Source organism: Cryptomeria japonica, chromosome 3, assembly GCF_030272615.1.
Source record: "Cryptomeria japonica chromosome 3, Sugi_1.0, whole genome shotgun sequence".
NCBI lineage: Eukaryota > Viridiplantae > Streptophyta > Pinopsida > Cupressales > Cupressaceae > Cryptomeria > Cryptomeria japonica.
In genome coordinates, this window is record NC_081407.1 from 632940556 (window position 1) to 633001697 (window position 61142).

Here is a 61142-nt window from a genome sequence, read left to right on the forward strand (position 1 = left end):
TGCCTATTGTAAAAAGTTTGGTCATGAGGAACATCATTGCCATTCTAAGAAGATTGATGAGCTCACACATATCCTCAAAAAGCTTAACATTGATTTGCCTAATGTCTACAAGAAGAATGATTCATCAACTTCCACTTCCACACATTCAAAAAGAAAAGGGTAAGCATTCATGGCTTCTACAAATGAGAAGACTCGCCCTTTTGGAACAAGAAAAGGACAAGCTCTTTGTGCTACTACCAATCATGATTCAGAGAGATGGCTTCTAGATTCAGGGGCTTCTCATCATATGGCATCTTCGCAGTCTATGTTCTCTACATTTGAGCGTTGCACCATGCCGCAGATTTTGATGGACAATTATACATACATGGATGTGATTGGGAAAGGATCTATTGACATTGGGGATAACTCCTTCAAAGATGTGTTGTGTGCACCCCACTTGACAAACAATCTCCTTTCTATCTATCAAATCACACATGGTGCAGCTAAGAGAGTTGTGGAATTCACACCTGAGTCACTTTTCATTAGAGACTTGGAGACTAGAGCTATCATTGCGACTTAGGTGGTTGATCATGCATCTCGGTTATACTCCTTTTCAGATTTTGTTGATGATGATGATTTCATATTTGATGATTCTACACATGATGATCACACTTCTTGTGATGGTTCAGATTTTGAGGAGAACTTTGGGCACTTGAACATGGGGATTCTCACATGTGACCCCATTCTTGGGCCTTGTATTTTATCTCCTCATATTGATATCACATCACCTATTGCACCTAATGATGTGGATAGTGTGACATTTTTTCCTTCATGTGATTCAGTGCAGCAGGATATTCATTGTCTTTCAGCTTCAGATTCATGGGATGATTACTTGATAGACATTGCAAGTTTGTTTGTGGAATCCTACATTGCAGATTTGGGAGACATCATTGATGATATTCATCTTCTCTTTGTTGAAGATGATCCTTCTTCGATTGTTGCAAGGGAACACTCTGACCCTCTTGTTCATTCTCTACATGATCATTCTTTCGAGGTTGCATGATTGTGGATACTTATGTACAACAGTTGGAGGAGGTCTCTTTATGTCTAGAGGAGACATGTGAGTCTTTTGGACATGTTCTACATTCATCTCCACTAGATCTTGGAGTACCTTTTTCAGTACTGTGGAGTAGTTTACCACCTTTGGAGGGGGTATCTTTTAGCATCGACATGGGGACACTTGATCAGTTTTTAAAGATTCCTTTCAGCATGAGTTTTTTTCATACATCTTCCCTTCATGATTGGGGAGACTTCATGGATACACCTTTGGTTTTGTTTCTTTCTAAGGGGAGGAATTTTGATCACTATTCGTGGAGTAGTTTCTTAATACATCGAGCTTCTATCATTGGTGCAGATTCCACATTGAGGGGGGGCTTCCTAGCTTCTCTTCTTCTCTCATATGGGGGGGACTTTTTCCTCACATGGAATTTTGTTCCTCACATTCTTCTATGAGAGTTCTCTTGTATAGTTTTCATCTCTCTTTTGGGGGATGGTTTTTTCCCATTGGGTTTTTCTCTCTTTCCCCTCTTTGTGAGATATTTCATTGCATTGGTTTGCATGCATTTGCATTTGTACATGGTGGTGCAGGAGCACCTGAGCACCTGAATGCTCAAATCACAGCAGGTATAGCATTTTGTTGAAAATTAAGCATGTGTGTTTATTTTATGCTTCTAGTAGGTTTAATAGGTTTTTTTTGTGGTGTAATGAGTTTTGGAACTCATTTTGTTGAAGAGTCTCCAAGATTTTTGGTTTTTGCTCAGTGGGCCAAAAATTGTCAATTTTGGGTCCAAATGAGCATTTTTGAATTTTTTTATGTTGTAAAGCCTTGAAAGGCATTGGATCATGTTTATTTAGTGTTTCTAAATTATTTTGAGTCATTTGTTTGAGTGCCAATTCACCGAAAGTCAAAATGCAATTTTTGAGAAACAAAAGTTGTCAAAAAGTTGTAAAAATTGTCAAAAAAGTGGTTTTCGGTGGTTTTGGTTAGTTGCAGCCTATACCTATCCATAAAAGGATTTCAACAAGTTGGCACATGTATATAAACCATGTTCCAATCATTGTATGGGTTGTTCATTTTGGAAAATTAAGAAAATACTTATTTTGCTCTCATTTTTGTGAGTTTTTAACTAGTTTTCTGCACTTTTGAGAGTACAGTCCGTACCATGGCTCCATGAGTCTGTACTACTCCTGTTTTTGATTGGTTTTATCTCTCTTTATGTTTGAGTAGTGATCTCTGATCATTTCTTGGGGTTTGGAACAAGTTTTGTTTGAAGTGCTCTTGAGAAAGGCATTGTTTTGTGGTTCCAATGGAAGATCATTCATGGTCCAACTAATTTCTTCAAAGTTTCTTCTTCCATGGCTTTGAGGGAATTTTCTGGATCTGTACACATTGTACCATACATCCATTTTTCTTTTCTAGCAATGCACAAGTGTTTGTAAGCCCATGGCAAGTGTGTGAAGTGAGCAACTTGGCTTGGGTATTCTCAAATTTGTTTGAATGGTACTTTGCTGTTCATAGCACTGTACCTTTGAAATGTTGAAGGAGAATCAAGTTGGCAAGAGTCAGCATTATACTTTACCATCCTTGTCTCTCTCATGACTTGGTTGGATGCAAGAGGCAAAGGTGAAAAACGGACTGCAAAACAGTGAGTCACTGTTTCATTGTTAGATCCTCATTGCCAACCTCTCTAAATAGATAGTATGGAATGATGTATTCCTTTTTCTTGCATCATGTAAAGGTATTTTCAAGTGGTTTCAATATTGAGATGACAAGTTACACAAGTTGATTGTAAAGGACCTAAATAAGGATCCTAAAATAGTGTGCTCTTTGTCACAGTCATATAATGTTGTCATACCTTGTGGCACCCTTTTGAATGTTCAAACTTACAAACCTTTGGAGAGGGTTATGTGCACTATTATATCATGCCTTTAACACCTTCTTGCAGGCCAGGGATAGAGTAAAGAAGCAAACAAAACAAAGAAAGGAAGTTGCTGTAAAAAATGCACCTTATTGCTGTCAAAAATGCAGTGTTGACTGTGTATGAACAGCAGTTATAAAATCCTTTCTTATTTGCTATGCATGGTGTTCCAACTGATTTAAAACCATTTTTGCATCCCTAATTGACATACTTTCATTGTATTTGGTTTATCAATGATCAAAGTGTATGCAAAATCTTAAAAACGTTGTTGTCCCAGTCATCTAGACTGTTTTTCTGTGTAAGGGCAGCAGTGTGGCACTTGTTTGATATAATGACAATATGAGTAGATAAGTTTTGAATCTTTGGAGGTGTTTGGCATATGTTAAAGCAAGGATTGAAGCATTTAAGTTGGCCTAGTATCATGAAGAAAACTTGTAAATTGCAAACCCTCACTAAAACTTTCAAATACCCTTGAAAAGTGCCTATTTTGTGGGACAGCACTAAAACAGTCCATACAGTACTTGCCATAGCAAAAATCCTTGAGCTTTCAACATCAAATGACCACATCTCCAAGGGTTTGTCATGAAGTTTAGCAGGTTGAGCAGGGTGAACAATTTTCATTAAAAACTGGGGCTAATTCTAGTAGCCTTTTTGGAGCAAATTTGACCAATTCATGAAATCGGTAAGGAAGGGGAAGCAATTTGTTGTTTCAAATCATCAAAATTGATGAGTAGAGACCTGAGACACCCTACTAAAATATCCAAAGCCTTGTATTGAGTCATTTGATCAAATTGACCTTTTGCACCTAGAAAGTTGCTTTGAGTAACCCTACGTTCTTGGCATCCAATTGAGAAATTTCCATACTGGAGAAGTGAAGGACAGTCATCTTACCTTACAGACCTGTCCAGATGCTCAATCAATAGATTAATATGATTGAAATCCTTAAAGGAGCAAATAAGATTAGGTAAACCATGGTTCTCCAACAGTTGCCCATTCCTGGAAGAGAGGAGATTCAGCCAGTTGGACAACCAAACTTGTTCATTTTTGGTGACACTCAAGAGGACCTCATTTCAGACTTGAATGCCTTAGCATGGAAGGTAAGGAGGAGTGATGTCCAATACAATAGGGTGCAAGCAGTGTTGAATAGAGAGGAGGTAGGAGAAAGATTTAGAAGAATCCCATTTGTGCCTAGGGATTGATTTGGGAAGTACATTGAGAACAAAAGCCCACCAACCTCAAAGAAGGCTAACCTTCCTACTATACCTCCTCATCATAGTGGTGTCAGAGCCAATTCAGATTTGGGTTGAGAGATTAGCATATGTCTGGTAGTGAGACAGTGGGAGACAACACCAACAACATGGTGACCAATGCAGAGTTAGCAAAGAGGATGGAGGATCAGGGTGAAGAAAATAGACTCCTTAGGGAAAGATTACAACAACTTGAAAGAAAGTTGAACCAAGTAGAAGTCAAGACTGAAGAAGTTAGTGAGAGAGTAGAAAGTGCTGAAGATAAGAAGGAAACCTTAGAGGAAGAAATCCCAGAACCTGATCCAATCTTGGATAAAGAACAAGAAACCTTTTTACAAGCTTTGAAACCTTTGACTGGAAAGGTCCTAGATGGAGTGTCCCTTTTTAGTGGTAAGATGGAACCAGAAGCACTAATGGAGTGGATAGAGGGTCTAGAGAATCACTTTGAATGTGATGGCATTACTGAAGCATAAAAAGTGAAGGTAGCCAAATCCAGAATGAGAGGGGCAGCATTAACTTGGTGGAAATTCATCCAAGAGGAAAGGGTGAAAGAGGGAAAGAAACCCATAACCACCTGGAAGACAATGGTAACTAAAATCAAAGACACCTACATGCCTGAAGATTATGAAATCTAGTTGCATAGGAAGAGACAAAACTTGAGACAGAAAGACCTCGATGTCAGTAGTTACACTGAAGAATTCCAAAAACTAAGCCTTAGATCTAAGGTACAAGAAGATGAAAATGTCAGAGAAGCTAGGTATCTCAATGGGTTAAGATGGAATATTCAGGAAGAGTTAAGCCTATGGTGTCCCAACACATTACAGAAGTGTTATCAATTAGCATTGAAGGTAGAAGAGAGAAACAAGAAGAAACAAGAACATAATGGTAGAGGCAGAGGCAGAGGAAACAGAGGCAGTCATAGAGGCAGTTTTGGGGGAATATACACAGATCATAGGTCCCAGGGAGAGTCTAAGCTTATTGAGAAAAGTGGGGATTCTCAGAGCAGACCCAACTATAGGGGTAGGGGATCAAGCAACCCAAGAAGGGGTAGATCTAATGGACCTAGAAGAGGTTCATACTTCTCCACAATGAAGTGTTACAACTATCAGAAACTAGGCCATCCAGCATATAGATGCCCAGAAAAGCCAAGCTCATCTCAAGGAGGTGATAAGAGAGTCCATTTTGTGCAAGAGGAAACCACACCAAATCAAAGGTGTCTACCATCAAAAGAAGGGGAAAACCTCATGATCAGGAGGACCCTCATGAAAGAGCCATCCTAGAAAGATATGTCTCAAAGGAAAGCTCTTTTCAGGATCAAATGTAAGATCCAAGGAAAGGTGTGAAGAGTTATCATTGACTCAAGATCAACTGATAACATCATATCAGAAGAAGCTACTACAAAACTTCATCTACCTAGAATACAGCACAATGAGCCCTACAAGGTCACATGGTTGGAAAAAGGGCAACATGTATTGGTGAGTGAACAAACATGGGTAGGGTTTAACATAGGTGAGTACCAAGATAAGATTTTGTGTGATATACTACCTATGGATGCTTGTCATTTGCTTTTAGGAAGACCTTGGCAATTTGACAGGAAAGCACAATATGATGGAGAAAAGAACTCATACTCATTTTTCAAGAATGGTATCAACTATAAAATTCAGTCCATTAATGAAGGAAGTGAGGGCAGCAAACCACAAGTTCCCAACACTTTGTTAGTTGGTGAAAAAGAGTTCATTCATACCTTAAAAGAAGGTGATGGCATAGGTTTTGCATTAGTAACGAAACCAGTTGATGAAAAGAAAGAAAAGAAGATAGAAATCCCATATGAGGTGCAGCAACTTCTAGATCAGTTTAAGTCAATTGTTAATGATGGTCAACCAACCTCTCTACCTCCTCAGAGAGCCATTAGTCACCAAATAGACTTCATCCCAAGTGCATCCTTACCAAACAAAGCTTCTTACAAAATGACACCTGAACAAAATCAGGAAGTGGCAAGACAAATCCAAGAGCTATTAGACCAAGGAATGATTAGAAAAAGTATTAGTCCATGTGCAGTACCCACAGTGTTAGCACCTAAGAAAGGTGGGGCTTGGAGACTTTGTACAGATTCAAGAGCAATAAACAGGATCACAATCAGGTATAGATTCCCCATCCCTAGGATAGAAGATCTTATGGATTGTTTAGGGGGAGCAAAATATTTCAGTAAGATAGACCTAAAAAGTGGTTATCATCAAATCCGCATCAAAGAGGGAGATGAATGGAAAACAACTTTCAAGACAAATGAGGGGTTGTATGAATGGCTAGTCATGCCATTTGGGTTAACAAATGCACCCAGTACATTCATGAGATTGATGAATGAGGTGTTACATGACTTCATAGGCAGGTTTGTAGTTGTGTACCTTGATGACATCTTAATTTTCAGTCAAACCAAGGAAGAACACCTCCAACATTTGCAGATTGTCTTACAAAGATTGAATGATGAACAACTTACTATCAACCTAGAAAAATGTGATTTCCTTAAGCAAGAGTTGGTCTATTTGGGTTTTGTTGTTTCAAGGGGTGATTTGAAGATGGATCCAGATAAGGTAGAAGCCATAGTTAATTGGCCAACCCCTAAGAATGCTAGTGATGTCAGGAGTTTTCATGGACTTGCTCAATTTTATAGGAAGTTCATTAGAGGTTTCAGTGAAATATGTGCACCTATGTTAGAAACCATTAAGGGTGGTGTGAAAGTGAAATTTCAATGGACAGAAGTAGCCAACAAGGGATTTGAATTGTTGAAAGTCAGAGTTGCTACCCAACCAGTGTTGATTCTACCTAGTTTTGACAAATTGTTTACCTTAGAGTGTGATGCAAGTACTATTGCTATTGGTGCTGTTTTGAGTCAGGATAATAGACTTGTTGCATTTTTCAGTGAAAAGCTTAATGATGCTAAGAAGAAATATTCTTAATATGATCTTGAAATGTATGCTTTGGTTCAGGCACTTAGGAAATGGAGGCATTACCTTCTTCGTAAAGAATTTGTGGTTTACACTGACAACCAGGCACTTAGTTTTCTCAATTCACAGGATAAGCTTAGTCACAGACATGTTAAATGGGTAGAGTCTTTGCAAGCATATACCTTTACTTTGAAGCATAAGAAAGGACAGTGCAATACAGTAGCTGATGCATTGAGTAGAAGGTTACTTACTGTTTAAGAAATTCAGATTAGAAGTATTGGTATAGAATGTTTTAAGGATTTATATCCACATGATTCTGATTTTGCTGATATTTACAAGGTGTGTCAAGATTTTCAGAATACTTTTCATAGTGAATATGCTGACTATACTTTGCAGAATGGATTGTTATTCAGGGGTAGACAGCTGTGTGTGCCAAAAGGTTCAATGAGGGAGAATCTGATACAGGAAAAGCACAATGGTTGCTTGAGTGGTCATTTTGGTCTTAATAAGACTTTGGAATTGGTTCAAAGGCACTATTTTTGGCCTAAGATGCAGGCAGATGTCAGGAAATATGTTGAGCAATGCATGGTATGTCAGAAAGCCAAGGGTACTAGCTCTAATGCTGGTTTGTATCAGCCTCTTCCCATACCTTCTAGGCCTTGGGATTGCATCAGTATGGATTTTGTGGTAGGTTTGCCCAAAAAAAAAATAGGATGTGATAGTATTTTTGTGGTTGTTGACAGATTCAGTAAAATGGCACATTTCATACCTTGCAAAACTACTAATGATGCTAGTCACATTGCTTTTCTTTTCTTTAAGGAAGTTGTAAGAATTCATGGTTTGCCATCCAGTATTGTATCTGATAGAGATGCTAAGTTTTTGGGTCATTTTTGGAAAACTTTATGGAAGAAATTGGGTACTAACTTGTCTTTTGGCTCAGCTTACCATCCACAGACAGATGGACAAACAGAAGTGGTGAACAAAACATTGGGTAATCTACTCAGATGTCTTACCAAAGAATATGGGCAAAGTTGGGATCAACTCATCCATCAGGCAGAGTTTGCATACAATGACAGTGTAAACAGATCCACTGGTAAGAGCCCATTTCAGATTGTTTATGGAATGCATCCTAGAGGTGTTTTTGAGTTAAATGATGTAACTAATTTGTAGCAAGTGAGTGGTACAGCAGAAGATATGGCACAGTCTATGAAAGAAATTCATGAGCAGGTACAGAAGACCTTACAGGAAACTACTCAAAAAGTTAAGGAGAGAGTTGATGCTTCCAAAAGAGATGTCCAGTTTTTAGTGGGTGATTATGTGATGGTCCATCTCAACAAGTCACGGTTATAGAAAGGAGTGCCTACTAAGTTACAAATGCAAAGAGTAGGACCATGCAAAATCTTGGCTAAATATGGCCATAATGCTTACAAAGTTGATTTGCCTAATGAAGTTTCTATGTCTCCTATTTTCAATGTTGCAGATTTGGTGCCATTCAAAGGGAAGCTACCAACAGATTCAAAAAGAGTTTCAGATCTTTCTCATTCCCTTTTTGATCTTTCTCTCCCCTCTTCTTCTACTCCCATTCCTCAGCAGGTACTAGATTCTAGAATCATCAAGAAGACAAGACACCATACCTACATGGAGCATCTTATCAAGTGGAAGGATAAACCAGTTTCTGAAGCCACTTGGATACCTGAAAGTGACTTTCTCAAAGCTATAATTCCTCTTTCTTTACTGCCCAAAGGAGTCACATGACTTCTTTGTCCTTAGGGGAGTATGGTGCAGGAGCACCTGAGCACCTGAATGCTCAAATCACAACAGGTATAGCATTTTCTTGAAAATTAAGCATGTGTGTTTATTTTATGCTTCTAGTAGGTTTAATAGGTTTTTTTTGTGGTTTAATGAGGTTTGGAACTCATTTTTTCTAAGAGTCTCCAAGATTTTTGGTTTTTGCTCAGTGGGCCAAAAATTGTCAATTTTGGGTCCAAATGAGCATTTTTGATTTTTTTTATGTTGTAAAGCCTTGAAAGGAATTGGAGCATGTTTATTTAGTGTTTCTAAATGATTTTGATTCATTGGTTTGAGTGCCAAGTCACCGAAAGTCAAAATGCAATTTTTGAGCAACAAAAGTTGTCAAAAAGTTGTAAGAAGTGTCAAAAAAGTGGTTTTTGGTGGTTTTGGTTAGTTCCAGCCTGTACCTATCCATACAAGGGCTTCAACAAGTTGGCACATGTATATAAACCATGTTCCAATCATTGTATGCATTGTTTATTTTGGAAAATTAAGAAAAATACTTATTTTGCTCTCATTTTTGTGAGTTTTTAACTAGTTTTCAGCACTTTTGAGAGTACAGTCCATACCATGGCTCCATGAGTCTGTACTACTCCTATTTTTGATTGGTTTTATCTCTCTTTATATTTGAGTAGTGATCTCTGATCGTTTCTTGGGGTTTGGAACAAGTTTTGTTTGAAGTGCTCTTGAGAAAGGCATTGTTTTGTGGTTCCAATGGAAGATCATTCATGGTCCAACTAATTTCTTCAAAGTTTCTTCTTCCATGGCTTTGAGGGAATTTTTTGGATCTGTACATATTGTACCATACATCCATTTTTATTTTCTAGCAATGCACAAGTGTTTGTAAGCCCATGGCAAGTGCGTGAAGTGAGCAACTTGGCTTGAGTATTCTCAAATTTGTTTGAATGGTACTTTGCTGTTCATAGCACTGTACCTTTGAAATGTTGAAGGAGAATCAAGTTGGCAAGAGTCAGCATTATACTTTACCATCCTTGTCTCTCTCATGACTTGGTTGGATGCAAGAGGCAAAGGTGAAAAATGGACTGCAAAACAGTGAGTCACTGTTTCATTGTTAGATCCTCATTGCCAACCTCTCTAAATAGATAGTATGGAATGATGTATTCCTTTTTCTTGCATCATGTAAAGGTATTTTCAAGTGGTTTCAATATTGAGATGACAAGTTACACAAGTTGATTGTAAAGGACCTAAATAAGGATCCTAAAACAATGTGCTCTTTGTCACAGTCATATAATGTTGTCATACCTTGTGGCACCCTTTTGAATGTTCAAACTTACAAAAATTTGGAGAGGGTTATGTGCATTATTATATCATGCCTTTAACACCTTCTTGTAGGCTAGGGACAGAGTAAAGAAGCAAACAAAACAAAGAAAGGAAGTTGCTGTCAAAAATGCACCTTATTGCTGTCAAAAATGCAGTGTTGACTGTGTATGAACAGCAGTTATAAAATCCTTTCTTATTTGTTGTGGATGCTGTTCCAACTGATTTCAAACCATTTTTGCATCCCTAATTGACATACTTTCATTGTATTTGGTTTATCAATGATCAAAGTGTATGCAAAATCTTAAAAACGTTGCTGTCCCAATCATCTAGACTGTTTTTTTGTGTAAGGGCAGCAGTGTGGCACTTGTTTGATATAATGACAATATGAGTAGATAAGTTTTGAATCTTTGGAGGTGTTTGGAATATTTTAAAGAAAGGATTGAAGCATTTAAGTTGGCCTAGTATCATGAAGAAAACTTGTAAATTGCAAACCCTCACTAAAACTTTCAAATACCCTTGAAAAGTGCCTATTTTGTGGGACAGCACTAAAACAGTCCGTATAGTACTTACCATACCAAAAATCCTTGAGATTTCAACATCAAATGACCACATCTCCAAGGGTTTGTCATGAAGTTTAGCAGGTTGAGCAGGGTGAACAATTTTCATTAAAAACTGGGGCTAATTCTAGTAGCCTTTTTGGAGCAAATTTGACCAATTCATGAAATCAGTAAGAAAGGGGAAGCAATTGGTTGTTTCAAATCATCAAAATTGATGAGTAGAGACCTGAGACACCCTACTACAATATCCAAAGCCTTGTATTGATTCATTTGATCAAATTGACCTTTTGCACCTAGAAAGTTGCTTTGAGTAACCCTACGTTCTTGGCATCCAATTGAGAAATTTCCATATTGGAGAAGTGAAGGACAGTCATCTTACCTTATAGACCTATCCAGATGCTCAATCAATGGATTAATATGATTGAAATCCTTAAAGGAGCAAATAAGATTAGGTAAACCATGGTTCTCCAACAGTTGCCCATTCCTGGAAGAGAGGAGATTCAACCAGTTGGACAACCAAACTTGTTCATTTTTGGTGACACTCAAGAGGACCTCATTTCAGACTTGAACGCCTTAGCATGGAAGGTAAGGAGGAGTGATTTCCAATACAATAGGGTGCAAGCAGTGTTGAATAGAGAGGAGGAGGTAGGAGAAAGATTTAGAAGAATCCCATTTGTGCCTAGGGATTGATTTGGGAAGTACATTGAGAACAAAAGACTACCAACCTCAAAGAAGGCTAACCTTCCTACTATACCTCCTCATCACATGGGTACCTAATATGGCCTCATAGCTGGGACCCATCTTGCATTGCTTAGTTGCATTGTAGACTTAAGTGCATTCCCCTAAGTTGCACTTAAGGGGGGGTGTTGGTGTAAATAAATATTAATCTTGGATATTATTACACCTTACTTAAGTTTACTTAGGAAATGAATTTCATAGTAGTTTGGGTATGAGACACTTGGGTATTTGTGCCACATTGGGATAGTGTGTGTAGGAGAATTTCCACCTTTTATGGTGTTGATCTTGTTATTACTTTATCATATCCACTTATTGTGGAATGATAATTCCACCTTCGATGGGTGATCCACCTCATGTGGAATATTTTATTGTGTCTCCTACCTACCCACACCTATTTCCTACCTACCCTTGTTTCTTATTGAGCCACATGTCATGTTTGTGTGCTCACATATCCATATAGTCTTGCCTATATAAGGAGGCTCATGTTCATTGTAACAACAACTATTGATCATTTTTCTATTGATGAGAATAGAGTTTATTCTTGTCCTATATTGTGTCTCTATTTTGTACATTTCATTGAGCTCTTGATCTTGGCAAAATATCACAATTAAAAACAATAATAATAATAATACAAAGTTTCTTTTTAATTTAGATGTTAGTCTTTAATTTATTTTTAAATTTCTAGTCATTAAAATTACATGGAAAAGAATGGGTGGGTGCCATTGTAGTGTTACACCTCTCGGCGTAACAAGCTCCTTGTGCCCGGTATGCTAGGATTGACAGTTATTTCATGAAGAAAGGATTTAACAGAAGCCACCCATAGCCTACCTTTTATGTCCAATGTATTAGTACTGATATTCTCATAGTTTGCCTTTATGTTGATGATCTTATTTATAACAACAAAGCTCTCATGGAGAAGTTTTAAGAAAAAATGACACAAGAATTTGAAATATCAAATCTAGGACTCATGCATTATTTTCTTGATATGGAGGTACGATAAACATCAAATGGTATATATATTTCCCAAACCAATTATATAGCTGATTTGTTGAAGAAGTTTATAATGGAGGCATGCAAAGCACTTGCGACCCCCATAACACTTGGCAAAAAATTAACCAAGGAAGATGCAAGTCCCAAGGTTAATGCTATCTTTTATAGAAGTTTGGTTGGTAGCCTCATGTATATCACAACTAGTAGACCCAATATTATGTATGTTGTGAGCCTCATCTCTTCATTCATGCATGATCCACATGAGCCTCATTGGAAAGCTACTAAAAGAATCATGAGGTATGTGAGAGGTACACAAAATTATTGCATTCATTATTATCCCACTGAAAAGTTTGAGTTAGTTGGTTGTACAGATTTAGATTGGGTTTGTTCATTGGATGATAGAAAATCTACATTTGGTTATGTTTTTTCACTTGGTTTTGGAGTTGTCTCTTGGAGTAGTAAGAAACAAGCAACTGTGGCTCTTTCTTCAGTAGAAGCAGAATACATTGCAGCCACCTTGGCAAGTTCTCAAGAAGTTTCGATCAGACAAATATTAGAAGATCTATATTTGGTTCAACAACATCCAACCACCATCTATTATGATAATAATTACACTATTTCCATGACAAAGAATCTTGTGTTTCATGCCAAAACGAAGCACATAGATATCTAACATCTTTACATCCGTTACTTGGTTCAAGATAGATAAGTGGGGTTACAGTTATGTCCTTCATCTAAGAAAGTAGTTGAAATCTTCACCAAAGCTCTTCCTATGTCTATTTTTACTGCTTTTAGATATTAGTTGGGACTCACTTCCATTGATTATTCAAGTGGAGATTGAAGATAAGTTCAATATTAGAATGATATGCTCAATATTAGAATGATGTCATGGAGATAAAGGCTTGATGAAACCTATAGAATGTGTTTTTGTTTTGTTAATAAAATAGCAATTTGGAAACTGCTAAGATAAACATTAGTCTAGTTTTTTGATAGTTTTTTGGTCTTCAGAAATAGTTGTCTACATAGTGGTCTTTGTCTTTATAAATTGTTGTCTATGGAGTGGTCTTTGTCTTTAAAAATTGTCGTCTATGCAATGGCAAAATTGCTATTACTTTTTAGCTTCTTTCTTGTTTGATGGACTTTAGCAATTATAAATGTAATCATTGTTATTATAATTTTTAATTAAGTTTTTCATATGAATAATATTAAGTGTTCTTTTGGAGGGAGAAATTACTATTCCAAAAAATGTGAAATTTATAGTAAAATCTTACAATGCAAGAAGTTAAATGGTTTTCCTCCCCTAAAAGCAATATAAGGTGATATTTATTGATTCTTGCTAATATGTTATATTAGTATATTTTCAATATTTTACTCAAAAAATTCAAAATAAGGTATTTGTGTATTTTGGAGGAACATAATAATCTTTTACTTTTTTATGAGAGGTATACAATGAGAGAATGTGGGAATGACTAGTGAGGGTGGATTATTAACCAAGCATAGGGTTGATGTAATAAGTGGAGTCATACAAAATTGAAATGATTAGGATTTGTATCTTAACATTCATGTTTGTTTTTTCTATTTAATTGACAACAACTTATTGTAGGCCCTTATTTTATTTATATTTTTAATGAAATAGGGTTTATAAATATTAATTTCAATTCAAAAGAATATAAGGATATTAAAAAATTATGTGGTGTGTTGGCATTAGATTCTAAAGTTTATAAGAAAATATAATAAAGTTTTAAAATGAGCAAACAATGAGAATAATTTATTCACTCACAAGCAAAACATACAAATAATAATTAAGGAACTAAAGTTATAAATATAGTAATAAGTTGATGATTTTGATCATTTAATTTTTAATCTCAATAGTCATTTGAAAAGTCTTGGTCAATGAGAATTATCTTGCATATGGTGTATATATTATTACCTTCAACACATTGTTATTAGTTATCACATAATTGAACATCCAAAGTCTCATTACAAGGTAATATAGTGAAACACATAAAAAATTCCTGACCATTCAAGATATAGTAGAAGGACGATTAGTCTATGGAAGCACAAACTATTCAATGTAGCCTCCTAGAATGTCACAATGACTTACTATTGTTCCTTGTCCTCTATCTCTTGGATGAAGAGCAAAAATAGGGATAAGAAGGAAAGCTTAGGGAAACCATTACCACAATGCAAATTACATTGCATCAATTATTAAGAGCTTGTTGACGAGAAAATTTTATGACTATGTGATTATTGGCCTACACTTGAATGTACAAAAGAACATTATGAATAATGATATACTTTGTATACCTTGAAAAATGCGAAATAACCAAGGTATTGGAAACTATATTTCTAAATAGAAAAAATTATCTCCATTCATAAAGAATCTTATATTTTGGTAAATTTTGGCAAGAATCTAAGCCGATGTCTTGGATGAATAATATGCCTTGATAATGATTAAGGTTGAAATGGTTTGAAGATATCATGAATTCAAATCCATGAAAATTGAGATCTAAAAAAGAACTGAAGCAAGTGCCTAATATTCTTGAAATACCCACAAAAGGGTGTTTGAAACCCCAAGATGTACAAATTGAGTCCTCAATGGTAAAACATTATAATGCATACATATAGAAATTGAGCATTATTGGCTTGTAATTTGTTTTTCCAAATTATTTGAAATTTATAAGTTCAAATATAAGAGTTACATTGGACAAACTTAATTTGCTCACTTTTTGATTCATATAAATTAGCATCAACTCATCTACCTTAGCCTTGACAACAATTAATGCTCACTAGATAGCCTTCGCTAGTGCCAAATTTTAAATTTTCCTTTTAGAATAGAGACTTTCAACTTTAGTTCTTTGTTAGTCGAAATCCAACAAAGGTTTCAAAAACTTAGGTGGTCTCTTCTTCATCATTTTACTTTTGCTTCTTTCTCATTTTCCTTCAATTATTTGTTTTTTTCTTTTCCTTCACCATCTTTAAAAACATGAAATGAAAAAGTGGTTGCGAGTTATGTGTTGAGCACCAACAAGATTAATGTGAGGGTCGTCTCAACTCTAGGAAGACTTGTCACAACTCACAAAAGAGTATTTGAACTATGTAAAACTTCTTTTTTTTAATCTCTACTCTAGATAAAAATATTGAGTTATTGGTTTAGTGTCAAAGATTGACAAGGTAGTGAGAACCTTTTTGGCTCTCGAAAATGGTTTTGAAACCAAAAAAAAAAGCCACCTTGTGAAGAAAACTCAAGGTTTTTTGAAAGTGCTTCACCTCAAAGAAAATATTTTTGAAAGGGAGAAAGGTTTCAAAAACATTGCCCATTCTATAAGTGGTTTTAAAAGCTAGCATTTTGACTAACACTTAAGAAAGACTTAAACTTTGAAAACTCTTCATTAACACTATGAGGAAAAATATATGTCCTGGAGCTAAACTTGGTTGAGAGAACCTTGTTGGGTCTCGATAATAGTTTCCAAACTAATAAAAATAAATTATTTGTACAAAAGACTATATATTGGGTAAATTTTAAAGTGGCTTATTGAAGTTATGACAACATGAGAAGAATCTTAAGACCCCTAGAAGTTGGACTTATCCACGTAATAAGTAAAATGAGATTTTCAAAATAGGGGTGTTAAAAAATGATGATACAACTACCATTACATACAATCTCTAAAAGTAAACACAATGGTAAGGATGACATAAGTTATAACCTTGTCCAGCCATAAAACTATCAAATTTCAGATAACATTTTTTAGGTTTTAGCTTTAGATCATACAAACTATTCTTCCAAAGCTACAAGGAGAAAAAATATTTCTACACATAGTTATTCAAGAAGAAAGTCCTATGTAGCCACAAGAAATAAAATAGTTCGAATTAAAGTCATTTTCACAATTTAGGAGAGCATATTTCATCAAAATATATATACCTTTCTTTTATGCAAAATATTTTACAACAAGACTTTCCTTGTACCATATTTTTCCTCCATCTTCTCCTTCATCTTATAAACCCCTTTATATTTCTCTACTATCTTACCTTTAGACAATTGAGCCAAGTCCAAAATTTGATTTTGTATCAAAGAGTGCATTTCTTCTTTCATGCATTTCTCCCATTTATTTCTAGTTCTACCTTCATTAATTCTTCATAACTTTTTAGTTCACCAAAATTAGTCAATAATAAATAATATAATGAAGGAGAGTGTCATTCAGGCAGTCTATTTATCCTAGTATATCTTCTTGCAAGAGTTTGAGGTACCTGTAGTTATTTTAGTTGTTGAGTATTTTGATTTTATGGCACCTTTAGAACTACATTTTTTGGGGGATTTCATCAAGTACTATATTTTGTGTTTTTTATTTTCTCATTCAATGTGACATCTCTACTAATAATTTTGTGATTTTTTATAACCTCATAAATGATACCCAAAATCATTAACTCCATATCTAATAAAAGTACACTTCTAAGATTGTGTTTAAAAATTTGTTCTATTTTTATGTTAATATGGACAAATGCTTCACAACATTGACCAATGGATTCCACATATCATATACATGAATTAACCAACATAACACAACTTGTTGTCTAGAGGAATTTGTTTACCTTGGAATGTCTAGAAACCCCTAGCATAACATGACTTGCTAGTTTGTGGACCATGGAACCTCAATTTAAATGGTGTATTCTCTTTCTAGAAGCTCATTTATGTGTTTGTGTAGAATTGTATGGATGATACATAGTGATTTAGACAACCTTACATAAAGATCTCATCATATAGTTGATTTGGAGAATTTTGTTTTCTTTAGTATTAACATTTTTTATGATATTTAATTATTTATTTAGCATGTTTTCTTTGTCTAATTTTAGTTGTGTTTTATTTTAGGTTTTATGTGCTATGTGTTTCTCTTCATGAGTGTATCTTACTTTTATATTTTTAATATGTGGCTTGATAGGATCCTAAGCTTAGAGGCTTGCAGATCCATTAGCATAGGGTCATCCTATTCTGAGTGTGCCTTGATCTCAACTACTCTATTCGTTTACTATGAGTTTAAGCATAAATTAATACCCTAACTAAAATCTAAGTTAAATGTGGCATAATCAATTATTTATACTAACAATTGCATGCTAGATTTGGAACCTACTTTAGTGTGGTTTGTTATAGCTCATTTTAAGCCCATTTTTTCTCTATGCTACCCTAAAAATTTACTAGCAAGCCAAAAAAACTTAATTAGCATTAAACATAAAATCTGAGACAAGGTCCTATGTTAAGCGATTCGATACTTGGCACTCCCTTTTAGTGGCTCCTTTTCGAGTAGACTTGGGTGCCTAATGCTCTAGTCCTTCCAAAATGAGCCTGAACTTCAGGTATTGCAACTATCGACCTTTACCTTTTGTGACCCAATCTCGATCTTTGCATTTGATCATTATTTGTTGTCCTACACTCAAAATAACCTTCTTATCCCTATATAAATAATATCTTATATCCTTCATAAGGTCTAATCATACTGGCATGTAGTACAATTATCATGGGGGCTTCACTTAGTGAACCTGGGTTATAGCATATGTGTTCATGGCATACTAAAGAATCCCACTAGTTTTAAAAAATATTTCCCTAAACTCATTTTTAATCACCCCTTCTCAATACACAACTTGAATTAAAAGCCCCCCTATTTTCACTAAATATTGTATTTCTTCATAGCTTGAATTTAAAACCCCCCTATTTTCATCTATAGGCAATATATTGCACCCTCATTTTTGGGATATTTAAAACCCCAATATGAATGCACGTGATGTAATATTGCCTAGCTAGTGAAGCCCCTATGACAATTATACAAGGAATAAGACATTAGCATATATAGTAACAAACTACAAGCATTCTATAATCAACTATGGATTCATGTTTCTCATTTATGATTATAATGATATTGTACTAATACTTGCATGAATTTCAAGAAAATTGCATCATTGCCTTTATGTGGAGCTCCTTGAGACGGTTTTATACTAGAGGTAATCTTTTCATTTTTGCCTTTATCATTGATTCATTCTCTATACTTGTGAGGGCATGCAATCTATTACTCATTGTCGCTATTGTGGAGATAGGAACACCAACATGGGATTTGACTTAAGCAAGCCTCTATATGAGACAACCATTTCCCCTTGATTTTATGTGTATAGGATCATATATGATTACAAAATAGGTATTGATAGAAAAAGAAAGTAGCAAAAGATAGTTCCAAACTTGTAATAGACAAAAACCCTCAAATTAGGGCAGCATGTACCCCTATCCTACTAATTTGAGATAGATTTGTGGGATATAAATTTGCAAAGCTTCTTGATTGCAATTCCAACTATCTTCTCAAGCCTCCATCATTGCTATACTAGGGCACCTATAGCTTCTATCTAGCACAGTTAGCTTTAGATTTTATATCCTAATTCCTCTCTATGTTCTCATCTTACATATGCTTTGTTATTACATGTTTTTATTCTATATCTACTATTTATTATTAAACTTAGTCATTTTATCATTATTAGTTTAGATCACATACATGCACTTCACTATCTCAGTTCTCTTACAACAAAGGAATAAAACCTCAACCCCTAGCCCTCCCTTGAGGACAGTAGTTCGGTCCGTTCACATTCCAATGTTATGACAAACAATCAAGATTTTTTAGATTGCACTATTTTTCGTGGGCTCTCATTCCCCATAATTTCAAGTATGAATAGAGAAAAAAATAAAAAATTTAGTACTTTTCAAATTGAGTTTAATGGCTTGGTGTAATGCTCTTCTCATTCCTTTATACTTATAGGACCTTTGTGCTTAATTTGATTCCATGTGAAGGAAAATGAGGACAGATGATAAGTGTATATGGTGAAAATGGATAGTGAAAACAATATTGAAAGACAAACAAGGATCAGCCACAAAACCCTAGCCTAACAATGAAAAACATCCACCATACAAAAATAGAGATACCTAAGATCATGCAAATAAGCAACACAAGGAAATATATACCATTCACATTTCTAGTAGGGTTTGATCTCTATTTATCCGTATCTCCATTGATCTTGTTTGATATTATTTCTCTCAGATTTTATGGTTGCACAAGAGCTCAACAAACAACGGAATTGTGGTTGTAGCTTGATCACAAGAAGGCTTGATTGCATATGAGTGTTAGGGTTAGGAAAGGAAGAGGGCATCCTCTTATATAGAGAACATTGTAGGAAACAGAGGGATAAGATTAAGAGGTGTAGAGATAAATGATTGGCTAGGATTAAAAGGGTAGGTAGAAGAAATAAGAAAATAATGAGAGGGTAGGTGGTATAGGAATTAAGAGATGGATGACATGTGTCATGGGTAGAAAAGGCTAATGAATTAATTAAATAAATAAAGATCTATTTAATTGATAGAAGAAGTGGGATAATTAAATAAATAAAATATGTATTTTATTTAGGAAAAAGGCAATTTAAATAAATAAAATTATTTATTTAAATGAGGAAAGGCTTAAACAAGCTAAAATGAGTTAATTAAATAAAAAAAGAGCATGTGATATATGTAACGTATTCCAAAAAAGATTTGTTTTTTGAAAATAAATTCATAGGGATGACTCACATGGGTGGTGTGAATGTTGTGAGAAAATAGGAGAGGACTTGTATATAACATATTTTGAGTAAGAGATAAGTTTGTGAAGATATTTTGGGAAAGTGGAGATATTTAAAAGTTCGATAAGGAAATAAGTACTTGGGAAATGGAGATTTGTATGTTTATTTAATAATAATAAATAAGGTGGATTTTTTAAGATGATCCAAGCAAGTTTAAAGAGAGTTTTATTTAAAAAGGAAGATACATATATTTTTGGATGGATATGGAAACATATTTCAAAGATTTGAAAGATTTTGCCTTCCAAAATAGTTAAGATTTAAATATAATATCTTAACTAATGGTAATTTTTCTATAAAAAGGTTGAGGTTTATAGAGAAGTGTTTCTTCTTCTTCCTTATTTTAATAATCATTTTATTATCTTTGTAAATGAATTCATAGTTTATTATATGTTCTTGATAAGTTATTTATATTTGTGGAATTCATCAAATCAAATTTTTATATAATAGAGGTTCAATTTTAAAAATTTCATGTTCATTATTAGTTTTTGAAGCTTTCTTCTTTTTCATTTGTATCACATTTAGGTGTCTACCATAAGGATTATAGGGTAGTCCCATATTGCTATAAGCCATCTGTAGACTTGTATATAAACTATAATGCCCTGCTATGGAACTTTGGAAGAATAACAACTAATAAACCAAAACACATAGTATATATATAATAAGGAATCATAATACATTAACCATCTTTTAACTCAATACAACACTAAGTAAATTTATTACATAACATAGGTGAATCATAACAATGTCTAGCGGAAGACTTAATCACAACTCATAACAATCCTCTAAGGGTTCCCTAACATCGCTACTAAGAAACACTTACTAACATGCATTAATCATTACTAATTTAATCACTTGAAAATAACTAAATTCCAATACATTTAATTCAAAATCACATAAACATCCCCAATAGGATACATTGACTCAACTTAATCAAATAAATCATTTAACTTACATGTAAAACCTATGCTGACTTCGTGTTAAAGAACCAAATGCAAGATTCCTATGATAACCTTCATCAAGAATAAGAACATACATATAATCCACATGCGTAAATTCACTTAAAGATATCCATTAATACAAATGCATCTATCATAATTGTAATTTTACAGTCCTTTCCACTAGGAGTATCCAATTAAAAATACAAATATACAATTACAAATTATTTTACATCACTTTTGGAAGATACATAACTAATTATACATTACAAAGGTAGAATAATTTACTTACGAATATAGAATCGATGGTTCACAAGGTAAGATCCATCCAACTTCTCATGAACAAGAACTCTGGAGACAAACTCCAATGGATGGTAAAACACTACCACCTAGCCATGTGGAACCTAAAGGTACACCCCCATGCTAGAGATAGAAACAAGGGCCCATACAACAAGCAAGAAGGATAGGGATAAAAGAATTGAACAAACAGACAACCAATATATAGAAGATACCAATGCACAAGATAAGTAAGAAAATTTAATAGCCAAAAAAACTCCATGATCTCCCAAAAGAATTCCAAAAATAGATAACAAACAAAACCTTCAAAAGAACTCCTAGAGCCTTCCACATAAAAACTGACAAAATAGGATACTAGGGTACATGAAGGAGAGAGTGTCATTGCATAATCTTCACATGGGTTATCCTAGTAGCCTCTCTAGACCCTGGCCCCCATTCGAAAACTCATACAGAACCATACAATCCTTTTGTGAAGATAAGGTATTGCACAATCATGCCAGTTCTGAGCACCTCTCCAAACGTATTGGCCTTCCCAAACTTATCCCCTACCCATACGAGCACATGAGGCCATGAGTGGGGCACAAATAATTATCTTATCTATGTGTGAAATGCAACCCAAAGGTTTATTAATTTATCACTTAATACTCTACTCACGTATGGGTTACCATGGTAGCCACTTAGGGCCCCGACCCCCATAGAGAGCCACTCCCCCTTTATGCACCTAAATAACCTATCCTCTATGGCTCAACATAAAAATAATAAAGCATAATTATAACCAAATAGTAACATAAAGAATCCACATACATGCATAGATAGCACAATTTGCAAGTAGGACTTCCAAACAAAGACCAATAACAAGGTCAAGTCGTAAAACTGAATTATAACCTCAAAATCAATGCTCCTTTCACAAGACAAATCAAGAAAGGGACTATGAACACCAATCCAAACAAAATAAGACCAATCAAACACATAAATTTAAAATTGACACCCTATAACCTTTGGAGCTAACTAGGAAACCAAATTGAACCAAAAACTTCAAAATGAGACAAACCTAGAAAACTCGACATGGGGATTCATACACGGTTTCTAATCAAACATTAAGCAAAACTGATCAATTGAAATAGTCAAACACCACACCAAATTTAAGCATATTCTAATATTTTCAAAATAGGAATAAAGAATTGAATATAGACAATAGAATCATTTAAAAAACATGAACCCAAATCCCCCTAATATTCAATTTCAATTAAAACTATAAATTAAATTGAAATCAAAACTAGGAATAGGAACCTACTTGAAACCTGTGAAGAAGAGATTGCAAACGAATCTATGAATGTGAATACTCTTCAAATCAGCAAGCAGAATTCCAACAACCAAGATCAAAGAAATCAAATCCATGCTTCAAGAAACCGTAGAAAACAATCCGTCAATCAAAACTACATTTAACCCTTCTCCAAATTTAACAATCAAAAAATTCTACCCCAAAAGTCTTCACAAATTGTAACAATATTTCTTCTCCCAAAATTTTATGAAAAGAAAACATAAAATAAAACTCCTATAAGGAAAATATATATACAAAACTCAACTAAAACCTAAATAAAGCTTGACAAAAACATTGACAAAAGAAAAGAAACACCCTACTTTAAAAATCATTAAAATAGCATTAAATCAATAATATTAAATTAATTTCTCAATACAAATCCAGATAAAATAATAAAATAATAATTATTAAATATTAAATCATTAAATAAAAATCTCCTAAACATAGTTAACTCCCACTTAACAACCAATCAAAGAATAAATAATTAACTCCAACTAGAAATATAATTATCCATAAAAATAGGACAACTAGTTCCACCAAAATAGAACAATCAATTTCAAAATAAAGTGTAATTCCCACTCAAGATAACTCCCACAATAAAATATAATTTCCATAATAAAATAACATGCATAAATAAATCACTTAAAAAATAGCATCCATTAATAGGAATATATTTATTAAATCAAATACACAATTAAAGCCAAATAAACAATTTTTAATTGTTACTTAATTTACAACACTCAAGTTATAATTAATATCAATAATCAATATAACATAAAATCCCTCACAATCAGGTAAATCATAAAATAATACCAATATCAAAAGAAGACTTACCATCAACAACAAGGTGGTATATAGTGAAAGGAAATTGTGACATCGTATGGAGATCACGAATGAGTAATACAAAATCATTCCTTTCACCCTAATCCCCAAGGAAACAATGCAATAATGATATATTCTACACATAAAATCCATAAGCATCAATATCATCAATAATCAATCATAAAATCCAAATAATAATATCGGATTATAGATTAACATCTCATAAAGCATCACAATAAATTGCCAATATGAAATCCAAGTCATAAGTATACCATCATTAACATCAATACGTCCATCTCAAATAAAGTATAAAAATAATCATATATTGAAACATATAAGCATCATAAAATAGTCCAATAACATATATCACATGAATGTATCCACACACAAACCAGTGAAATAAACCATCTATAGTGAGTCAAACATACTCTAACAAGTCAAAGTAATAAGTATCTAAAGCAAAGCATGGAGGGGTACTACATAAACTGCCTAGCATCATGGACTATAAAATAATTTTTCTTTCTTTCTTTCTTTCCTATGAAAATAGTGGACGGTGGTAAATATTTTTTATAGTGAATTAGAGAAGATTTTAATTATTTTATTGGTGTAAGAAACAAATTAGAATGAACGGTTGAAAAAAAAATTGTGATAGCATCCATAGAGGTTGAGACAAAGAAGCTTCAACCTAGTCCTAAAACTACCACAAGGCATGACAAAAGGAACCCAAATCCCAAATTTAGAAATATAAAATGATTATTGTAGAGGTTATTTCAAAACAACGGATTATTTTTAAAAAATAATCCACCAAATAATAGGAAAAAGCAATTATACAAATAATGAAAAGAAGAATATTTTCAAATAGTGACATGATCAAAACTGAAACACAACGACCATAATAACATTTAGATATTAAACATCATTACACAATTGCATTATAAAGAACACACAATATAGGCAAAGACAATAAGGATGATCTCCTCACTGCATAAGCAAGGAGGCACTAGTGAAAGGCTAAGAAATCATGAGACAACTCACCATGATAGACATGAGTGAGAGAGAGAGAGAGAGAGAGAGAGAGATGACGACAAGCTACTAATCCCATAATCATTTTCTCTCACAATCCATAGACAAGGGTGGGATGATGAAATAACCTCCAATCCACATCAAACCAGGCTTAAAAATACTTAACAACACGCTCAAATACCAACACCAATGAATAGATTCCTCGGAGCCAATGTTGCTCGAATAGACTACAACTCTATCATTTTCAAAATAGGGAGTGGGACAAGAATACAATCACTTCAATCCACTCAATAGTAACCCAAGATGATCACAAACCAAGGCTAACCTACACAAGTGATTTCCTAACAAGGAGGTACAAACTCTAAATCAAATAGAAGGATGATAAATCACTAATCACTTCCCAAGGCAAGGAGATGCTAAAATTATTGATGCAAGACACATAAAAAAAATGACATATTGGAAAGGCTCTAGAGACAAAGAGGTAAAAAATTCATACACAAGGTCACCCTAAGAAATGGTCGATAGAGGCTTACCATCTTTGAAATAATAAAAATGGGTAGTTTGATGACAAACGGTAGCCAAACAAGACAATATCACTCAAATGGGACACCAAAGCCTAATAGGATACTAGCACCCACATGGTGTAGTTCAAGTTTGGTGCTTAAGTCCTAGTCAACCACTAGTGTCCTCTACTAGTGTTATTGTCCTCACCTAGTGCTAAGGTCTAGATAGGGCGATGTAGTCTCTATATGGTGTTTTTGATAATGATAAATGAGATTTACAAGGACCCAAAACCCAAAGTCAAAGAGAAATACAAAAAATAAACAGTCGCTAACTAGTCTAGAACAAACGACAAAATAGCCACAGAAACAGGGGCCAAGCCCACACAACAAAGACACAAATAGTAATAGAGAAAAACTAAAAAACCACTAAACCAGAGATCGCATCAACTCTGAATTCTTTTGGATCATACTCTTTTTTATTTCCTCGAGCTCATCCATGATGAACGTGGAGGTACCCTTCCCCTAGTTCCTGCTTCTTGTCCTCGTATAGGGGCCAGTAGTGGTCTGTGGTCCCATACCCTGCAAGTTTAGCTCCTGGATTTTCTTCTTTTATTTGGTGTCTGAGGGAGGGATACTAGTGGTGGACTGAGCTCTTTGGTCTACAATCATTGCATTAACCTTTTTAAGACCCTGAGTGTTGTTATTCATGGCTTTTGTGCTAATATCAACTAGATTATTTAGGTTGCCCTTAATCTCTTCCAGGCTTATTTCCAACCGACCAATCCTTGATTCATGATCCATTTTCATCATCTTAACATCTTATGTAAGTTTCTATGTCATTCAGAGAACTTTGTCAATTTTTCTTGGCATGGGCGTCTCTGTAAAAGTGTCCATGATGCCCTTAGTTCCTTCCTTCAACATGTTGATCTCCTTATTGACCCAAAGAAAGAAATTTTCATGGCTTTTGATAGAGTTATTAAGGAGAATATTAAAATCAGAGTCTTTTTTAGTATCCCCGGTTCCCCCTATTAAATGTTAATAGGGATGTCCATCTTTATTTCCTTCTCCTTTCCCTTGGCTTCCCCAGTCTTTCCTAATTTGGACGTTTTTGTATTCGGTGGGTCAAAACCCTGTAAATTGGGGTTAGGGGTTTTATACTTACTTGCAACCCATCTGGGGTGTTTGTTTCTTATGTTGCTACCAGTGTTAGTTGTATTATTTTGTTGGGGGCCCTCCTCCTGAGAGGTACAGTATTCCTAGCCTCTATAGGGTGTTGGTGCGCATACAAGTGAGCAATTTCAAGTAGTAATAGGATGTGGAAGACATGCCAAACACCCTAAAGAAGTCGAAAACAACCCTTAACAAACACAAAGCCTAAAAATAGTGAAAACAACACCAAGTCGAATGAATAATTCTATATCTTGAGCACACAATGACACCAATGAGCAAAGGATAAGGTAGGGAGGTGCATTATGACCTTCCAAATATTCTTACATGCTTCCCTAAGAAAAATGACACAATAACATCTAATTCATTGCTTATTATTAAAAAAAGTATGAATATATAAAAAGATCATTGCAATCACATCTACACATAGAGAATCTTAAGCACATTTTATTGCATAATGTTAGCATCCTTGACATTGTATTGATTTTTTGACATGTCTACACATCTTATTCAGCACTCTTGCTAGATTTGACTATTAGTAAATAAGTTCATGCATCCCCTCTACCATACAACAAGCCTCACAATGCTTATCAACACAACTTCATATTTAACATTAGATATAGAGGGTACAAGTACAATAGAAAAAGAAACATTGATAACAAACAAAACCAAATTATTAAGACTCAAGCATATAAGAAAAATCTTATCCGAAACCAAACCATATGATTAAACTAATCTTACATTTAAAAATAAAAAAGATTATAAATATGTTTATTTTAACTCTTCTAGTAAACCTCATAGTATTCTATTCTTCATTTCCCTTATTTAAACGTCAAGTAACATAATTTGATATTAAATCCTCATATGCTATATACTTTATCTTTGATTTCAAAGATACCCTTAATTCATATACTTGTTTTCCTTGAGTGCAAATAAAACACAAGATCAAAGTGTGATTAATTTTGAAAGCATTGTGGGTTTCATGTGCATAGTATAATGTGAATACTATCTTAATCTTTCAGTTCATGTTACTCGCTCAAGTAGACAAATTATACTCCACTGTACTTTTAGCTCATAAATGTATTAAAGAATAAAATAATGATGTGGTTGATGGTTATCCACAACATTAATTTGGAAACATGAAGAATGTTCATGAATTTGGTTCAGTCTTTTGATCGTCTAGAAAGATTAATAATAGTTTTATTACCTTTGATTATTAGAGTCAGCTACAAATCTGAGATTCGCAGCCATAGCATGTGTTGCGTACGCATTTAGTTATGTAGAAGAATGTCCGAAGTTGCAATGAAGTGTTCCTTAATAAAATGCTTTATCTATTATTGTACATTTAATGGGTAAGTTGCGTAACTACCATTGATAACAGTGCTGAATTAAGTTCAGTAACAGTCAATAATCTTAAACCTGTTTTAACATCTTAAACATCTATATAAAGAGAGTAAGGTGCATCGCATAGCTGTAAGAAATTGAGTGGGAGTTTGTGGTAGGCTATCAGAATGACTGGGAAGATAGCTTTGGTAGCCTTAGCTTTAGTATTAGTATTGGCAAGAGCAGAGGCTGGTCATAACTATAGAGATGCTCTTACGAAATCCATTCTTTTCTTTGAAGGGCAGAGATCCGGCAAGCTTCCCTTCAATCAGCGAATGAAATGGAGGGGAGATTCTGGCCTCTCTGATGGAGCTGTTAATTATGTATATATTTTGTAGTTATTTAATTAATTTTAAAGTTATGTATTTTCAGTTCTTTGATCTAAATATTATATTTTAAATTTTGATTTATTTAGATAGATTATCTGAAATTACATTAGTTCTTCAGTAAAATCTATTTATTAATGTGGTTTCAAATAAATCATTTGAATGAATGAAAACTTATATTGTTTAGTGAAATCTAATATTTAGAATGTTGAAACATTACACAAGATTTTGATCTTTCTAATGGAATTGCTTATCATATAGATAAATGTTTAATTAATTTAATTATATTTCATTTTTGATATTTTGATTTAAACAGCATATTCTAAGTTCTAATTTATTTAAGTGGTTCCTGTAGAATTGTATCAAGACTTTTAAGCAGAACCCCTCTATTAATCTGATTTCAAAATGAATTGATTAAACAATTAAAAACATAGAATACATTATTTATATCAAACTTAAAAAATTATTAAAATTATAATGTTTAATGACAAATGAAAATAAATAAATAAATAAATTTAGCTAAGAGCATGCATCAAACATCAACTTAAACAGCATGTACATTCACATTCAAGCACTACAAACACACGCTCTAACATAAATATTCAATGATTTCTTTTCGGTTTCAGGTGGACATGAGGGGAGGGTATTATGACGCAGGAGATAATGTGAAATTCGGCTTCCCAATGGCATTTACCACCACCATGTTATCATGGAGCGTCTTGGAGTTTGGAGGAAAGATGGGAAATGATCTCCAGCATGCCAAGGAAGCCATTCGTTGGGCTACAGATTACTTGCTCAAAGCCGTCGCTTATCCAGGCACTCTATACGTCCAGGTATCTAGGCATATCTTGACTTATTTAACACTACAAACGTGGGTGATATTTAAATTAAAAGAGTCAGATAGAGTACATAAGAAACAAATTAAATACAATTGTATTTCGATGAAATTGAAAGGTGGGAGAGCCCAGTATGGATCACAAGTGCTGGGAGAGACCAGAAGACATGGACTCCTCGCAGCGTCTACAAAATAGATGCTCACAATCCAGGCTCTGATGTTGCTTCTGAAACAGCTGCGGCACTTGCTGCGGCCTCCATGGTTTTCAAATCAACAGACGCCCCTTATTCTAACCTTCTCCTCCAAAATGCAGTGCGGGTGAGGCCGCTTTATATAAATGAATGATAAAATTATCACCCAACTTTGAAAGTGGTTGATAATTATCTTATTCACAATAGAAATATCCAAATAATTTATGTTGTATAAAATTAGATCAAATTTTTTTAGTTAATTGTAGATCGAATTTAAATAAATTGTAAGTTTTGATTTGTTTATGTGATTCATCTGAAATTCTAATAAGATTTATTTATTAGTGTGATTTAAGATGAGAGCCACCTCAACAAATCAAAGTTTAAAATATATTGTTCAAACTGAAATTTTTAGATCAATCTTACATCATACATAATAATGACTCAAATGATTCATCTAAATTCATAATATACCCTACTTTTTAACATATTTTAACTTAAACAAATCAAAACTTAACCTACTTTGTTTATGCCAAAATTGTCTACCGTTAACCCTAAGTATCATGATGATTATCAGGTGTTTGCTTTGGCGGACGAGCATAGAGGAGCTTACAGTGACTCTCTCGCCTCTGTAGTCTGCCCGTATTATTGCTCCTACTCTGGCTACCGCGTAAGTATAACTATATATACATGTAATTGAAATTTCAATAACTTCCTGGCAGGTAATAGACATTAATTTGTTTCATCCAGGACGAACTGTTGTGGGGTGCAACGTGGCTGGCAAAAGCCACGAGAAGTCAAAAATATTTTAACTACATACAATCAAATGGCCCCGCTCTGGGCTATCGCGATAACGTCAACGTACTGAGCTGGGACCAAAAGCATCTAGGCACAAGAATTCTTTTGGCTCGGGTATGTAATATAGAATCATAAACTCCAGGCCTTTTTCACGTTAGAATTTCTGATGGCTTAACATTAAGTTTTGATTTCTAGATTTAAATGTGTTAAATATTATTTATTTTTTAAATTTAATACGTTGTTTAATGTGAGGTTAAATATTTTTTATTGTTTTTAGATTTAATACATTGTTTAGTGTGGAGTTTAAGAGTAGAACTCATTTTGTACTCGTATTCTTGACAGGAGGTTCTGCTAAACAAAGTGAAGTCTCTTGGTGAATATCAAGGCCTTGCTAACAACTTTATTTGTTCTCTGTTGCCTGGAACGTCTTCAGCGCGATATTCACCAGGTTATTATCTGTATTGGGTAAAATTATCGTTATATTTCTTCTATAGACTAAAAGCCATGTTTTTTTTATGTATGCAGGTGGTCTTCTGTTCAACGGCCCAACTGATCAATGTAATCTGCAATATGCTACCTCCACGACCTTCTTGCTCTTCACTTACGCGAAATACTTGAGCACTTCCAAGCAAGTAGTGACCTGCACTAATACCAGAATCACTCCTTCCAAAATACACCTCTATTGCAAAAAGACAGGTAAACAACTAATACTTCTTTATATTCTACTAAAATTAAAATCTCAGTTGAAATTATTTTAAACTTTTCTGTTTTCTGGTGGATTACATATTGGGAGACAATCCCCTAGGGATGTCATACATGGTGGAGTACGGTCCAAAGTTTCCACAGCATATTCATCACCGAGGATCATCTTTGCCTTCAATCTACGCCCATCCTAACACCATATCATGCAACGATGGTTTCAACTTGGGTTTATACAGCAGCTCGCCGAACCCGAACGTTCTGGATGGAGCAGTTATTTGAGGGCCTGATAACAATGATCAATTCAGGGATGATCGTAATGACTATTCACACTCTGAGCCAGCTACTTACATTAACGCTCCACTGGTCGGATCCCTAGCCTATCTGGCTCGCTCCTAAACTAGTTCTAGTTTCTTTATCACACAAAATCTATAGAACCACGATAATAAACGCTGTTCTCTATACATGCAGTCCACACTATACTTAATGAAAGTTAATACCTTGGTCTCTTAGTGCAGTTTCATTCTATATCAATATTAATTTTATGACTTCAAAGGAGGTCTTGGATTTCAATTATATCATTCCCTTGTTTAGAAGTGGGATTTTAATTGTTTGATATTTATCTGAATCTTATTTATTGATTTTTTATCATTAATTTTTATTAATTTTCTCTTTTAATTATCAATTCATGTGTATATCAAAGATAATTATTTTTTATGTTTTAATTATCAATTCATGTGTGTTTCTGCACGCTAGAAAATGCATCACTGTTGCAGCCACATACACAATTGTCAGTGCCATGGTGTCTTGACACACTGGTTATAACACTCCGTTAATCACAAGGTTTACAAATACTGCATAATACAAGATCACATCGCTTTGGTTTCTACGCCATATCTTAAAACATCTTCACATTATTCCTCACTGTCAAAGTTTGCAATGATAGAGATCTTTCTCCTATTGCCTTAGCCATCCATATTCACTTAGACTGCTAAACAAAAGTATTTTCAACTAAAATTTAATGCTTAAGATCTCCATGTGCTGCGTGGCAAACAGCTACAGCACCCGCTCTGATACTATATGATGGAAACATGGTAAAAAAAATTATATTCTATGATTTGCAAAGATTTTATACAACGAGGAAATGGAAACGGTTGTTCTATTCTAAGAAAAGGGTTCTATAACCAATCTTTGTAACCGAACCAGATTAAACAATGTAATATACCAAGTGTTATTCAAACACTCTTTTCACTCCTCATCACGTGTATATTTTGGGAGTAACTCTTTCACAATTTCCTAATTTGTCCTATATATTAGGCAGACATATATAACCTTATAAATTATTTGCCTCAAATTCAAACCAACGTAATATTCAATGATGACCTATTTTTGTTCAATAAAATTGATGAATTCTTTATGAAATTGTGGAGGATTTTATTTTACAACAACATGGAGAATTAAAAGCAATAATCTAATAAGAGATGTAATGTGTTAAGTTCCTATCAATAGTGTAGTTAGTTTAGAGTATATAAAAGTAGAGATGGAGATAGAGAGGGAGAGGAAGAGAGAAAAATAGATAGCGATCTTTGCTTGATATATATTTTTTGTTAAAGTGAAGACTATTAATATTTTAAAATATCATTAAAGGAGTATCATTATGTTTCTAGGCCCTACTATATTCTCTTATATAGACTCTAAGAAATACATTTCAAAGATGGAAGATAGTAGATCTCAATCATGCACATACTCTAATACTAAATGGGTGGATCTAGATTCATTTTATACCACTAAATTAAAGTGTTCCCTTCTTCCCTTCCTTCAGTGTGAATGACGATATTCAAAATAAGAGAGGAGATGATGTTTTGAGATACAAAGTGATTGAAATTGAATGCCTTTAAATATAATAAGATAGCAACAAATTTTATTAACTAGTGACCATGTGCATAAGATATATAATACAACAAACATATATTTAAAAAACTAACATTATAAAATAACTCTAAAGTAAATAAAATAAATCTTTTGTAAAATATATAAAATGAAATAACTGTTAAGTAAATAAAATAACTCATCAAAAGTAAAATAATGTAAGAAAAATAAAACATTTCTTATATAGTGTAGCCCTCTATTAAACAAAATACCTCTTAAATAAATAACATAAACAATGAAAATAAGATAAAATAAATCTAGAGTAGTTCTAAAGTTTAAATAAAATATTATATTATTATATAGATGTACTTAAGATATTTATGTACTCATTAATAAGTCAAATTAAATAAATATATATAAAAGTACTTGTGCTTATAAATATAGATATAAAGTAAACAATATAAAATAATTTACCTTTTAGATAGGCATGTTTAAGATATTTATGATAATTAATACATAGATTGAATAAATATATAAACTTGTATATATTTATAAATAAAACTAGAAAAATATATGTATGAAAATAAGTAAAATCTTTTTAAAAATATTGATTTTAAATAGACTATTTATTAATATATAAATATATAATTAAATAAAAATCACATAAATATTTTCATATATTTCAAAAAAATATTTAAAAATTGATTTGATCTAAAGAAAGTTAAAGAGCCACCACATAAATTCTCACAATTAATAATATTGCAGGTCTCATGAAACATAATGAAGCAATGAAATTTAAGGCATTGGCTTAGATGTTCTTGATAAAACCAACAAAACTTTAGATCCCATAATCAAAAGTTTTTTTTTTAATCGTTAATTAGAGATAACATAATAAATGCCATTTCCATTTAAAAGTTTAATTTTTTTAAATCATTAATTAAAAAAACATAAATTAAAATTTAAGCATTCATTTACATAAAATTAAAGTGAAATACAATAACACATAAATAAATTTAAAAGCTTGTATTCTTTTTAATTTATTTACTTTTCTACATATGTATTTTAAATATCCATATGACATTACCATTGATTTAATTAGATGTATTTATATACATTTCATCAAATTATATAACTTATCAAATTAATCAATGCCTAGCAACTTGTGTTTTGCAACGAACCGATTAATCACATCGAAGGACGTGACCATGCTTCCATTCAAATTAAAGTTGGACATCTAGACAAAAATGGCATTTACACAAGCTAGTTTACAACATTTACTCTCTACAGATTTGTCCATGCACAGGGAGAGGTTGACAATACATTGATAGACTATGGCATAAGAAGAACTATTGTGCATTAAAGTAAAGAGACATTTATTCGAATATAGTTGGAGAATATTATGTATTGATATGTACAGTGGATAGATGGGAGTGATGTCACTGACATTTTATTTAATAAGTTGAATGTATAAAAATGTTTTATGTACAATGGATAGATGGGAGTGATGTCACTGACATTTTATTTAATAAGTTGAATGTATAAAAATGTTTTTTTTGTTTGGAAAATTGAATTTTACAATTATAGATACCAATGGAAATTTTTTTTTTTAAATGATATTTTTATAATCATACAAAAAAATTGAATTAAAACTATAGAATTCTGGTTGAATTTTTTTAATTTTGTGTATTCATTAATTAAACTAATTGAAAAAAAGAAATCAATGAATGCAATAATATTCTATTTTTGATAGGAACTAATAATATATCTGTAATATATTTGTTATTTAATTTAATATGTATATTATATTTTTGTATCCATGATTAATAAATGTTTAAATATACATCAAAAGGGATGAAAGTACATATCCTACATTGTTACAATAGTTTTGGCATTTTTATATGTACATTATTGTAATGCTTAACATATAACATGACCCCAATCATGTTCTATCAACACAAAAAAACATTCATATCCATTTTCTTATGTAGAACTAGTTTGATCTCTTAGGTGCCAGGTGGAAGATTTCAAACAGAAAAAATTAATATCAAGTTATGATCATTTTTATTAAAAAAAATTATTGAATTCATCTTGTACGATTCATCGCTATAACTTGCAAAGTGCGAGGTGGAAGATTTCAAACAGAGAAAATAGAAAAGAAGTAAACACAAAAGTACTATACTTGGAAGGATTAATGTTATCGTTGTGACTCTGTGGTCCAATGGATAAGGCGCTGGTCTATGAAACCAGAGATTATGGGATTGATCCCCAGCAGAGTCGTCACATGTGGATTTCTCTATGAGTTGAGAATGTACGTCGCGTTTGACGGGGAGTATGTTTGAGTTCTCATAATTGCATCACTTTTGTCTCAATTTTGAAATTGACATTATGAGAATTCATTGATTTTATGAGAGATCTCGTTAACTTTATGTCTAGCTGAGAATAGAAATCTCCTCTGTGCATAAGGTTGGTAGTTAATGCTACACTCACTCCTCAGCTTTCAACCTTCACTTTTAACCTTGCTCTTTCAATCTAGTGCTCTATTTTTGGATTAACAGTTGCAGTTCAATCTACTGCATCCTCAACGTTCTGATATTTAAATAATAAAACTGATTCAATACAAAGATGAGTTAAAAGGTGGGGAAATTTCTCTCCTTTGTATTGAGTCATGATTAAACCCTTTTGCAAACTATGTGTATACATAATGCACAAGTGATAGATTAGTAAAAATGATACAAGTAAACACAAAAAACTATCCCTACAGTCAATGTCTTTCTATTTTCTTTATTTATTCTTTTTCTTTTGCAAGTTTGTAGCTTGGACAAAGAACTGTTATTTATTGCAAAGACCAAAGTATGTGGTCATACGAAGAGATGGCATTCATTATGTTTTACTATATTTTATAAATAATATCGTAAATGTATTGAGGTGGGATCAGAAACATCTAGGTACGTAAAGTCTTTTGGTTTGGGTATGTCATTTATAATCATAATTTTATGACCTTTTTTCCATGTTCACAGTCATTTCATATCTTCGTATTCTTGTTCGGCCAGTCTTAAACCTCACACACTAAGAAACATATTAAGTTTAGAGAATGTTAGTCAACTCTGATTGTTTAACACTTTTAAGCCTAGAAGTGTATTCTTTGTATGACCACACACCTTAAGCAACATATTAAGCCTAGAAAATGTCAGTCAACTCTTAGTGTTTAACACTTTTAGACCTAAAAATGTAAACTTAGTGTGTGTGATTTAAGCCATTCGATCTAATTATAGGCAGTAGTTTCTCTTTGATAAATTGAAGTCTCTTGATTAATATCAACACCTCGGTAACAATTTTATTTGTTCCCTGTTACCTAGAACGTCTTCAGCAGGATACTGACCAGGTCATATTGAATTCTAATCTCTATTGGGTATCACTATCATTATGTTTCTCCATAGACTAAAAGACATGTTTTCTATGTCTTGTGTTCAATGACCCAACTGGTCAAAGTAATATGCAATATGTTACTTCCATGACCTTCTTGCTCTTCACCTACACCAAATACTTGAGCACTTCCAAGCAAGTATTGAAATGCGCTAATATTTTAATCACTCCCTCCAAACTATGCTTCATTGCAAAAAGAAAGGTAAACAATTAATACTTCTTTATATTATAATAAAATCTCAGTTGAAATTATTTCAACTTTTCTGTTTTTTCTTATCCTGGGCTCAAGTTGATTATATTCTGGGAGACAATCCCCTATGGATGTCATACATGGTGGGGGATGGTTCAAAGTTTCCACAGCATATTTATGACTGAGGATCATCATTGCCTTCAATTTATGGCCATCCGAAGACCATACCATGCAATGATGGTTTCAACTTAGGGTTATATAGCAGGTCGCCGAACCTAAACTTCTAGTTGGAGCAGTTGTGGGAGGACCCGATGAGAATGACCAATTCTAGGATGAGTGCTCTGACTATTCATGTTCAGAGCCAACTACTTACATTAACGCTCCACTGGTTGGATGCCTCGCCTATCTGGCTCGGTCCTAAACTAGTTCTAGTTTATTTGTCACACTAAATTTATGGAACCACGATAATAAATGTTGTTCTCTATACATGCACTCTAGACTATACTTAATGTCAATTAATGCTTTGGTCTCTTTGCCATAAAAAGGTGTAGTTTCATTCTATATCTGTATCAATATTAATTTTATGAGTTCAAATGAGGCCCTGGATCTCTATTACATGATCCTCTTGTTTAGGGTTTGGATTTTTATTGTTAGATATCTATCTTAATCTTATTAATTGATATCTTAATCATGTATTATTATTATATCATTGGGTGGTCGAATAGTAGGGGCAGATGGGTGGCCCCCTCGTTTTTATTAATTTTGTATTTCAATTATCTTCACGTATGTATCAAAGATTAGAAGATGCATATGTATTATTATTACATCATTGATTTTAATTAAATTCAAAGACTAGAAGATGCTTCATTTTTTCATTGATTAATATCTTTTAACCTTTTGATGAAATAACGCCCTACGTTCATACCAACAATGCTTCATGTTTCCTATGAGTGAGTCTATTTTATAGCTAATAGAACATGTTGTTTCTGAATGTATGTTAAATGGCTTTACTTCACTTGAATTATTGATTCATGATGATTATACCCCTTGTGTGATGATGATGATAGTGCAACTCTCTCTTCTAATGATACATCTAAGGACGATGGTTTATGTGATGGGTTTGAACTTCCATGGTTGTTCATGACATTTTTAATGTCTTTGTGATGCTATTATTTCTACATATCATGATAACCTTGTCCCTTTATCGTTTGATTTATAACCCTTTGGTAATATAATTTATGGTGATCACTGTTTTACATCTCATGTTGACTCTATGCATATTCTTGGTGAGCTTTTACCTTGTGATGCATTACATTATGATAGCATTCACTATCATGTATCATTCAGTTCTCTTGTAGATATTGATGACAGCTTTGTAAGACCTAAACATATGAAGTATAGTAAGATAATGTAGAAGATATATCACACACAATATGAGAGATCTTTATGGGTCAAGATATCGTAATATCTAGTATATGCATAAATAGAATAAATCCTCTAAGAAGCATAAAATTGTACAATTTTTTATATTCCAAACACAATATCATTTTTATCACATATACTTATAGTAATTATCTCCTTAAAATAGACATTCTCCTATTAACACAATAGAGGAGTAAATCCCTAAACTCAGTAACCTTACTTATCACTTAATTTAAATAATTGAATAGTTGTTTATGTGACCCATTATAAATAAGTGAAAGGCATATGTATGACACATTGTTATCTTAATCCATCTAAATACATTATATTATGAAATCGCTAGATACATAATTTGACATCCCATCTTAACAAATTCCTAAACCACTCTTTATCAAGGAGTGCAACACCTAAAAATGTATATTTAAATGCAAGTAACATATTTTTGGTTTGTGTGGCTCATTTTGTGCATTAATATTTATTTTGTTTTTGGCCGACCCTCAACTAATTTTTTTATTATCTATCTTATATTTAAGGAGTGTGGACATATGACTTGTATATGGAATAGTGTGTGAATTGATGAGATGCAAATGTGGATTATATGCAAGCAGATTTGAGACTTTGGATGTGTGAAAGCTAATCTATGAAGAGCTTTGAAGGTAATATAGTATGTAAGATAGTGTGTTGATATAGTGGTGATTATCAGAGACATTTGCCATGATATTGATCGCTTGATATAGTGATTCAAGGACAATCTCATGATTAGGAGATTCTTCTCATATAACTTCTACTATTCTCTCTGTTGCTAGAAGACAATGGATCTCTTGGCAGCCTCTTTTGTATCTTTTGCTAAAGCAGCGTGTCTTAGTTGAAAAAGTTCATGTAGCTTGCCCTAAGGTATTGCACCTTAGTCTTGCAAGTCCATCAGGTGCTTTTTTCTCCTTGTGGAAGCCTAAAACTTTGTAATCAAGTATATTTATATTGTGAGTATGATTGTAACTGTGGTTTTCCCTTTATTGTGTTTTCCGCTGAATGTATTTTCCACATAATTATGGTGTTCATGTATTGATGGTTAATGTTGTTAGTGTAGTTGTTAATTATTTTTTAATATAAATAAAATCAGATTTAGAGAGTTTGAAAATGGTTCACATCCCACCACTCAGTTTTATCATGGGTATAACAAGCACATAGTTTGAAAACTATATTTTATCAATGTCAAAAAAAATTCTTCACATTTTTTGTATGTGTGTGTTTGTGTGCTACCAGATGTTTGTTCATCCACATTGATATCATCGCTGTGTGCTACCACATTGATATCATCTAAAGTGGAATTTAAAACAAGGCATATCATCGCTGTGTCGTTGGAAGAAAGCTCTCCCGAAAAGACATACTTCCATTCATGACTATTTATCTTCTTCAGGGTGAATGAGTCAACCAAAGTGAGACCAGGAAAGGTAAAAGACTTCACGATCCCCTCCACGCCAGGCGATGTCCCACAACATATCATACAGAGTAAAACAAGGAGACTTTGGCGGAATTAAAATAAAATGATTCTAGAGAACATGTTTTTCCTAATAGCTCAAGGATTCCATCATGTGTGAATTGTTGACCCATTAAGGGGTGACATGATTTTCTTAATAGCTTAAGGAAGAAGTTAGAGGGGAGAGGGATCAGTAGTTGTATGGGGTCCAATAGTCGTTAAAGCAATCGTGCATATAATATCCAGTCTTATCACATATTTATACTATATAATGAATAAATAATTCACATGTAAATAAAAAAATTGCCAAATGTTGATCAAAATGGACCAATACTTGAACATAAGAGAACTTATAAATGTTATATAAAAAAAACATAAATACATTAATTAACAAGTGAAATAGATCATTTTTTTGTTTCAAATAAAATATCATAGCTATCCACTATAAGTGCGTCATTTATAAAATAAGATACTCACTTAAACAAGTCATAGTGTAAAAATATTATTCTTATGTGTACAACTATTGGGGTAGCAATGTATTTGCTTTGGAGTGTTTCATATTAGTAATTTGTCTTATCACAATTATAAAAGGTGAACACAATAAATAACTTGTTTTTCTCCATGAAATGTGAGGGATTGTCCAAAGATTTAAGTGCTCAAAAATTGGTCCCTTTGTGTTCATATAAGTTTTATTTTATATCATAATATGTTGTTTTTATGTTTAACTATTGGTCCTTTGGTGTTGGATATAAAAGTTAGAGATAACACACGTTTATGATTACTAATAGGTATTTGGTCCACTTACGTTTCATATAAGTTATATTTTACATAAAAATATGATATTATTTTAATTACAAATGATATTTTTTTATTCAACAACTAGGGATTTTTAGATTAAGTCGGTTGAATCTTTAAAAAGTCATTTTCTTACACTTCGCACTAGACTTGTTATTTTGATGAGTTGCATGATGAGTGACACCTTCAAACCTTAGTTGTAGATAGTTAAGTGCCTATATTACATTTCTATAAAAAAACGGAAGTTTTACGACATTCCATGTGATGGCTACATGTTGACGAAGTTAGCCCTAACAACTACTGGTCCCTCTCCCCTATCATACTTTGGAATTTGATTATCTATATGATATATATTACAAATTTAAAATTTATTATATCACATCTAGTGACATTATATATTTTTTATTAAATCATATTTATGACATTTTAAATTTAAATTATTATTAAATTTTGCAAATCTATTATATGTAAATATAATATAAAATTTAATTTTATAATATAATAGATCATCTTATTATATTTATAATAAAATTAAAAAAATATGTAGAATATGTCAAAGATAGAATAGAACAATTTACTTTTTTATGACATTTTTAATCAATTATCTTAAATATTTTTTAATCTGAATTTAAAAACTTATTATATATTTGCTAATTAAGTATTTCAAATTTTGATCACAAATTAAAAAATCTTGATCTTTGAAATTAAACTAAGGTGCATAAAAATAAAACTTATCTTTAAAATAGAAAAAAAAATCATTTTTAATATGTATGATTGATAAAAATGATAAAATTATTTAATATAAAATGAAAGTCATTAAATTTCATATGATAACAGAATCTTTGTAACCGAAACAGATTAAACAATGTAATATACCAAGTGTTATTCCAACACTTTTTTCACTCCTCATCACATGTGTATATTTGTGGGAGTAACTCTTTCACATCTTCATAATTTGCTATATATTAGGTAGACATATATCATATTATATATTAGTTGCCTCACATTTAAAACAATGTAATAATTAATGATAATACACTTTTGTTCAATAAAATTGATGAATTCTTTATGAAATTATGGAGGGTTTTATTTTACAAGAACACACAGAGTCAAAAGCAATAATCTAACAAGGGACACAATGTGTCAAGTTCATACCAATAGTGTAGTTAGTTTAGAGTAAATAAAAGTAGAGATGAGAAATAGATAGCGATCTTTGCTGGATATATCTTATTTGTTAATGTGAAGACTATTAATATTTTTAAACACCATTAAAGGGATATCATTATGTTTCTAGGTCCGACTATGTTCTCCTATTTTGACTTTTATAAATATTTGTCAAAGATGGAAGATAGTAGATCTCAACCATGCACATACTCCAATACTAAATGTGTGGATCTAGATTCATTTTATACCACTAAATTAAAATGTTCCATTCCTTAAGTGTCAATGATGATATTGAAAATGGGAGAGGAGAGGATGTTTTGAGATATAAAGTGATTGAAATTGAATGTTTTTAAATATAATAATATAAAAATAAATCTTGTTTAATTTCTATGAATGATGACCCTATTTTATGTTGTTTTTGTTGCTATTGGCCCGATATGGCTTCGCTATTAGTTTTTCTTTAAAGAGTATCTCTTTTGTATGGGTTTCGAGTCTTGTAAAACTTGTAATAAAAAACATAGCAATAAATCTTAAAATATGTGTTAAGTTGCCTTAGGTAGAAAAGAAATGAGTGAGAGTTGACCAAATTTTAAAGTTTAAGGGTTAAGTTAATGCTTGTGGGTTTGATCCCTCACCTGTACAAATGACCTAAGACATAAAAGGGCTTAGATTCAAATATGCAACTAATATATAAGGATAAATATGTGGATGTGTGTAATTACATTAAGAGCTATTCTATAGTAGTGGCACAAAATATTAACTCGTGACCATGTACATAAGATGTACAACACAACAAACATATATTTAGAAAATTAAAATTATAAAAGAATTCTAAAGTAAATAAAATAACTCTTTTGTAAAATATATAAAATAAAATAATTTTTAGGTAAATAAAAATAACTCATCAAAAATAAAATAATGCAAGAAAAATAAAACAATTCTTATATAAGTTCTAGAGTAACCCTCCATTAAATAAAAGGCCTCTTAAATAAATAAAATAAACAATGCAAATAAGATAAAATAAATCTAGAGTAGTTCTAAAGTTTAAATAAATATATATATTATTAGATAGATGCACTTAAATATTTATGTACTCATTAATATGTCAAATTGAATAAATATATATAAGTACTTGTACTTATAAATATATATAGAATTACTTGTACTTATAAATATATATAAAAAATATATTAAACTATTCTCTCAATAAAATTCACAAAATTAAATACATCAAACTATATTAAAATTAAATATATCAAATTATATTAAACTATTCTCTCAATAAAATTCACAAAATTATATTAAACTATTCTCTTAATGATAATATCTATCAATGTATTTACATAACATTTTCTAAATATAGATTTACTAATTGTAATTCTTCACTGATGCATCACATTTTCCTCTTAGGGTTTCCCAATTCAGTTCCCAATAAGTATTACGGTACGGTCTGCATGCGCTCCAAGCTTTCAGGAATAATCTGCACCGTACATTTTCTTCTTCCTTAATTGAGCTCCGAACCGGTTTTTCCCTAGACTGCTCGTGACTCATGCTACGAATTCTTCGTGCCATTTTGGTGAGTTAAGCAGACACAAATCATTTGCATATCTATCTGGTATTTGAGTGGGAGCGAGAATGAGTGGGAAAGTAGCTCTGCTAGTGTTAAGCTTAGGCTTGAGTTTAATAATGGCAGTGAGAGCAAGAGTAGACTACAATAATAGGTATGCGTCTGCCTCTCGTAATTATAAAGATGCTCTCACGAAATCCATTCTCTTTTTTGAAGGCCAAAGATCCGGCAAGCTTCCTTCCACTCAGAGGATGAGATGGAGGGGAGATTCTGCCCTTGCTGACGGAGCTGATCAACACGTATGTTTAGTCTTGTCCATTTCATATTTTTTTTTTTGTTCAGTCAATTCTGACATAAACTGGGCTTTCATGTAGCTAAATGTTGTTGTTATGGCGGCAGGTGGATTTGAGCGGAGGATACTACGACGCAGGAGATAATGTGAAATTTGGGTTCCCAATGGCTTTTACGACCACCATGCTATCTTGGAGCGTGGTGGAGTTTGGACAGTACATGGGTGATGACCTCCAACATGCAATGGATGCTGTTCGTTGGGGTACTGACTATCTGCTCAAAGCCACTTCTCAACCGGGACTAATATATGTGCAGGTTTGGATTCTTCATCCTTTTCAGTCATTTGCTAGTTTTGGTTTCACTTTGTTCTTTTATTTCTAATAATAGAAGTTTTGCATGATAAAACTAACAGGCTGTATTCATATATTTGTATTTGGTGTTGTGCATTTAGGTGGCTGATCCTAACATGGATCACAGGTGCTGGGAGAGACCAGAGGACATGGACACTTCTCGTAATGTGTACAAAGTAAACAGTCAACACCCAGGCTCAGATGTTGCTTCTGAAACTGCTGCAGCCCTCGCAGCCGCCTCCCTTGTCTTCGAATCAACAGACAAATCTTATTCTAACCTTCTCCTTCAAACTGCAATGCGGGTAAAATTTCAATTACTTTCACTCATATTGGTGGTAGTATTATACTCCTCTGTTTTATCAGTCCGAATTTTTATTGAAAAAAGTTGGGTTTAAGTATTTTGATCGGAAATTTTATTCCTTTCTCAGGTGTTTGATTTCGCAGATAAGTATAGAGGATCTTACAGTGACGCCCTCTCGTCTGAAGTTTGTCCATTCTACTGCTCCTACTCTGGTTATCGTGTATGTAGAATACTCAATCTAAAATTATTATGCAGATAGACTGCATTCTATAATGATAAACAAAAAATAATAATTCTACCATATAAAACAAAGATTATTTCATTTTCATTTAATGTTGGTTGAGATAGTCCTCCTCAAAGGCTACTTACCCTACCACATTGGGACCAAATATTCTCTTCCTCTCTTATCAGCGATTCGGAATCCCCTTCCCCTGAACACCTCCACTTGAAATTAGTCACAAAAATTAAATTTGATTTGTTTTTATTTACCTTAACAATGATATCTACCAGTTTTTTTACTTAAATTTTCTAAATATAAATATACTAGTTTTTTCACGAGCAGAGCCATGGACGTATGTAGAAGCGACTAACCCAAGAAAAATCTTTTGCTGGCAGGACGAATTACTGTGGGCTGCAGCTTGGTTGCAAAAGGCGACAGGGAACCCATCGTATGTGAACTACATTCAAACAAATGGGCCCAATTTGGGCGCTGACGACAGCGATAATATCTTCAGCTGGGATGAAAAGCACGCCGGAGCCCGAGTCCTTTTGGCCAAGGTTTAAAAATGACGAAAAGAAAAATTTCACCACAGTTCCTTATTCTATAATTCTTACTACTAAAACTCGACTCTTCAAAATTTGTTTGGCAGGAATTTCTAGTTAAAAACGTGAAATCCCTAGAGGATTACAGAGGCCATGCTGATAGCTTAATTTGCTCCCTTCTGCCCGAAACTTCATCTTCAAAATACACGCCAGGTTTCACTGTTGCATAGATTTTAACTCACTTCTGTTTACATTCGATATATAGTATATACACAAATTCTGTTTATGTTGAATATGTACACAAATTCATTACTTGGCCTGATTTCATGGTGTTGCAGGTGGGCTTCTGTTCAAGATGAGTGAAAGCAATTTGCAATATGTCACCTCCACGAGCTTCTTGCTTTTCACTTACGCACAATATTTGGACATTTCCAAGCAAGTAGTTAAATGTTCTAACGGAGTAGTCACTCCCACCAGGATCCGTACCCTTGCAAAAAGACAGGTGAATAGACAATACGAAACAGTTTGTTTCTATATATTAATGACACCCTCAAGTGACTGAAATTATTTCACCGTTCTGTTTTTTCAGGTTGATTACATTCTGGGAGACAACCCCCTCGGAATGTCATACATGGTGGGGTACGGTACAAAGTTCCCACAGCATATTCACCACAGAGGATCGTCGTTGCCTTCAGTTTATCACCATCCTCAGAAAGTATCGTGCAATGATGGTTTCAATTTAGGATTGAATGGCAATGGCCCGAATCCAAACATTCTGGTTGGAGCAGTTGTTGGAGGGCCTGATAACAATGATCAATTCAGGGATGATCGTAATGACTATTCGCACTCTGAACCAGCTACTTACATTAACGCTCCATTCGTCGGCGCTCTTGCTGCTTTAGCCCGCTACATGTGACCGTCATCTTGTCTGTAAACTATATCCAAGGCTCATAATCTTCCCTATAAAAGTGGAAGGATAATGTGTTTTCAAATGTCAACCTTCAAGGAGTTGTTAATTAATATAATATAATATCGTGTTTTCTACTTTGCAACAATTATTCTTCCTGCGTAAATTACCTAGATAGTGCTCTATAACTTCCAATTATATAACGGAGCCTGCGATAACAAATCCACTCAACATATTGGAATGGACTGCTCTGACAATTAGTGATATTTTACATCTCCTTCAAATGAAAAAATAAAATAAAAATCTTATTTTTATTAAAATTATTCATCATTTAATATTTAAAAACAATCAAAAGAAAATTAATATTTAAATAGTTTCAGTTCAATTGATAGGATGATGGTATATTCTTTGGTTTATGCTTCCTGCTAAAAATCATAACACTAGATGTATGATATAAGGGATGAGGTTGGCATCATGGCTAGGGTGACTTTAGTGAAATCGATAGTCCTCATTCCTTGGCTCTCAACCAAAGATGTATTGATATAGACTTATGCTCCTATAAGAGCCAAGGTTGGGACCATGGCTAGGGTGACTTTAGTGGAATGGTTACTCCTCGCTCATTGGCTCTTAGCCAAAGAAGTATCAACATAGACTCAGGCTCTTATATTGAATAGCAAAATACACACCTTCAACTTTTTATTCTCCTAATCTTTATGCTCTTGAATGACTTAATAGTTCCTTGTAATTTTGAACCTCTTCGTTTTCTAAAAATTATAAATAATTGTCCTCTTACTAATGAATTAAGTCATTTAAAAACAAAAAATATTCCTTTTTGTCCTCCTAAATCACTTTAAGTTTCAAGCTCTTGAATGGTTTGATAGTTAATAGAAATTTAATACATTTACCCTCTTAAAAAGGTGTCAATAATTGTCTTCGGTCTATTGAATTCAATGATATTTAAAAAGAATTGAATTAAACACACTGATGTTTTTCTCTATAAGAACAAAATAATGATATATAATATCCTAATCTCCTAAAAAATCAGAATTAATTTCTTCTATAATTATTTAATTTAAAATTATTATTTTGTTGTTTGTCAACAAGGTCTATAGATGGTCAATATAAACCATATAAGAAAAACAAAAAATAGGCCCACCCTAGAAAAAAAAATTGAATTTGATTTGATTTGTTTTTAAAAAGTCGAAATCAGATTTAATTTGTTTTAAGAAGATAGAATTTAAATTTTATTTATTTTTAATTATCTTAAATAATACTTTTCAACATAGATTAACATTTCCATAAGAAAATAGACATAACACGATGTTTTATGTAAGTTTTTTTTCTACCATATGATTTGTTTTGAGTTTCAAATCGTAAATATTTATCAACTGCCATTTTGCAATTTCTATATTAGTTAAAATAATATTTGATCATATGTTTATTATATTCACCTGTGCATGCATAGTTAAGTAGAATTTCCAGTTAAAATCAATCCCTGACTATATTCTTCACACTCATTAATAAAAAGTAATACTATGTTGAAAACAAGACATATCAAAATGTTCAGTCAAATAAAGCATAATTCATTGTCGAAAAACTATGTCCAGCTGAATGAATATAAAAAACTGATTTCCCTACATTATTGTTCACGCTCGCTCCCATGTGGGAGTGACAGAGATAATGTTGACATGCAAAATAAACATTTGTAGTCTCCAAAACTAGATCTAGTCAAAATAGTGGATACAAGTGTCGAATCGTGACTCTAAACTTTCTCTTGTCTCTATACACATCTAATCGATAAAGGCCAAATACAAAGTACGTTGAACAAATATGTTAAAACAAAAAATGTACGATCCTCCAAGACTTCCTTTCAGCTAAGGTTGATTTGATTTAACAGATGCTTTTGTTTTACCAACAAATGTGGAAGCCTGAAAAAGATCAGGCCAATACTAGAAGAAGTTGAACAAGATAAGTAAATCAAAATTGTTTTATCGATGAATGAACTTGTTTGATTTTGTTGTAACTTGTCCCTCCCGCAAAGCTTATTTATGAACAACAAGATTTATTTGAAGAGAGTCGACTGTCAGAATATTGAAGAGTTGACTTAGCGTAAACAAAGTACAAACGTTCAAGGAATGAATTAATTCAGCTCCACATATACCTATAGTGATACGATAGTGTATACATACCCACGTTGTAGATTCAAATTCAATTACAAAATACAAATATATTTTAACGCACATAAAACTTTTATTTATTCAATACCTATCATATCATGATTTATTTCTAAATAAAGGTTACATTTTGATCTGCCTAACAATACAAAAAGGCAGGAAAAAATCTCAAATGGAGTGGTGCAGTCGAGGAGCTGTGGGTAGGGTTTCTCACAAGAGCGGCGACGAAGACTGAGCTGAAGACCCAGATGGTGGGGGTTTCTCTAGCGGTAGACTTTTGTATGGTTTGTTCTTCTTCCCCGATGGCTTTGTTGGGTTGCAGTACCATTAGCGCGTTCCCCTTCTTGGGTGGGGTTGGGCTCTCTACTCATTTGTTGTTGCGGAGATGTTGGATGTTACAATTGAGGTTGGGATCTTTTTGCTGGGTTCTCTTAGCAGATGGCTTCCAGGGTCTATTTCCCATCTATGCATTGATGGATGTTCGGCTTCCCCCTTTGTTTTTTGTAAGGGATTCATCTGGGATCCAGGAGGTTTTTTTGGAGTGAGATCTATGGTTTTTTGGGGGTTTGTCAACTCTCCTATTCTTCCCTTTTGTTTTCTCTCAGATGGGTCTTTTGGTAGGGTATCTATTGAGGTGATACCAACTCCTATAGAGGCAGAGTTGTGCCTTTCTTTTTTTCCTGTGAGTAGATGCAAAGGGTTGTTATGGGTGGTTGCTTTCCTTCGAAAATCTTTGTGGTCTTTCTCTCTTCTAGTTTTGGGGTTCACATTAAATCCCAAAGATGTGGGTTTGGGGAGCCTGTTAAAACCCCATGGGGTGGATCTTTGTGGTTTCAAATGATCTATGTTAGACCCTATTTTTTTGTGCCTTCTGAAGGTTAAGGGTGTCCCTTTATAACCCTTTTTTTGTAGGATTTCAGGCTTTGATGGTGTGATCTTGTCGAGATTCCCGCTCGAGGAGGGATGTTCTGTGACTTTCTACAGTGCTTCCATGGCATGGTTTATTATGTTTGAACAAATGCATCTTGAGGTCTTTCTAGTTTTTCCTTTTGAGGTGGTCCTATCTTCTATGGAGGTGGAGGTGGATGTTTCTAGAGGAGACCCATTTCCTCTTAAGGTGGAGTAAGATGTTGCTTGTGCTACCTGGGAGCTTTCTACTATTTTAGGAGTTTTTGTTGCTGGCCATGGTGGCCTTGCGGGTGCCTTTCAAATCCCCCATGTGTGTTTTTAGGATTTTTTTTTTGGGTGTGTCGGTTGTGGGAGCCTTGTTATTCCCATAGGCAAACTGGATTCTAGAAATTTTAAAGGGCCCAGTCTAGCCAGTTATGGTTTTTGGTTAACGGTTAGTGTTGCTAATGGTAGGCTGAACAATATGTTACAGGTTAAGGGAGCCTGGGAAAACCCTTGTTTTCTGGTTTTGGGAGCTAGTTCAAAACCCATTATGAAGGTTAGGGGAGCCTTCCAAAACACCATGAAGGTTAGGGGAGACATTCAAAACCCCATTAGTCCATATTGTGAGTATATGTTGATCTATTGTAATCTGGTGTTTTTGAAGGTGATGGGTGCCTGGATACACCCATGGTTTCATCAATAGGTTAAGGGAGCCTTGTAAAAACCTTGTTTATGTGTTAGGGATGATTTTATGTCTAGTTTGTGGTTTGGTTGCTGGTATGTTGACATTTTTTTCTTTTTGTAGTGTTGTACTGTGGGTTCTTGATCCTGTTAAAATCTGAGGGTTTCGAGTCCCTTCAAAACCTGTGGAGTTTTGGGTCCCCTCAAAACCTATTTACCCTTAATAAAAAACAATACAAAAGGGTAGTATTTTATAGAGGTTGTAGCCTCTAAAAACACAACAAATCATTGCATCACCAACAAAGAAAATTCTAAAACATGAAGTTGTCATCTATAAAGATTTACCAAAACCACAAAAAACCTAATTTAGAATCTATCTCTAGAAATTGCAATTGCATTCTTGACATTACTAGTTTCATTTCTAGTTGCATGCTTGCATCACTATCCAACATTGCAAAGTTTATATAGAAACTCTAGAAATATAATTTTTCTAATTGGAGTTTTGAATGAGTATGCACATGTGAAACTTCTATTTTCAGTTTTCCTTCAATGAATCCAAGACCTCTATTTATTGAGGCAATTGTAATGCTTTATTTGTCTATGACCTTTTGATCAATTGATAATTGATCATGTGATCAAGAGGCTTTTTGTGTATTTACTCTAAATGAATAAATATTCATATGTGTTAACAATTTGTGTTATTGTTGTTGAGCAATTTTTATGTCTCTTTTATTTTCCTCAATTGGTATCTCACCACACTTGGATTTATTTTCTTAAGCAGAAATTTGAAGCCTTTGCATTCTTCAAGAATTTTAAAGCAATGGTTGAAAAGAAGAGTGAGTGTCTTATCAAGATTCTTAGAACAAATAAAGAGGGATATTTTACTTTTAATGAGTTTGGTAACTTACTACTGCATATACACCTCAACAAAATGTTATTGCTAAAAGAAAGAATCGTAGCATTATGGAAATGACATGAAGCATGATGCAAACAAAGAATCTTCCAAATAATTTTTGGGGAGAAGCAGTTGCCACTACTATATATATTTTGAATCAAAGTCCCACGAAAGCAATTCAAAACATGACTCCAAAGGGAGCTTGGAGTGGTCACAAGCTTTAAGTGGCTCATTTTCGAGTGTTTGGTTACCTAGCATATGCACATGTTCTAGTTCAAAAGTGGAAGAAGTTGGACGCCAAATCCCAACTTTGTATCTTTGTGGGATATTCTACTGCAACTAAAGGATATACATTCTATAATCCTGACACAAAGAAATGGATTGTTAGTCGGGATGTGATTTTTGATGAAGGGGGAGTGTGGCAATGGAAAGAAAGTGTGCAGCAAAATTCATCAATAATCACCAGCATGGAAGATAATAGTGTTCCTCCTCTACCCACAAGCTCAAGTGGAAGTTCAAGTTCCAATTATAGTCCTCCAAGCTCACCAATTTCTTCTTGTAGTACAAACTCAAGTGAAGATTCACCTACACTGTCACCTTCAACATCAACTCCAAGAAAGGTACCGAGTTTGGTTGATATTTATCAGAGTGCAAATACAACTCTAGTTGTTAATTTTGCTTTGCTTATTACAATTCAAGTTGAACCCTCTATGTATGAAGAAGTAGCAAAAGAATCTGTATGGGTAAATGCTATGAATAATGAGATGAATTCCATTCATAAGAATAATACTTTGGATTTAGTTCAACTTCCCAAAATAATCAAGTGATTGGTGTGAAATGGATATATAAAGTCAAATATCATGTAGATGGTTTAATGGAATGACATGAGACAAGATTAGTTTCCAAAGGTTTTTCGCAAACTCCTAAAGTGGATTATGCAAAAACTTTTGCTCCTATTGCTAGACTTGATATAGTCAAGATTATATTGGCTATTGTAGCTCAATACAAATGACCAATATTTTACATGGATGTTAAATAGACATTCATGAATGGTTCTCTAGATGAGGAAGTTTATGTGGAACAACCGATGGGTTATGAAGTTCTAAGAAAAGAACACTTAGTCTACAAGTTGAAGAAAGACTTTTATGGGTTAAATCAATCTCCTTGTTCCTCGTAGCTAGGATTGACAGTTATTTCATGAAGAAAGGATTCAATAGAAGCCACTCATAGCCTACCTTGTATGACCAATGTATTGGTAATGATATTCTAATAGTTTTCCTTTATGTTGATGATATTATTTATACAGGTAACAACAAAGGTCTCATGGAGAAGTTTCAAGAAGAAATGAAACAAGAATTTGAAATGTCAAACCTGGGACTCATGCATTATTTTCTTGATATGGAGGTACAAAAAACATCAAAGGGTATATATATATTTCCCAAACCAATTATGTAGTTGATTTGTTGAAGAATTTTAGAATGGAGGCATGCAAAACACTTGTGACCCCCATAAAACTTCATGAAAAATTAACCAAGAAAGATACAAGTCCCAAGGTTAATGCTACTTTGTATAGAAGTTTGGTTGGTAGCCTCATGTATCTCACAACTAGTAGACCCAATATTATGTATGTTGTGAGACTCATCTATCTATTCATGCATGATCCACACGAGTCTCATTGGCAAGCCACTAAAAGAATCATGAGGTATGTGAGAGGTACACAAAATTTTGGCATTTATTATAATCCTACCGAAAAGTTTGAGTTAGCTGGTTACACAGATTTAGATTGGGTTTGTTCAGTGGATGATAGAAAATCTACATCTAGTTATGGATTTTCACTTGGTTTTGGAGTTGTCTCTTGGAGTAGTAAGAAATAAGAAACTGTGGCTCTTTGTTCAGCAGATACAGAATACATTGCAGCCACCTTAGCAAATTATAAAGCAATTTGGACCAGATAGATATTAGAAGATCTACATTTGGTTCAAGAACATCCAACCACCATCTATTGTGATAACAATAGCACTATTTCCATGACAAAGAATCCTATATTCATGCTATAACAAAGCACATAGATATCCAACATCATTACATTTGTAACTTTGTTCAAGATGGATAAGTGGAGTTACAGTTTTGTCCTTCATCTAAGCAAGTAGTTGATATCTTCACCAAAGCTCTTCCTATGTCTATTTTTACTGCTTTTAGACATTAGTTGGGACTCACCTACATTGATTATTTAGGTGGACATTGAAGATAAGTTCAATACTAGAATGATGCCATGAAGATCAAGGCTTGATGGAAACTACTTAATGTGTTTTTGTTTTGTTAATAAAGTAGCAATTTGGAAACTGCTAAGATAAACATTAGTCTAGTTTTTTGATAGTTTTTTGGTCTTCAAAAACTATTGTCTACACAGTGATCTTTGTCTTTAGAAATTTTTGTCTACGAAGTGGTCTTTGTCTTTAGAAATTGTTGTTTACGCAATGGCAAAATTGCTATTACTTTGTAGGTTCTTTCTTGTTTGATGGACTTTAGCATTTTATAAATGTAATCATTGTTATTGTGATTTTTAATAAAGTTCTTCATATGAATAATATTAATTGTCTTCTTTTGGGGGGAACCTACTATTCCAACACATGTCAAATTTATAATAAAATCTTGCAATGCAAGAAATTAAATGATTTTCCTCCCATAAAAGAAATATAAGGTGATATTTATTGAATCTTGCTAATATGCTATATTAGTAGATTTTCAATGTTTTACTCAAAAAAATTCAAAATAAGGTATTTGTGTATTTTGGAGGAACGTCATAATCTTCTACTTTTTTATGAGAGGTATACAATGAGATAATGTGGGAACGACTAGTATCTTAACATGTGTATTTTTTCTATGTAATTGAAAACAACTTATTTTAGGCCCTATTTTATTTATGTTTTTTATGAAGTAGGGTTTATAAATATTAGATTGAATTCAAAAGAATATAGGGCTATTGGAAATTTATATGGTGTGTTGGCAATAGATTCTAAAGTTTATAAGAAAATATAATAAATTTTTAAAATGAGTAAACAATGAGAATAGTTGATTCTCTCACATTCAAAAAAATAAAAATAATAATTAAGGAACTAAATTTATAAATACAGTAATAAGTGGATGATTTTGATCATTTAATTTTTAATCTCAATAGTCATTTCCAAAGTCTTGGTCAATAAAAATTATCTCGTATATGGTGTATATATTATTACCTTCGATACATTGTTATTATTTCTCAGAGAATTGAACATCCAAAGTCTCATTACAAACTAATATAGTGAAAGACATTAAAAATTCCCACCATTCAAGATATAGTAGAAGGACGATTAGTCTACGGAAGCACAAGCTATTTAGTGTAGCCTCCTAGAATGTCACAATGAGTTACTATTTTTACCTTTCCTCTATCTCTTGGATGAAGAGTAAAAATGGGTACAAGAAGGAAAGATTAGGGAAACCATTACCATAATGAAAATTGCATCACATCAATGATTAAGAGCTTGTTGACGAGAATTTTTTTTGACTATGTGATTACTGGCCTACACTTCAATATATAAAAGAACATTATGAATAATAATATAATTTCTATACCTTAAAAAATGCTAAATAACCAAGGTATTGGAAAGTATAGTTCTAAATAGAAAAAAGGATCTCCATTAATAAATCATCTTAGATTTGGGTAAATTTTGCCTAGAATCTAAGCCAATGTCTTAAATGAATTGTATGCCTTGATAATGATTAAGTTTGAAATGGTTTGAATCTATCATGAATTTAAATCCATGAAAATTGAGATCTATAAAATAATTGAAGCAAGTTCTTAATAGTCTTGAAATGCCCACAAAAAGGTGTTTGAAACCCCAAGATGTACAAATTGAATCCCCAATGGTAAAACATTATAATCCATACACATAGAAAATTGAGAATGCTTGGCTTATAGATTTTTTTTTCAAATTATTTAAAATTTATAAGTTCAAATATAAGAATTACATTGGACAAATTTAATTTTCTCACTTTTCTATTAATATAAATTACCATCAACTCATCTACCTTAGCCTTGATAACAATTAATGCTCAATAGATAGCCTTCACTAGTGCCAAATTTTAAATTTTCCCTTTAGAATGGAGAGTCTGAACTTTAGTTCTTTGTTAGTCAAAGTCCAACAAAGGTTTCAAAAACTTAGTTGGTCTCTTCTTCATCAGTTTCTTTTTGCTTCTTTCTCATCTTCCTTCATTTCTTTGTTTTTTTTTCTTTTCCTTCACCATCTTTAAAAACATGAAATGAAAAAGAGGTTGTGTAATGCCCGCCAAAATACCCTAGAGAAATACACTAACTAACTGTACAAAATAGAGATAACAATTTTTTTTTAAAACATCTATACACGCATCCAATACAATAACTTCTCATATGAAATAACATTCATTAACCTGATACACAACTACTCATCACCAATCATGTAATGCAAGAGGAAATGAAATACAATACATCAATAGTCATCTAACTTCTCTAGGGTAAATCAACGCCACTTCTTAAACTACACACTTAACAATTCCTAATTATAATATCATTTAATTTCCATAATCCATGTGCAATCTAACTTACTATCATTAAATTCCTTTCACATAATTATATATGATTGATTACTTTATCCTAGAATGATTACATCCATTTATGAATATTCAACCATCCCATAAGGTTCATTTTAAGCACCAATACCAAATATTCCTAATCCCAACTATTCTTTTATTTTAACATCAAATAACCATTTCAATATCGATTACCACATTATTAAACCAAAGGAATATGAAATAATTGTATCATCACACACATAGCACTAAGTACCCATCCATAGATTCAATATCCACTAATCTCATTATTAAACAATCTCAAGATACACATTATACATCTTTTAAGTTCTCCTATTATACAGTCTACCTAGCATACAATGCAATCACATGAATGACAATATCAACTAACATGGTATCATTATTTAACCTCAATTTCCTATGTTATATTCATTCCATTTCTTAAGGTCATTTTTACATATGAAGCTACTTCTAAATAATATCCATGGAATCTAAAACTAATGCAATAATAACATGAATCCATTATAACATCTAAGTAGATGAAAATCATCCACTTTCATTATACAAGATCATCGCTATATATCACATAGTCTTATCTTAACAAATCATTTCATAATCCTAATTACCAACTATAATATAATTACAATCATATGAAAATTATATCATGATTACAACCCATTCCCAATGCATGTCTTCCTCTACTATTATGAGGTATTACATTACATGTTTTTAAGATATTTATTTCTTAAATCTGTTACAAGAACATCCATGAGCTGCTACAATAAGAAGAATCCACATCCACACAAGCATCCAACAAAGAACATCCCAATGGTTGCACCAACCACCCGACCATGTGGAACCAAAGGAACTTTCCCCCCCATGCTAGAAGATGAAACAAGACCCCACACACACTCTAGATCTAAGCTGATACCTATCAACCAAAGAGGAAATATCTCCAAACTCAAAAAAGGGAAGCATACCAAAAAACCAAGATAACCCTCCAAAGGAAACTTAACAACAAGACATAAGGAACTAGGATCAACATGTAGGGAAAGAGTGTCATCACATGCAACCACATAGGGTACACATGCGGAACCATCTCAACCTTTTGAGGAAATCAAGGGAGTTTGGTTTACCCGCTTACTAGATCTTCTACCTCACTTTGGTATCCCATCCATGAGATAGGCACCACAAAACAATTTATTATCTTGTTTAGATGAGTTACTCTACCCAACTCACCTAGTATTAATTATTATGTTATCACTTATCAATTACAATGGAAAACATCCAATGAGCTATCTAGACAGTCTAGACCCTGACTCTCTTACTCAAGAATCCTAGCAGTCTATTCCTCGTGACCTCGACAGACTCATGGAAGCCCACTCCCCCTACTTAACAAGAAAGCTCACAAATAAAATCTGGCTACCCAAGATAGAATATCATAAATGCACTAAAAACAATATTTTATACCACATAGGTCACATAGACCTCATAACATTATAGAGAAAAGAATCCATAGCAAGGCATCACTCCTCTTGCAACAATACAATTGATCAATTAATACATCAAAATCTTACTCCAGACATCCAAGAGAATTCAAAATGAACACCACAACCTCTGGACAGACCCCTGGAAATGACCGATAGTCGGAAAAATCCTAACTGAATTTAGAAAATGTGGAAAAAAAAGGCTCAAACATAGGAAAAAGCCAGAACAACGCTTTTACCTCATAGTTTAGCGCATATACTAGTTTCTGCTGTGCTTTTGTCAAGGATTTCAGCACCTCCGAGTCATTCTGCATCGCTTACGTAACACAGGTTAGTGCATTCAAACTGAAACAACACATTTGATTATTAAGATAGCACTTTTAATAGGTAGAACAATGCATATGGAGAATAGGATAGTGCAAATGATCAATGGGTTAGCGCTTATCTCGTTTTAGTGCAAATACTCAAATACATAGATGGAAATAATGAACTTATGAAGATAAAATAAAATTGGTCAAGTATCAAAATTTCACAAATGAATGCTCAAAAGAAACGCCTAGACCATAGGAATCGAATGACATAAACCAATCTTCAAATCAAAAGCCATAAGGAAAGAATTTCTCAAAACAAAAATCATAGTCCCGAGAAAACCAATCTCAAATAGAGACACGTGATAGCTCATAGGGACAACCAAAACTACCCAACTCTTCTCAAAACATAACAAAAGATTCCATTGAAGCCAAAGCACCCAAATCCAACAAAATTACATATAGGAAGGAATCCAGAATACACCGACAGAAAGCACTCATGGCTGTGTACAACCACAACCCAAATATTCATCCCCAACTATAAATTTTAACCTTAGGATATAAAGTGCACATAAAATATTTTCAACAAAACTATATAATAAATTTATTTTTCCCAATCTACCCAAAAATGATCTTTCTGAGAAATCACGAAGAATACAATCTTTTCTGAAAATAAAATACACAGGAAGAAAATTCCTCCAACCTAGAAAAAAGAAGTTATGGCCAAGAATCTGATGAAGAACAACCAAAACCATCCTCAAGCAACCAAAATCCAAAGCCAAGTCGAATACATAGAAAATTCTTCTCGGATGCCAACTCAAGTGAATGCACAGAAAACCCATTAAATATAAACTCAAGCCAAAACCATAGGATATGTCGGCCAAACAAAATAATAGGCAAAAATAATATTTCTTACCAACCCATATCAAACTCCAAGGTAAATATGAATAAGATATTATTTAATTAACTTACCCAAGAACTCAACCAATCACACAAAAGGGTAGGTAAAATAATATTTAATCAATCCATCTCAAAAACCAAGGTAAAAATAATAAGATATTATTTAATTAGCTTACCCAATAATTAAACCAATAGAATGAGAGGGTAAGTAGAAAGAATATATTAATTATCCCAAAGCGTAAAAAAGAGAAATAATAATAATACTCATGGGCACAATTAACTATAGAAGCCCATCAAAAAAATAGCCAAGGGTGTACAGACAATTACTCAAATTAATAGAAAATATTTATCCAATGATCATAAATCAATAAATACTTAATCAATTATATACAATCACCTATTAAATATAAACTCCAATAAATAAATAAACCAAGACTATAATAAATTAAAGCCACAATAATAAATCAAAGGCTATTTATATAAATAAATATTCTAATTAATAATAAAGCCTTTTCTTACTAAATGATAATATTAATTCCAAAGAAATTAATTAAATAATGGATAATAATTATGTCAGAGTAATCTTTTATTAGATAATAATTATTTATTTAATTATTAGTCTATTATACTCTATGCTTAAGCTAAACTTAGGAATCTTATAATTCTTTAGGGTTTTCACCTTTAGGGTTTTGAGTATCCTTTTATAAGGATTTTTTTTTGTATTTTCATAACAACTATAATTAGTGAATTGCATTCTTGTTGCATAATCAATATAGCTCCTCTTTTCCGGATCCTTGAATTCTGACCTCCATAGCTTTTTCACTTCTCTCCTTCTATGACAGGTTTGCATGCAGGTGATCCTTGAGAGCTGTAGACTTGATTTTTCCTCAACTCCAATAAATTATTTAATCATTTATCTAATATTACTCTTTCTCAATTATTTGTCTTTTTATTACCAACTATAGATTTTAATTTATTATAAACTATATAGATGTATTAATTTAATTTAATATTATTAAACTATATAAATTACTTAATTAATTAATAATTAAACCAATTAATACATAGAACACTCCAAGCATGGCAACAAGAGACAAATCAAGAGATCATTCAACACTAAACGAAAACTCACACAAGACTGACAAGGGTAATCAATCTTAATCCTAGACTGTAGAATAGGATTTTATGTCATCTCCAATCAACTTGCCATTAGGATAAGACATGCTCAGACTTGTGAAGCTAGGTGGAGCCGATGTCTGGTACCTACAAAACCTCCTTCCACAAGGCTACTATATAACATATATAATATATATAATAACATGCAAGTGATAGAGAATCACAATTGCACATCTCACTCGCAATGAGTGATGTGACATTGTCCCTATCAAGAAGACAAAAGAAGAAACTTGCAAACAATCAAACAATATAATAATCATCATCATATCCAATAAAATCATGAATTAGGGTTAGTACATGGTTAATATCATCAAATCATCATAAAGTAAACTAAGCTATATCAATATAATCTCTTAATGAAAAATAGACAAGATGAATCAGGGAGGGGCACTACAGTTTGCGAGTTGTGTTGAGAACCAACAAGGTTGTGTTGACTCTGGGAAGACTTGTCACAACTCACAAAATAGTATTTGAACTTTGGAAAACTTCTTTTTTTTTAATCTATACTCCAGATAAAAATATCGAGTTCTTGGTTTAGTGTCGAAGACTTACAAGGTAGTGAGAACCTTTTTGGCTCTCAAAAATGGTTTTGAAACCAAAAAAACAAGCCACCTTGTGAAGAAAACTTAAAAGCTTTTTGAAAGTGCTTCACCTCAAAGAAAACATTTTTGAAAGGAAGCAAGGTTTAAAAAATACTGCCAACTCTGGAAGGCGTTTGAAAAGCTAACATTTTAACTGACACTTAAGAAAGACTTAAACTTTGAAAACTCCTAATTAACACTATGAGGAAAAATTTGTCCTAGAGCTAAACTTGGTTGAGAAAGCCTTGTTGGGTCTCAATGATAGTTTCCAAACTAATTGAGAAAAGTTTATTTGTACAAAAGGCTATGTATTGGGTAAATTTTAAAGTGACTTATTGAAGTTATGATTGTATACACCTAAAAATGGTCTGAAGATAATTAATTAAAGAAGTAATTATTTAATTAATCCCCCTTCCTAGTTTAATTGAATTCATTAGGAAATTTGATTAAATTCTCCCTTTCATCCACTTATTAATAGGTTCATTCCATAGTCCCCTTTGATTGATTAATCCTCCCCCCATTTCAATCAATTCTTCTAATCCTCTAATTAATTAAAACAAATCAATTTATGAATTGTTGAGAATTAATTAGTCTTTTCCTATTATTTGAATTTTTAATTTCAAATTACTCACATGCCTCCTAACTTCTAACCACCTAACCTAACCATCCCTTTAACAAACCCTATCCTATCTTGCACATTCTAACCTCCTTATCCTAAGCTCCTATGGTGTGGATATTTTCGTCTTGAGATAGATGACACTTTGGCCACATGTCTCTTGTCTTGGACACTTGCCCTTTTTTGAAAAAGGCTCCTTGACACTTGTCACCACAGAGATGACAAGTGTCCCTTCCTCCAACCTCTTCTCCGACCTCCTCCAATTTCACCCTTGATATATTTAGACTCAATCTTGACTGTTGATTCCTGCCACCTCACCCCTGCCCTTGGAAATCCTATAAATATCCCCTATTTTGGAGCACAAAGGATCCCATCTCATTATCAATTTAGGAATTGTTACTATAGGCATGTCATTTGAGCATTATTTTTATAAGAAATTGCATCTTAGATTTAGCTTAATTTGATCATTTTATAGAATAATTGTTGAATCATGTAGCTTAATCAATTTCTTTTCTAGCTTAATTGCATCATCAATCATAGCTTAATCATGTATATCATTAGCTTAATTAGTCTCTTGGATCACTCTAGCATAATCAATCTCATCTTTGCATATCATTATCATTTCAAATCCTTCATCTAGGTGTAGTCAAGTCATTGGGATTGCTTATCCAGATCTGAGAGAAAATCCATACTCGCATCTCTTAGGAGGCGATAGGTCGCTTCGTCATGGTTCATCTTTCATTTGCTTCTCATTTTCTAACCATGCTTGTAATGATCTATTGAGTGTTTTGTGTTGCAGTTGTAGGTATCACACTTCATAGGCACGACATTTTGGCGCCCACCGTGAGGCTGGAGAGATCATTTTTAGCCTCTTAGCATCATCAAATTTCCAACTTAGCAGGTTTTTGGCTGGGTCTGATTAAGAATTTTGTACGAGTTCCCTTTCTACCTCGTACAAGTTCCTTTGTGTCCTCGTACAAACATGGAGAATTGTCGTATGATCAGGTGAGAATTATCGTATGAAATTATGTTTCTCTGTTTTCAAATCAAATTGCATTTTAGGGTTTTCATGCTTCAATTTGATTATTACTAATGCTAACCCTAGTCTGTTTGTGAGTTTTTCGATAGCCTAGCTAGTTTTTATAGGATGATTGTCGAATATTACACTTGTCAAAGCTTCATTTCATCCAAACATCATGACTACTAATGTATCTATTTTGCAAGTTGCTTAGGAGGACTCAACCAAACTTTATGTCTTCTTTAGATTTTCTAGGGACACTTATTTTTGCTAATGGAAATGAACAAACATGTATTATGTGTTTTGATGATAGGCGAGTATGCTCCCACCTTTCTTAGGTGATCAAAAAGCCAGACTCATCCTTTTCTTTCATTAGTGCATATCTTTAATGAGTCTACCCTCCTGATGAGCCTATAAGGCCAAAGACATTAAGGTCGGTGAGAGGGGAACGACCCAAGTGGGAACGGCTAATGCCAAGTACTCCAACCCAATATAAATAAATGTGTTTTGATGAAAATCAAGTCAATGATAGTGCTCGGGAATAGCTCTCCTCTATACCTTCGGGTATATCAAACCTTGGTTTTCAAGGCTGGGAGACCTCTTAATTGAGTTTATACCCCGATGCGCCGAACGGATCCCTTACTAGTTCCAATTAAATTAGAAGCTACCTGATTCACCTCCGAAAGGGGGATAATCTTTGTGAAAGAGAGATAGTAACTCTCCCAAGACACTTGCCATATTGTGCCCCCATTAGTGTTTGGAGTTGGATAATACAGCGTTGAGAATCCATTGCGTGAGACTCAGCAGGCGTATCTTGATTAGCTATCGGGTGTGTACCTAAGTTTGCAAGC

At 33.1% G+C, this 61142-nt stretch overlaps 1 protein-coding gene and 1 pseudogene across 1 annotated transcript; both read left to right on the top strand.

The window, feature by feature from the left end:
* The first annotated feature begins 27723 nt into the window (after nt 1-27723).
* LOC131072042 (endoglucanase 1-like) lies at nt 27724-30840 on the top strand (annotated as a pseudogene).
* Nucleotides 30841-42443: 11603 nt separating this feature from the next.
* On the top strand, nt 42444-44968 carry LOC131072071 (endoglucanase 1). Its single transcript, XM_058008096.2, has 8 exons — nt 42444-42647; nt 42748-42954; nt 43091-43291; nt 43418-43510; nt 43906-44067; nt 44160-44265; nt 44391-44554; nt 44642-44968. Exons 1-8 carry the CDS (start codon nt 42468-42470, stop codon nt 44966-44968), a joined length of 1440 nt encoding a protein of 479 aa, XP_057864079.2. The 5' UTR covers nt 42444-42467.
* The last annotated feature ends 16174 nt before the right edge of the window (nt 44969-61142 follow it).

Bases quoted from the DNA above. Each gene is read 5' to 3' on its own strand.
- LOC131072071 (XM_058008096.2), top strand. From the start codon at position 42,468: ATGGCAGTGAGAGCAAGAGTAGACTACAATAATAGGTATGCGTCTGCC. The intron at 42,648-42,747 runs GTATGTTTAGTC...TTATGGCGGCAG, and splicing joins CTGACGGAGCTGATCAACAC to GTGGATTTGAGCGGAGGATA. The intron at 44,555-44,641 runs GTGAATAGACAA...CTGTTTTTTCAG, and splicing joins GTACCCTTGCAAAAAGACAG to GTTGATTACATTCTGGGAGA.